Consider the following 72089-nt stretch of genomic DNA (forward strand, 5'->3'; position numbering starts at 1 on the left):
GGTCAAGATGTGTTAAGTGCAAACTTTTTTCAAGTTCTCCTTTATCTCTAACTCTATAAATTAGATGATGGCACTTTCATATAACATAACATGGCAATGTTTACAAACTAGAGCATGGCAAGTTGTAAATTTTTGCTTATGGAATTTAAAGAAAAATAGTTAACCTGGCCTAACCCATTTTCCCCACACGTTGTTTGGGCCAACCCGAGGCTTCTCTGAAATCCCACTGCATCGAACTTTCTAGAAAGAGGGAATGGTTCGCTCAATGGAATCTCCCTGTATGACGTTGGACTAGTATTGAGATCCAAAATTAGTACTTCCTCTTATATGATGGGATGGAGGGAGTACATACTCGAAAGTACCCTTATGAGCTCGAATGAATAGTAAAATTGAAAAAAAAATCAAAAAATTCTGAATCTTTTTGTGGTAAACTTTGAGAAAGGTTCAAAGTGTTTGAAAATTTTCATCATGAGATCACATTCTTGGAAAGCGTAGCAAAAAAGACAAAATCAGTGCTCCAAAATGCTTTTGAAAGTAGCATTTTTGGAGCATCAATTTTTTTGTCACGCTTTTCCACGAATGTGATCTCATGATGAAAATTTGCAAGCACTTAGAACATTTGTCAAAATTTACAAAAAAATCAGAAATTTTTGAATTTTTTCCGATTCTACTCTTCATCCGAACTCATTTGAGCCCGAGCTCTGATACTCAGCGTCCGTAAATACCTTGCCTTTTTAGACAATAGTACATACCTTGCTCGCAGCGAAATTCCACGGACTGAGAATCAGAGTAAATAGCAGAAAACTACCCATATTACGGTTAGGGTTTAAAAAAACTACTTACTTTTTTTCACAAATACCTACCAACTATCTGGCTTCTCCTTTTGGTAAACTCAAAGTAACCAACAATTTTGTTAACGTCTTTAGCTTTTCCTCCCATATCCTTGATGGCTAAGTCAAACTCTCCCTTCCAACCTTTAACGGAAAGACCATGAATTCCCCTCTCCTTTGTTTGCCTCTCTGGCGGCCGGTGGCAGGGAGGGGAATATGGTGCCTCCGCTCCTGTAAGTAGTATAGATTAAGTTATTTTTGTCCTTGCAGGTGGATCGCGCGGGCGGATGGCGCCGTTTCTTCTTCGAGTTTGTCTCTTGGGCTCCGATCATCCTTGAGTTCATCCATATGGACGTAATCGACGGAGCTACGATGTAGATTATTGATGTTTCCTTAGTACAGTGAGTTTAGGGTTTCTCGCCGCATGCGAGATTTTGATTTCAGATGCTGCAAATATATTCAAGGGTTCAACGGCGACGACAATGGATGTAGGGCATTTTTTTAACTATGGGTCAAGGTTACAGGAGTAGCAGTTACATTTCTACAAGAGAGGTCATGAGAGTTTTACCAAGGAAAAAAGAGAGGGAGAAAAGATAGACACTAGCCTAAAAAACACAGAAAGAAACAAAAGAAGTTCGAGGGTCACTAGTGGCAGGCCGGACACAAGATACAGATCTAGGGCATTACTCTTAGGGAAACATGCACAAAGACTTCCGGGTTTTCATTGATAAGATTAAGCCGGCTCCGGTAGAGGAGCAATGACAACGACGCGACGGTGGCTTGTTCTAGCGATGGTAGTGGTTGTTTGATGGTCTCGGAATATCGATGTAATTTTATTATGTTTGAGGTGTTTTGTTCGTCTGTGAACTTTGATGGATCATTTTCATAATAAAAAGTGGTAGGTATTTGCAAAAAAATTAAATTAAGTAGTTTTTTGGAACCTTAATTGTAATTGTAGTACTGGTGATTTTATGCTATTTACTCCATGAGTCAAGGCCCACCCAGTCAAAACTCACAGCGGCCATATTTTCTTTTGGGAAAGGACCACTAGCCAACCCGTGGATTCGCCTCCCCTTTGCCTGCTGCTCTAGTGGCTGGTGGTGCGGAGGGAAATCCCGGTGCCTTGACTCTGGCTAGTAGTTTAGGTTAGGGTCTGTTAGTCCTCATAGTGGCAATGCTTTGGCAGATGGTGGTGCATCATCTTCGAGTTGGTCTTCTAGGCTTTGATCCTCTTCGAATTATTCTATTAGGATGGAGTCAACGAAGCTCTAGCATACATTTCTGTCATCTCCTTTGGGCGGTGAGGTTAAGGTTTATCGCCATACGCGTGCGACTGAAATATTTGGTGTCAGGCACTTCAGATTAATTCAAGGATTAAAGGGTTAAACAATAATGACCGTGACTCCAAGGCGCTAGTCCTTAGAGGCATGTGCACGAGGACTTCCCGGTTGTCATCGAAAAGGTCAGGTCGGCTCCGGTATTAGAGTGGCGACGACGGAGCATCAACCACTCGTTCTGGTAATGGTAGTGGTTGTTCGGTGGTATAGGAATCTTGATATAATTTTTATTATGTTTGGGACACTTTGTACTTCATGTGAACTCTCTTAATAGATCAATGCCTTTAAAAAAATAAACAAGAGTTTTTTTGTCTTTTTATATGAGGAGGAACCAGAGTTGCTCGTAGCCATCCGCCCACAAACACTTAATTTTCCAGGGCATCTCCAACGCCGACCCTCAAGATGTCTGCAGTAGTTCGGACCGCGTTGTATCGGTCCACCGATTGGTTGGGACGTGCTCTTTCCCGCAAACTAGAAACAAACTAATAAGGGAGGGACTTTGCAGGCGTCCGGACTGCCACCACACCCTCTTCTAACTGCCTTGGCCCACCCAAAAAAACCTTCGTTGCCGGCGCCTCTATGCGCCCGAAGGCAGCTGCCCGCACTAATGCAACTCTAGAGCAGCCGCTCTGCATTGACACCAGCCCAGAGCAGACGTGACCTCTCACTGGCACTGGCATTGACGTGGCTCACCAGCCAAGGGCACCGCCCGCGCTGCATCTCTGATGTCCACGTCTGTTTAATGCCAGAAAAGACGTTTACCGGACGGGGCAAGAAGGATATCTACCACGGCCGTTCAATGCATGTCCCTCCATCTGCCGCCATTAAATAGGCCCGCCGGCCGAGAAACCAACTCTCGTGCTTGCTCATTGATGCACCCAGACGCTTGGCCTCAGTGGCATCCACTATTTAAGGGCAGACACAATCGGGTCACATCACACCACAACCCATCTGCTACACATCGTCCTCCCGTGCACCACCTCTGCCATGACTGCGAGCGAGAATGCTATGTGAGAGAGACTGTCGACGGAGCAGAAGCATGAGGTCACCGCCCTTGTGTTCTTCATGCTGGGCGGATAGAGGCCGACATGTCGGCTAACTCTCAGGAGGTCTCCGACAATGACCCCACAATGAACACTAGCTTTGATGACGGCTCCATGTCGGAGCCCGCACCGGTGCATGTCGGCTTGACGATGGAGCGGGCACACGCGCACTTCAACGCCGCCATGGCCGAGGAGCAGCCAGCGTCCGCACCTATGTCGGTCAAGCGCAGGAGGAACAACGCTACAATCTGATCCTCCTCGAGCAGCACCGGCTGGCGAAGGGCCAGATCAACGACGAGCGTGCGAGCGAGAAGGCCATGGTCACGGTGAACCTCAACTTTGTCGCTGAGCAACAGACGCTCTACGAGGCCGCCCGTGCTCAAGCCGTCGATCGCAACATACAGGCGACACAACCGGACGTGGAGGTGGCGCTGGCTGCACATGCGATCGCGACGAGAACGATGCCATCCGTGCGTCCTACATGTCGCCAAACGATGTTTGTCCATGATGGTGGGGCAACGAGCATGTAGGCTCCTCCACTTCCGTCGTGGACCTCATGTCTGTCAGCGACAGACAGGCTGTGAACTCCGACGAGGATAAGTAGGGCATGGGAGGCGGTGGGGCTCAAGTCCCAAATGGGTCGGTCTGTCTCCCATGTTCTACTCTTCCTCGCCCGTGATCGCACATTCACTTTTACAGCTCATTCTGTCAGTCCACTAACACTAAACATATTCTCGTCGTGGAAGAATATATTTCAGATTAAAAGTAGGACGCTGATATCCACCACACATGTGGCATCTAGGGGCTATGTGTCGCACGCCCCGTGTGGCATCGACATAGGCCCGCCCGCACGAGCACGTACGGGCACACCTCGTCACAGCCCGCACGTTTGGTGTACTCGTGGATCGCCCACATGTCCATGCGAGCGACCCCGCGGCACGCACAACCAAAATCCGTCTCCCGACTATCGTCCCTCCCCGCCTACTAGCCAGAGTAGCCACCATCGGTCATCTCCAACCTCCGGATCAGCAAATCTTCCCCTACCTCCATCCTCCTCCCTCTCTGAGGGGGTCCTGGATTCGGGGGTCCTCAGGTGTCCGGTTTCGGATCCGATAACCCCTTAACAGCCCAGACCAATGGGTATTTTCCGCGTGTAAAATTCTCATTGGCCGGAGGAAACACATGTTGGCTCACCGTTGGGATAGATGTCATCCACTCATTGAACAGGAGGCGCCTATGATACGTCGACACGTGGCATGGCCCAACAGTGGCCCATTCTGGTGAAAAAGGCCGGCCTAGTAAAAATTAGCAGGCCGCCCCATATAAGGCCTACTTGTGTCAAGTCCATTTAAGCCAACGGCCCATACGAGATGTGCCAATCGGCCTGTCAATGGCCCGTTAATGATTTGACACCATTGCAGTCCATCGTCAGTTCGAGCCCGTTAACAACCCGCTATATATTTGGGCTCAGTATCGTCCAGATGTGGTTTCGGCTTGTTAACGGCGCATTCAAGGGATGGGCCAATTTTCAGGATATGTCTTTCGGCCTTTTAGCGATCCATTTAAGTGTTGGGCCAATTTTCGGCCTGTTGTGTCTTTCAGCCTCTTGACGTTCCATAAATGAGTTGGGCCATTTGCATTCGGACCTGAGTTTTGGCCTTTCAACGGCCCATGGTCTTCATGGTCCAATACCAACCCATTTTCTCTTTCGGCCTGCTAAAGGCCCACAACACAGTTGGGCCATATACAGTACGACCTGACTTTGAGCCTCTTAGCGGCCCATGCTCTTCATGGTCCAGTACGAGCTCATTGTCTCTTTCGGCCTGCTAAAGGCCCACAGTATAGTTGGGCCATATATAGCATGACCTTAGTATCGGCCTATGCAATCAAATGGGCCCACCTGTTTCCTTCTTCGATGTCGGCTTGTTAATGACCCGGGAGGTAACATGGCCGACCATGAACTTTTGGCCTCGTAACGGCCCATTAACTTAATGGCCCACCAAAGTTCGAACATGTCTGTATTCCCAATTAGATAATTTGAGTCCATTATGACGAGTAATTATGCACATGACCAAAATCGATCAATCAAAGGCCTATGAGAATTTTGGCCCCTGCGAGCCCATTAGGGAAGCTCATTAAGGGCAGTGGGCTGATTCCTTCATATAGGGCCCATGACTGTTCGTGCTAACTAATAATTTCACTGCTTTTTTAGCTTCCTAGCGACCATTTAGCTCGAATGCGAGGCGCGCTAAGCAAAGGTATGGCATACAGGGAAAAACGTTGCACATCCAACATATATTACAGGAAATTGCATCCATTGGGCAATCAAAGATTGATGCCAATGCAAATAAATGAACATAACCAAACGACCTACAACGTCACAATCTGCAACCTCAACGCGGATGACGCCCATAAGCATGTGGGCAAGTTCTTCCTGCTTTGCTACACTGTCTCTGAAAACATTGATCAGTTGTTGTTGCACAAGAATGTGCACCTCTGATTCCTCCACCATTTCCATCATTGCTTCAGCCAGTAATTGGTTCACAAACATACATTTTTTTCATTGAATTTGAGACAAAGGAAACTGAACAGATCCAGATGGCAATTTTGGCAGCCTTGTATTATTGATAGTGGAGAGTGTCTCGACCACTGCATCATAATATAAATTAGGAGGGGAACCGAACAGATTAATGAAGAGTTGTTGCCATATCACCTGGCCTAGATTTATTGGAAAGAAACAATGGGGTTGCCTTGCTGTTTTTAGAGTTTATCTTCTTATCTTTAGCAGCCTGCACCAAATTAACACACTAGCATTGCTATCATTGGCCAGGTCAGATAATAGGAAAGCAACATTAATACAACGAATGTTTGGGCAACCAGACCACACCATCCTACACCAAATTAACACACTATGGCACAACTATCATCAGCCAGGTAAGGTAATATGAAAGCAACATTGACACAATGAATGAATGGGCAGCCAGAGCAGCACTACAATTCAATAATGTGCATGATATGATATAGTACACTCATGTAGCTCAGTATGCAAAACTACCAGGAAGTTTTCCTTACAAAAATCAACATTGTCGCCTTTAATTATACATTTTGCTACAACTAAATTTAGATCAGATAAAGGCTGGATTCACGCCGATTAACAAAATACATGTTGATGTAAAAATATAGTGATATACAACATGTACTTACATCAGCATTGGAGCATGGAGAATTCCTGCAAGATACTTTCCTCGAATACGATCCTAGTACAGAAAGTCTTCTATCCTTTAAGCTTACTTTCTAAAAGAGAGATGGGTAAGAAACATGTAGAAAATATGATCAGAATGCTATAAAATTTCATGATGCGAGGATACGCACACACTTCTTAGAATGGAGTTGACATATTTTTGCTGGTCTGGAGCAGATTAGTTCTTTGGCCACTAGAATCTGCTTATTCTCAGTAGGAGTTGGGTTTCTCTGTGCTGGAGTAGTATCTATGAAAACTGGAGTTGGTTTACTATCTCTGGCATTTGGATCTTTTGCAAAGACTTGGTTTGTAACTGATGTCTACTACACAACCTTCTTCTTGTAGACGTTGTTGGGCCTCCAAGTGCAGAGGTTTGTAGGACAGTAGAAAATTTCCCTCAAGTGGATGACCTAAGGTTTATCAATCCGTGGGAGGCGTAGGATGAAGATGGTCTCTCTCAAACAACCCCGCAACCAAATAACAAAGAGTCTCTTGTGTCCCCAACACACCGAATACAATGGTAAATTGTATAGGTGCACTAGTTCGGTGAAGAAATGGTGATACAAGTGCAATATGGATGGTAGATAAAGGTTTTTGTAATCTGAAAATATAAAATAGCAAGGTAACTAATGATAAAAGTGAGCGTAAACAGTATTGCAATGCTAGGAAACAAGGCCTAGGGTTCGTACTTTCACTAGTGCAAGTTCTCTCAACAATAATAACATAATTGGATCATATAACTATCCCTCAACATGCAACAAAGAGTCACTCCAAAGTCACTAATAGCGGAGAACAAACGGAGAGATTATGGTAGGGTATGAAACCACCTCAAAGTTATTCTTTCCGATCGATCTATTCAAGAGTTCGTACTAGAATAACACCTTAAGACACAAATCAACCAAAACCCTAATGTCACCTAGACACTCCAATGTCACCTCAAGTATCCGTGGGTATGATTATACGATATGCATCACACAATCACAGATTCATCTATTCAACCAACACAAAGAACTTCAAAGAGTGCCCCAAAGTTTCTACCGGAGAGTCAAGACGGAAACGTGTGCCAACCCCTATGCATAAGTTCACGAGGTCACGGAACTCGCAAGTTGATCACCAAAACATACATCAAGTGGATCATGTGATATCCCATTGTCACCATAGATAAGCACATGCAAGACATACATCAAGTGTTCTCAAATCCTTAAAGACTCAATCCAATAATATAACGTCAAAGGGAAAACTCAATTCATCACAAGAGAGTAGAGGGGGAGAAACATCATAAGATCCAAATATAATAGCAAAGCTCGCGATACATCAAGATCGTGCCGACTCAAGAACACGAGAGAGAGAGAGAAAGAGAGAGAGATCAAGCACATAGCTATTGGTACATACCCTCAGCCCCGAGGGTGAACTACTCCCTCCTCGTCATGGAGAGCGCCGGGATGATGAAGATGGCCATCGGAGAGGGATTCCCCCTCCGATGGGGTGCCGGAACGGGTCTAGATTGGTTTTCGATGGCTACGGAGGCTTGTGGCGGCGGAACTCCCGATCTAGGTTTCTTTCTGGAAGTTTTGGGTTGTATAAGAGGTGTTAGAGTCGGGAACAAGGCAGGGGGTCTTCGGCTGTCCACGAGGCAGGGGGCGCGCCTAGGGGGTGGGCGCGCCCCCCACCCTCATGGGTAGCCCGGGACTCTTCTGGCCCAACTTTTTTTTACTCCGTATTCTTTTTCTGGTCCAAAAATAAGTTTCGTGAAGTTTCAGTTCAATTGGACTCCGTTTGGTTTTCCTTTTCTGCGATACTCAAAAACAACGAAAAAACAGAAACTGGCACTGGGCTCTAGGTGAATAGGTTAGTCCCAAAAATCATATAAAATAGCATATAAATGCATATAAAACATCCAAGTTTGATAATATAATAGTATGGAACAATCAAAAATTATAGATACATTGGAGACGTATCAAGCATCCCCAAGCTTAATTCCTGCTCGTCCTCTAGTAGGTAAATGATAAAAACAGAATTTTTGATGTGGAATGCTACCTAACATATTTATCAATGTAATCTTCTTTATTGTGGCAAGAATATTCAGATCCATAAGATTCAAGACAAAAGTTTAATATTGACATAAAAATAATAATACTTCAAGCATACTAACTAAGCAATTATGTCTTCTCAAAATAACATGGCCAAAGAAAGCTTATCCCTACAAAATCATATAGTTTGGCTATGCTTCATTTTCGTCACACAAAAATGCTCTCATCATGTACAACCCCGATGACAAGCCAAGCAATTGTTTCATACTTTAGTAATCTCAAACTTTTTTCAACTTTCACGCAATACATGAGCGCGAGCCATGGATATAGCACTATGGGTGGAATATAATATAATGATGGGGGTTGTGTGGAGAAGACAAAAAGGAGAAAGTATCACATTGACGCGGCTAATCAACGGGCTAGGGAGACACCCATCAATTGATGTCAATGCAAGGAGTAGGGATTGCCATGCAACGGATGCACTAGAGCTATAAATGTATGAAAGCTCAACAAAAGAAACTAAGTGGGTGTGCATCCAACTTGCTTGCTCACGAAGACCTAGGGCATTTGAGGAAGCCCATTGTTGGAATATACAAGCCAAGTTCTATAATGAAAAATTCCCACTTAATATATGAAAGTGATGACATAAGAGACTTTCTATCATAACGATCATGGTGCTACTTTGAAGCACAAGTGTGGAAAAAGAGGATAGTAGCATTGTTCCTTTTTATTTTGTCAGAGTAATTGGACACGGATACCCCGAAGACGGCGAGACAATAAATCAAGACATCAGGGCTAGCAAAGCCCCTTAGTCCGACTGCCCGGCCGCTCCTGCCGGCTCCCTGTCCGACTGCTCTGCCCGGCCGGCTACCGGCTGCCGACTGCGCCAACCAGCCGGCTGCCGACTACAGCCTGACGTGACCCTGACAGGACGGCCATACCACGGACAAGACATCTATACCGCGACGCCATCATCTACAGTGTACCTGTCCCCTTGTCACTATTCTATAAAGTGCCTAGAGGACAAGCTTGACATGCACCATGCCCCATGCATGGCTTGGCTTGTAAGCTACCCAAGGTAGCTTACAACCAACGTCATGTCCCATGCCCAGTACACGCTATATATAGCTAGCTCCATCCATCCATCAGAGGATGGACTCACACACTCACGCACACACACAAGCTAGCTAGCTAGCAAGAGAGCTAGCTAGCAATCCATCCATCCACTCCTACGGGCAAGCATGCCCAAGCACACCTATTCGGCCAAGAGCAACGGCCACCATGCCACATGCATATACGAGACCAGATGCCTATGGCACTGACCTCAGATACAACTCCAGGAGCACTCTGTACCAGATATACCACATATACTCAGACATGCAGGAGTAGGGGTGTTATCTCTCCGGAGAGCCCCGAACCTGGGTAAACTAGCGCGTGATACTCGCATACCCGTCCCTGGATATTCCGGCAGCAGTCTTGCCCTCACACGAAGCCACCTTGTGGCATATGTCGTCTTGCACCCCCCGTGAGAATACCACGACATTTGGCGCCCACCATGGGGCGGTACTATGCTACCGCGCTGCTGCTGGTTTCGCAGTCCGGGCGGGACCATCTTCGTCATCACCGCGGCATCGCCGTCGTCTCTCCGGTAGCACTCGGGGGCCCGACATCGACGCGCCCTCGGAGCGGCCGCGAGGGGCGGCACGTCCTCGCCATCGGCCTCTTCATCATCACCACCGCAACGCCGACCGTTCGTGCCTCGCTTCGGTCGGCCGCATCCGTGCACGCGTCGTGCCGCGTCGCTCGCGTCTGCTCCTCTGTGCATTGTGCCTTGCTCCGGCCGAAAAGCGTGTTTGCCACTCCATATATCATCCATACAAGCTAGCTAGATGCAAGTCAAACTGTGATCAAACGTTAGCCATACACTGGTTATACATGCCTCGTACGCTTCCTGTACCATGGCCATGCGCCACCAAAACCATGCCCAGATATTCCCCAGATAATAGTCACATAATCCCCATATAATCCACTGCTTGTACACTGACCGGATACTAGTCAGATATCCATCAGAGAACGCCCAGACTATAGCGCTGCTCGTTGCTCCTGCCACCCCGCGCGCCTGGCTCATCGTCCTCGCGCGGCTCCGGCCTGCCCGACCCGCGCTGTGCCCTGCATCCGGCTCCGCGCCTCCGTCATGGCTGCGCCGGCTCGCCTGGCCGTCCACTCAGTCTCCACGTGCCTGCCCGGGTCGCCACTGTGGCCACCCGCGCACCGGCTCCGTCTCCCACGTGGACTGGGTCGCCCCTGTCGTGTCCCGCGCCGGCCGGGTCCTCTGCTGCCGGGTCCGACTCCTCCCGCGTCTGCACCGTCTAGCGCTGGGTCCGGCTCCGCGCCCGCCTTGCCACTCGCCGGCTCGCCTCCCGCCGCCTCCGCCTGCAGCGCCGGGTTCGGCCCCGTCCGCTGGAGTCCTCCGACCCGGCCGCGCTGGCTTCCTCGCAACCCGGCCTGCCGGCTTCGCCCCGAGCCGGCTTCCTACCCACTTGGCACGCCGGCTCCACCCGCATCGGCTACCCGGCCGGCCTTGCCGCCTGCCATCTTCCCAGCGACCCGGCCGCTTGCCGGCTCTGCCCGCAACCCGGCGACCCGTCCGTGCCGACTTCCTCGCAACCCAGCCTGCCGACTTCTGCTGTGCCTCGGCCGCTGGCTTCCCCGCAACCCGGTGCCGGCTTCTGCCGCGCCCCGGCTATCGGTTTCTGCCGCGTCCCGCTCCTGCCTGCTGCACATGCAAAGAAAGAAAGAAAAAGAGAGAAGGGGCCGGCTGGAAAGAGTTTCCGGGTTTAAAAAAAAGGAAGAAGAGCTGTGTCTGACTGCTCAAGGTCGGCTGGCAAAAAAAAATGGAGTGAGATGCCGGCTGGAAAGAAGCAAAGGCCGAGTGCCTAGCCAACTAAGAGAAAGAAAAGAGTGGTCGGTTGGATATAAAAAAAAGAGAAAAAAGGGAAAGATCTGACTGCGCAGACTGCTGCCCAGCCGACTGCTTTGTTTGACCGACCGCGTCACCGCTCGGCTGGCCGGTTCATCTGCCTGTTTCGCTGCCTGGCCGACCGATGAGCCGATCCGGCTGCGCACAGCCAGCTAACGAGGAGAAGAGAAGAACAAAGTAGTCGCCGGGAGATCCGGCCCGACTGCTCGGCAGTCGGTCCAAATCTCGGGGGCTACACCTAGCGGGTGCGCCGACGCGTAGCCGCGCCGGCTGTCTTCGACGACCTCTGCCGCGACTACACAAAAATCTATGTGAGCTCCTCACCCGCATATTTTCGCATCACGCAAGCACGGTTAACCCCGAACGATGCTCGGGGGGCTATCTCTGCATTTTTATTACAGTTGCACCACTGTTCGCCCCGGTGCCAGCCAGAGTTGGCCCGGGGCTGACCGCTTGGCCTAAGATGTTTTTCCCGCAGACGGCTTAGTAGCGTGTGGAGTACCAAAGGCCAACCTCTCAGCCACAGACCGCAGAGCGGCTGTCCGGCTAGCGAGAGCAAAAGCTGGAGGTCATCCCATGTGAAAAAACGTCCGGGAAGAGAAACGCTTCGGGGGACCCAACCGTTTCCTTTATGAGTATCTTCTCGGTTAAATCCACTCCCAGAGTCCGAGTACTGTACACTCCACTTTGCGGCCCACTCTCAGCCACAGACCGCAGAGCGGCTGTCCGGCGAGCAAGAGCACAAGCCAAAAAGCGGAGGGAACATGAAAAAGATTAAGGGGGCTCGGACGAAACCGAGTCGGCACCCTCCGCATAAAACTTGCAATGCTAAAAGCAAACATTAGATATATCTGCGTTGACTAACTTTGTCTTTTTTATGATCATTTCCATGAACACTCGCCAAAAAACCTCCGCCCAACTTTGCCAAGTTGCCCGGAGGCTTGGGGGATACTGTCAGAGTAATTGGACACGCATACCCCGAAGACGGCGAGATAATAAATCAAGACATCGGGGCTAGCAAAGCCCCTCAGTCCGACTGCCCGGCCGCTCCTGCCGGCTCCCCGTCCGACTGCTCTACCCGGCCGGCTACCGACTGCAGCCTGACGCGACCCCGACAGGACGGCCATACCGCGGACGAGACAGCTGTACCGCGACGCCATCATCTACAGTGTATCTGTCCCCTTGGCACTATTATACAAAGTGCCTAGGGGACAAGCTTGACATGCACCATGCCCCATGCATGGCTTGGCTTGTAAGCTACCCAAGGTAGCTTACAACCAACGCCATGTCCCATGCCCAGTACACACTATATATAGCTAGCTCCATCCATCCATCAGAGGATGGACTCACACACTCACGCACACACACACAAGCTAGCTAGCTAGCAAGAGAGCTAGCTAGCAATCCATCCATCCACTCCTACGGGCAAGCATGCCCAAGCACACCCATTCGGCCAAGAGCAATGGCCACCATGCCACATGCATATACGAGGCCAGATGCCTATGGCACTGACCTCAGATACAACTCCAGGAGCACTCTGTACCAGATATACCACATATACTCAGACATGCAGGAGTAGGGGTGTTATCTCTCCGGAGAGCCCCAAACCTGGGTAAACTAGCGCGTGATACTCGCATACCCGTCCCTGGATATTCCGGCAGCAGTCTTGCCCTCACACGAAGCCACCTTGTGGCATATGTCGTCTTGCACCCCCCGTGAGAATACCACGACATATTTATTATTATTTTTTTGGGCCTTCTTTTTTTATTTGGCCTTTCTATTTTTTGGGACAATGCTCTATTAATGATGATCATCACACTTCTATCTATTTACAACTCAATGATTACAACTCGATACTAGAACAAGATATGACTCTATATGAATGCTTCGGGCGGTGTACCAGGATATGCAATGACTCATGAGTGACATGTATGCAATAATTATGAACGGTGTCTTTGCCACAAATACGATGTCCACTACATGATCATGCAAGGCAATATGACAATGATGATGTGTGTCATAATAAATGGAACGGTGAAAAGTTGCATGGCAATATATCTCAGAATGGCTATGGAAATGCCATAATAGGTAGGTACGGTGGCTGTTTTGAGGAAGATATAAGGAGGTTTATGTGTGATAGAGCGTATCGTATCACGGGATTTGGATGCACCGGCGAAGTTTGCACCAACTCTCAAGGTGAGAAAGGGCAATGCACGGTACCGAAGAGGCTAGCAATGATGGAAGGGTGAGAGTGCGTATAATCCATGGACTCAACATTAGTCATAAAGAACTCACATACTTACTACAAAAATCTACAAGTCATCAAAAACCAATTATTATGTGCATGCTCCTAGGGGGATAGATTGGTAGGAAAAGACCATCGCTGGTCCCCGACCGCCACTCATAAGGAAGACAATCAAATAACACCTCATGTTTCAAATTTGTTACACAACAGTTACCATACGTGCATGCTACGTGACTTGCAAACCTCAACACAAGTATTTATCAATTTCACAATTACTCAACTAGCACGACTCTAATATCACCGTCTTTATATCTCAAAACAATTATCAAGTATCAAACTTCTCATATTATTCAATGCACTTTATATGAAAGTTTTTATTATATCACTCTTGGATGCCTATCATATTAGGACTAGTTTCATAACCAAAGCAAACTACCATGATGTTCTAAAGACTCTCAAAATAATATAAGTGAAGCACGACAGTTCATCTATTTCTTCAAAATAAAACCACTGCCGTGCTCTAAAAAAATATAAGTGAAGCACTAGAGCAAAAGACAAACTACTCCGAAAGATATAAGTGAAGATCAATGAGTAGTCGAATAATTATGCAACTATGTGAAGACTCTCTAACTTTTAATTATTTAAGATCTTGGTATTTTATTCAAACAACAATCAAAACAAAAGAAAATAAAATGATGCTCCAAGCAAAACACATATCATGTGGTGAAAAAAATATAGCTCCAAGTAAAGTTACCGATGAACGAAGACGAAAGAGGGGATGCCTTCCGGGGCATCCCCAAGCTTAGGCTCTTGGTTGTCCTTGAATATTACCTTGGGGTTCCTTGGGCATCCCCAATCTTAGGCTCTTGCTACTCCTTATTCCATAGTCCATCGAATCTTTACCCAAAACTTGAAAACTTCACAACACAAAACTTAACAGAAAACTCGTAAGCTCCGTTGGTATAAGAAAATAAATCACCACTTAGGTACTGTTGTGAACTCATTCTAAATTAATATTGGTGTAATATCTACTGTATTCCAACTTATCTATGGTTCATACCCTCCGATACTACTCATAGATTTATCAAAATAAGCAAACAACACAATGAAAACAGAATCTGTCAAAAATAGAACAGTCTGTAGTACTCTGGATCAAACGTATACTTCTGGAACCCCAAAAATTCTAAAATAAATTTCTGGACGTGAGGAATTTATCTATTAATCATTTTCAAAAATAATTAACTAAATAGCACTCTCCAATAAAAAATGGCAGCAATTCTCATGAGCACTAAAGTTTCTGTTTTTTATAGCAAGATCAAAAAGACTTTCCCCAAGTCTTCCCAACGGTTCTACTTGGCACAAACACTAATTAAACACAAAAACACAACCAGAACAGAGGTTAGATAAATTATTTATTACTATGCAGGAGCAAAAAGCAAAGAACAAAAATAAAATTGGGTTGCCTCCCAACAAGCGCTATCGTTTAACGCCCCTAGCTAGGCATGATGATTACGATGATGCTCACATAAAGGATAAGAATTGAAACATAAAGAGAGAATCATGAAGAATATGACTAGCACATTTAAGTCTAACCCACTTCCTATGCATAGGGATTTTGTGAACAAACAACTTATGGGAACAATAATCAACTAGCATAGGAAGGCAAAACAAGCATAACTTTAAAACTTTATGCACATAGAGAGGAGACTTGATATTATTGCAATCCCTACAAGAATATGTTACTCCCTCATAATAATTTTCAGTAGCATCATGAATTAATTCAACAATATAACCATCACATAAAGCATTCTTTTCATGATCTACAAGCATATAAAATTTACTACTCACCACATAAGCAAAATTCTTCTAATTCATAATAGTGGGAGTATCATAAGAAACTCGAATACTATAAATTGTTTCCACATTAAAAGACTAATGTTCAGAAAAAGGGTGATCATAATCATGACAAGTTTTATAAATATAATCATCACTACTTTTTATAGCATAAGTGTCATCACAATAATCATCATAAGTAGCAACTTTGTTCTCATCATAATCAATTGAAACCTCTTCCAAGATAGTGGAATCATTACTAAATAAAGTCATGAACTCTCCAAACCCACTTTCATAATTATCACAATAAGATTCAACACCCTCCAAAATAGTGGGATCATTACTTACTAAAGTTGACACTCTTCCAAACCCACTTTCATCAATATAACCATCATACATAAGAGGCATGCTATCATCATAATAAATTTTCTCATAAAAACTTGGGAGACTAAAAATATCATCTTCATCAAACATAGCATCCCCAAGCTTGGGACTTTTCATATCATAAGCATAATCACTCTCATCATTAATAGTATGGATAGCACCAATAGTATAACAATTATCATCATCACAATGAGTAATAGGAGCAACATTATTTGGCAAGGATACATTTTTACCTTTGCTTCTCCGTCTTTTCTTTTTATTCTTCACATCATGTGTGGGTTTTATCCTCTTTTCGGAGCTCCTTAATAATGATATTGGTTGAATAGGAGGCTCCTCCTCGTTACCTGATTCATCATAAGAAATAATAGGAGAATATTGGGAAGTCTCTTTCCTTTCATTATTATTCTTTTCATCTTCTATTTGTTTTCTTGTCTTTATGTAATTGGCAATATAAGGATTTTCAATGCAATTCACCGCACAATACATACAAATTTCTTCTAGATCAAAATCAAGAAATCTATCAAGATTAAATTTTGGAATACCCTCAGTTATATGTTTCATTTCTTCATACCCCAAAAGAAGACTAAGCTCTTTATGATGCTCAAGGGTAATCAAGTTATCACAATTTTTGGACATGATTTGATCATGAAACAAATAGCATTGGAGCTTTAAATGACCATGTTCATTGCAAAGTTCACAAGGATGGCAATAAATATTGAATCTTTCAGCACAATCATCTAGCCTTTCTTGGAACCATTTAGTTTCCAAATACTTATGCCTCTTGCAAAATCTATCCTCCCTATTTGGTGTGTACTTGCAAGCTCTATGTCCACAAAAGTTGACATGCTTATAAGAGACATTTTCATCATGACTAGTGCAATCATCATTAGTACTATGGATATTCAACGAATTCATACTAACAACATTGCAATCATGCTCATCACAATTTTTAGTGCCAAACATTTTAATGCATTCTTCTTCTAGAATTTTGGCACAATTATCGGAATCCTTATTTTCATAAAAGACATTAAAAAGATGAAGCATATGAGGTACCCTCAATTCCATTTTTTGTGATTTTATTTGATAGACTAAACTAGTGATAAAACAAGAAACAAAAAGATTCGATTGCAAGTTCTAAAGATATACCTTCAAGCGCTAACCTCCCCGGCAACGGCACCAGAAACCCCGGCAACGGCACCAGAAAATAGCTTGATTTCTACTACACAACCTTCTTCTTGTAGACGTTGTTGGGACTCCAAGTGCAGAGGTTTGTAGGACAGTAGAAAATTTCCCTCAAGTGGATGACCTAAGGTTTATCAATCCGTGGGAGGCGTAGGATAAAGATGGTCTCTCTCAAACAAACCTGCAACCAAATACCAAAGAGTCTCTTGTGTCCCCAACACACCCAATACAATGGTAAATTGTATAGGTGCACTAGTTCGGCAAAGAAATGGTGATACAAGTGCAATATGGATGGTAGATAAAGGTTTTTGTAATATGAAAATATAAAAACAGCAAGGTAACTAATGATAAAAGTGAGCGTAAACGGTATTGCAATGCTAGGAAACAAGGCCTAGGGTTCATACTTTCACTAGTGCAAGTTCTCTCAACAATAATAACATAATTGGATCATATAACTATCCCTCAACATGCAACAAAGAGTCACTCCAAAGTCACTAATAGCGGAGAACAAACGAAGAGATTATGGTAGGGTACAAAACCACCTCAAAGTTATTCTTTCTGATCGATCTATTCAAGAGTTCGTACTAGAATAACATCTTAAGACACAAATCAACCAAAACCCTAATGTCACCTCAAGTATCCATGGGTATGTTTATATGATATGCATCACACAATCTCAGATTCATCTATTCAACCAACAAAAAGAACTTCAAAGAGTGCCCCAAAGTTTCTACCGGAGAGTCAAGACGAAAACGTGTGCCAACCCCTATGCATAAGTTCACAAGGTCACGTAACTCGCAAGTTGATCACCGAAACATACATCAAGTGGATCACGTGGTATCCCATTGTCACCACAGATAAGCACATGCAAGACATACATCAAGTGTTCTCAAATCCTTAAAGACTCAATCCGATAAGATAACATCAAAGGGAAAACTCAATTCATCACAAGAGAGTAGAGGGGGAGAAACATCATAAGATCCAAATACAATAACAAAGCTCGCGATACATCAAGATCGTGCCGACTCAAGAACACGAGAGAGAGAGAGAGAGAGATCAGGCACATACCTACTGGGACATACCCTTAGCCCCGAGGGTGAACTACTCCCTCCTTGTCATGGAGAGCGCCGGGATGATGAAGATGGCCACCGGAGAGGCATTCCCCCCTCCGGCAGGGTGCCGGAGCGGGTCTAGATTGGTTTTCAGTGGCTACGGAGGCTTCTGGAGGCGGAACTCCCGATCTAGGTTTCTTTCTGGAAGTTTTGGGTTATATAAGAGGCGTTGGAGTCGGGAACAAGGCTGGGGGGCTCCGGGCTGTCCACGAGGCAGGGGGCACGCCCAGGGGGCGTGGGCGCTCTTTTACTCCGTATCCTTCTTCTGGTCCAAAAATAAGTTTCGTGAAGTTTCAGGTCAATTGGACTCCGTTTGGTATTCCTTTTCTGCGATACTCTGATACGCCCATTTTGCATCATCCTTTTATATCGATATTTATTGCATTATGGGATGTTATTACACATTATGTCACAATACATATGCCTATTCTCTCTTATTTTACAAGGTTTACATAAAGAGGGAGAATGCCTGCAGCTGGGATTCTGTGCTGGAAAAGGAGCAAATATTAGAGACCTATTCTGCACAGCTCGAAAAGTCCTAAAACTTCACAGAAGATGTTTTCCAAATATATAAAAAAATACTGAGAGCAAGAACTTCACCAGGGGGGCCACACCCTACCCACGAGGGTGGGGGGCGCGCCCTACCCCCTACCTCGTGGCCCCCCTGGTGGCCCTCCGGTGGCCATATTTTGCTATATGGAGTCTTTCAATGGGAAAAAAATCATAAGCCATCTTCTCGGACGAAACTCCGCCGCCACGAGGCGGAACCTTGGCGGAACCAATCTAGGGCTCTGGTGGAGCTGTTCTGCCGGGGAAACTTCCCTCCCGGAGGGGGAAATCATCGCCATCGTCATCACCAACGCTCCTATCATCGGGAGAGGACAATCTCCATCTCATCTCAAAACCCTATTTCATCTCTTGTATCCAGTTCTTGTCTCCAAGTCCGGGATTGGTGCTAGTAGGTTGCTAGTAGTGTTAATTACTCCTTGTAGTTGATGCTAGTTGGTTTAATTGGTGGAAGATCATATGTTCAGATCCTATATGCATATTAATACCCCTCTGATTATGAACATGTGTATGCTTTGTGAGTAGTTACTTTTGTTCCTGAGGACATGGGAGAAGTTTTGCTATTAGTAGTCATGTGAATTTGGTGTTCGTTCGATATTTTGATGAGATGTATGTTGTCTCTCCTCTAGTGGTGTTATGTGAACGTCGACTACATGACACTTCACCATTATTTGGGCCTAGAGGAAGGCATTGGGAAGTAATAAGTAGATGATGGGTTGCTAGAGTAACAGAAGTTTAAACCCTAGTTTATGCGTTGCTTCGTAAGGGGCTGATTTGGATCCATACGTTTCATGCTATGGTTAGGTTTACCTTAATACTTTTGTTGTAGTTGCGGATGCTTGCAATAGAGGTTAATCATAAGTGGGATGTTTGTCCAAGTAAGGGAAGCACCCAAGCATCGGTCCACCCACATACCAAATTATCAAAGTACCGAACGCGAATCATATGAACGTGATGAAAACTAGCTTGACGATATTCCCATGTGTCCTCGGGAGCGCTTTACATCATATAAGAGTTTGTCCAGGCTTGTCCTTTGCTACAAAAGGATTGGGACACCTTGCCGCACTTTATTTACTTTTGTTACTTGTTGCTTGTTACAAATTATCGTATCACAAAACTATCTGTTACCACTTATTTCAGTAGTTGCAGAGAATACCTTGCTGGAAACCGCTTATCATTTCCTTCTGCTCCTCGTTGGGTTCGACACTCTTACTTATCAAAAGTACTACGATAGATCCCCTATACTTGTGGGTCATCAAGACTCTTTTCTGGCGCCTTTGCCAGGGAGTGAAGCGCCTTTGGTAGGTGGAATTTGGTAAGGAAAAATTTATATAGTGTGCTGAAATTTACTGTCACTTGTCACCATGGAAAGTAATCCTCTGAGGTGCTTGTTCGGTGTATCTTCACCCCGACCAGTAGAGCAAAAAGTTGCTCCTCAACCTACTGAACCTACTGAAAATGAAAATGAAAATGCTTGCTTTGAAGTTCCTGCGGGTATGATAGAAAAACTGCTAGCTAATCCTTTTTTAGGAGATGGAACAAAACATCATGATGAACATCTGATATATGTGGATGAAGTTTGTGGATTATTTAAGCTTGCAGGTGTACCCGGAGATGTTATTAAGAAGAAGGTCTTCCCTTTATCTTTGAGGGGAGATGCATCGACATGGTATAGGCTATGTGATGATATGAGGTCTTGGAATTACAAACAATTGAAATTGGAATTAAATCAGAAGTTTTACCCTATGCATCTTGTTCATCGTGATCGCAATTACATATATAATTCTTGGCCTCGCGAAGGAGAAAGCATCGCTCAAGCTTGGGGGAGGCTTAAATCAATGTTATATTCATGCCCCAATCATGAGCTCTCAAGAGAAATAATTATTCAAAATTTTTATGCTCGGCTTTCTGGTAACAATCGCACCATGCTTGATACTTCTTGTGCTGGCTCTTTTATGAGATTGCACCTGTTGAAATAGAAGATATTGATGTCACAATTAAACTTGCCAATAGAGATACTATTTCGCCAATGGGAATTGTTTGAGATGTTGAAGTCTTGTGTGGGAAAACCAAATATCCTGCTGATTTTCTTGTTCTTGGTTCCCCACAAGATAGCTTTTGTTCCATTATATTTGGTAGACCCTTCTTAAATACTGTTAATGCCACCATAGATTGCAAAAGGGATGTTGTTACTATCGGTTTAGATGATATGACTCATGAATTTAATTTTTCTAAATTTAGTAGACAACACCGTGAAGAAAAATTACCTAGTAAGGATGAAATTATTGGTCTTGCTTCTATTGCCGTACCTCCTAGTGATCCTTTAGAACAATATTTGCTAAACCATGAAAATGACATGTTTATGAATGAAAGAAGGGAATTAGATCAAGTATTCTTTAAATAGGAACCTATTCTGAAAAACAATTTACCTGTAGAAATCCTAGGGGATCCTCCTCCACCCAAGGGTGATCCCGTTTTGAGCTTAAACCGTTACCTGATACTCTTAAATATGCTTATCTTGATGAGAAAAAGATATATCCTATTATTATTAGTGCTAACCTTTCAGAGCATAAGGAAGAGAGATTATTGAAAACTCTGAAGAAGCACCATGCTGCTATTGGGTATACTCTTGATGATCTTAAGGGCATTAGTCCCACACTATGTCAACATAAAATTAATTTGGAAGAAGATGCTAAACCAGTTCATGATCATCAACGCCAGCTGAATCCTAAAATGAAAGAAGTGGTAAGAAAGGAGATACTAAAGCTCCTTGAGGCAGGTATAATTTATCCCGTTGCTGATAGTAAGTGGGTAAGCCATGTCCATTGTGTCCCTAAGAAGGGAGGTATTACTGTTGTTCCTAATGATAAAGATGAATTGATTCCTCAAAGAATTATTATAGGTTATAGGATGGTAATTGATTTCCGCAAATTAAATAAGGCTACTAAAAAAGATCATTACCCCTTACCTTTATCGATCAAATGCTAGAAAGATTGTCCAAACATACACATTTTTGCTTTCTAGATGGTTATTCTGGTTACTCTAAATACCTGTGTCAGCCAAACATCAATCAAAGACTACTTTTACATGCCCTTTTGGTAATTTTGCTTATAGACATATGCCTTTTGGTTTATGAAATGCACCTGCTACCTTTCAAAGATGCATGATGGCTATATTCTCTGACTTTTGTGAAAAGATTTGTGAGGTTTTCATGGACGACTTTTCCGTCTATGGATCTTCTTTTGATGATTGCTTGAGCAACCTTGATCAAGTTTTGCAGAGATGTGAAGAAACTAATCTTGTCTTGAATTGGGAAAAGTGTCACTTTATGGTTATTGAAGGTATTGTCTTGGGGCATAAAGTTTCTGAAAGAGGTATTGAAGTTTATAAAGCCAAGGTTGATGCTATTGAAAAGATGCCATGTCCCAAGGACATCAAAGGTATAAGAAGTTTCCTTGGTCATGCTGGTTTTTATAGGAGGTTCATTAAGGCTTCTCAAAAATCTCTCGGCCTCTGACTAATTTATTACAAAAAGATATACCATTTGTATTTGATGATGATTGCGTAGAAGCATTTGAAATACTTAAAAAAGCATTGATTTCTGCACCTATTGTTCAGCCACCTGATTGGAATTTACCCTTTGAAATTATGTGTGATGCTAGTTATTATGCTGTAGGTGCTATTCTAGGACAAAGAGTTGATAAGAAACTAAATGTTATTCAATATGCTAGTAAAACTCTAGACAATGCTCAAAGAAATTATGCTACCACTGAAAAAGAATTCTTAGCAGTTGTATTTGCTTGTGATAAGTTTAGACCTTATATTGTTGATTCTAAAGTAACTATTCACACTGATCATGCTGCTATTAAATATCTTATGGAAAAGAAAGATGCTAAACCTAGACTTATTAGATGGGTTCTCTTGCTACAAGAATTTGATTTGCATATTGTTGATAGAAAAAGAGCTGAGAACCCCGTTGTAGACAACTTGTCTAGGTTAGAAAATGTGCTTGATGACCCACTACCTATTGATGATAGCTTTCTTGATGAGCAATTAAATGCCATAAATGCTTCTCATACTGCTCCATGGTATGCTGATTATGCTAATTACATTGTTGCTAAGTTTATACCACCTAGTTTCACATACCAGCAAAAGAAAAAGTTCTTCTATGATTTGAGGCATTACTTTTGGGATGACCCACATATTTATAAAGAATGAATGGATGGTGTTATTAGACGTTGTGTACCTGAGCATGAACAGGAACATATCCTACGCAAGTGTCACTCCGAAGCTTATGGAGGACACCATGCTGGAGATAGAACTGCACATAAGGTACTGCAATCTGGTTTTTATTGGCCTACTCTCTTGAAGGATGCCCGTAAGTTTGTCTTATCTTGTGATGAATGTCAAAGAATTAGTAATATTAGTAGACGTCAAGAAATGCCTATGAATTATTCACTTGTTATTGAACCATTTGATGTTTGGGGCTTTGACTATATGGGACCTTTTCCTTCCTCTAATGGTTATACACATATTTTAGTTGCTGTTGATTACGTTACTAAGTGGGTAGAAGCTATTCCAACTAGTAGTGTTGATCATACCACTTCTATTAAAATGCTTAAAGAAGTTATTTTTCCAAGATTTGGAGTCCCTAGATATTTAATGACTAATGGTGGTTCACATTTTATTCATGGTGCTTTCCGTAAAATGCTTGCTAAATATGATGTTAATCATAGAATTGCATCTCCTTATCACCCTCAGTCCAGTGGGCAAGTAGAATTGAGTAATAGAGAACTCAAATTAATTTTGCAAAAGACTGTTAATAGGTCTAGAAAGAATTGGTCCAAGAAACTTGATGATGCATTATGGGCCTATAGAACTGGATATAAAAATCCTATGGGCATGTCTCCATATAAAATGGTCTATGGAAAAGCATGTCACTTACCTCTCGAACTAGAACACAAGTCTTATTGGGCTATTAAAGAACTTAATTATGATTTTAAACTTGCCGGTGAGAAGAGGTTATTTGATATTAGCTCACTTGATGAATGGAGAACCCAAGCCTACGAAAATGCCAAGTTGTTTAAAGAAAAAGTTAAAAGATGGCACGACAAAAGAATACAAAAGCATGAGTTTAATGTAGGTGATTATGTATTGCTATACAACTCTCGTTTAAGATTTTTTGCAGGAAAACTTCTCTCTAAATGGGAAGGTCCTTACGTTATCGAGGAGGTCTACCGTTCCGGTGCCATAAAAATCAACAACTTCGAAGGCACAAATTCGAAGGTGGTGAACGGTCAAAGAATCAAACATTATATCTCAGGTAATCCCATAAATGTTGAAACCAATGTTATTGAAACCGTAACCCCGGAGGAATACATAAGGGACACTTTCCGGAACGTTTCAAACTCCGAAAAGGAATAGGTATGTGGTACGGTAAGTAAACCGACTCCAAAACAGTTTTTAAGGCAATATTTCTCCGTTTTGGAATATTTAGAAAAATAAAAAAATAAGAAGCAGTCTGGGAAGGACACGAGGCCTCCACGAGGGTGGAGGGCGCGCCCTACCCTACTTGGCGCACCCCCTACCTCATGGGCACCTCGTGTGCTCTCCGGACTCCGTTTTCATACACGACACGTATTTTGGTCGGTATAAATTCATTATATAATCTCCCGGGGGTTTTGACTCCCGTATCACGCAAAAATCTCCTGTCTTTGTTTCGAGCTGTTTTCTGTCAGGGTTGTCAAGGCTAGGCATTATGTCATCTCCCTCCTCCTCCAACCATGAGGGCAACGATGCTTGGCTAATGAAGATAGAGCTGAAGAGAGAAGAACCCATGGAGATCAACAAGGATGAAGGGATCAAGAAGGCCATGGAGGACCAAGTTCCGGCAACAAAAGACACCCTTCAACTGGATCACAACCTTCTTACCCCAACAGAAATCAAAGCTTTCAAGATGATTGAGTTAGCTCGTATACAAATTAAGTATCTCACACGTGAAAATATTTTGTTGAAGGAGCACATCATCGCACTCAAGGGCATTATCCGCAAGTTAGAAGACCTCCTACGCTCAATGTGCGACTATCCATCATCAACATCCCCACCTTCTTCACCAACAAAGGAGACATAATCACATGGGTATGGGCACTCCACTTGGCAACTGCCAAGCTTGGGGGAGTGCCCCGGTATCGTATCACCATCACTTTTATCTTTACCCTTTTTCTTAGTTCAATCCTTTTGGTAATTTCTTGATCTAGTAGAATAAAAGTTCTTAGTATGATCTAGTCGCGAGTTTTGCTTTATTATCCTCCTATGTAATCGAGTCCGTGAGCTATAAAATAAGATTAGTGCTGAGTCAAGAGCTTGATTATTTTGCCATGATCCTAAGGGAATAAAATAAAAGAGAAAGAAATAAAAAGAAACAAAGAGATCATGTGAGTCTTATGGAGAGTAATGAGCTCACGTAGAAAGAGTATGATGAATAAAAGTTGTTTAGGGTTGACAAACACAGTTTTGGTCATCGTTGCAATTAATAGGAAGTAATAAAGAAAGAGAGGTATTCACATATAAATATACTATCTTGGACATCTTTTATGATTGTGAGCATTCATTAAAATATGACATGCTAAAGAGTTGATATTGGACAAGGAAGACAACATAATGGGTTATGTTTTCTTACATCTGAGATGAATTATATTGTCTTGGATCTTCCAACATGATGAGCTTGCTTTTCCCCCTCATGCTACCCAAATTCATTGCACCAAGTAGAGATACTACTTGTGCTTCCAAATACCCTTAAACCAGTCTTGCCATAAGAGTTCACCATATCTACCTATGGATTGAGTAAGATCCATCAAGTAAGTTGTCATCGGTGCAAGCAATAAAAATTGCTCTCTAAATATGTATGATTGATTGGTGTGGAGGAAATAAGCTTTATATGATCGTGTGATATGGAAGTAATAAAAGCGACAGACTGCATAATAAAGTTCCATATCACAAGTGGCAATATAAAGTGACGTTCTTTCGCATTAAGATTTTGTGCATCCAACCATAAAAGCGCATGACAACCTCTGCTTCCCTCTGCGAAGGGCCTATCTTTTACTTTTATCTCCTACATTGCATAAGAGTCATGGTGATCTTCACCCTTCCTTTTTACATTTTATCCTTTGGCAAGCACAATATGTTGGAAAGATCCTGGTATATATGGCTAATTGGATGTGAGTTTTCATGAACTATTACTGTTGACATTACCCTTGAGGTAAAACGTTGGGAGGCAAAACTATAAGCCCCTATCGTTCTCTGTGTCCGATTAAAACTCCATACCCATAAGTATTGTGTGAGTGTCAGCAATTGTGAAAGACTATATGATAGTTGAGTATGTGGACTTGCTGAAAAGCTCTTATACATTGACTCTTTCCTATGTTATGATAAATTGAAATTGCTTCAATGACTAAGATTGTAGTTTGTTAGTTTTCAATGAAGTTTACAATTCATACTTGATATTGTAATTGAATTATTACTCTAGCAGAAGAGATTATATGACAAGAATTATATAAGTTGCTGTTCTAAGAATGATCATGATGCCCTCATGTCCGTATTTTATTTTTATCGAGACCTCTATCTCTAAATATGTGGACATATTTTTCGATTTTGGCTTTTCGCTTGAGGACAAGTGAGGTGTAGCGACCCGACCTCAGACGGTCAAGTCTGTGTGCTTAAGTGTCATCCCTGGATCGGTATGCTGACACACACAGTACTCGAGGATTTATAACAGAGGTAAATCACATGTATAAAGTAACGCAAAATATTATTACCTCAATCCAAATAGCGGAAGTAACAAGGTTGTGGATTCCCATCAACACCAACGGCAAAGTTGAGTGTAGAAATTGTAACCCTAACGTATCACTTACTCGTCGTAAGATTTCCTGCAACATGAGACGTTGCAGCCACAAAAGGGTCAGTACATTGAATGTACTGGCAAATTCACACCATAGGATAATGATGAATAAAGGCTATCACTAGATGCATATATGGCTAGTGGAAAAAGCTCAATGGTTATAATGTTTTTGCCAAAAGCCAATTTTTCCCTACTGCAAAGGAATAAATTTTATTTAACTATCATGGTGGTTGTTAAACATTGAGAGTGTAGACACCCTCTCAATCCCAATTAAGCATCATCATTAAAACCCAACAGAATTAATTAAAGTCACATGATGAGATTCACATGATAATCCAAGTACTAGATACTCAAGACATCCATAACCGGGGTCACGACTAATCATGATTAGTTTATACACTCTGCAGAGGTTTGCACACTTTTCCCCACAAGACTCGATCTCCTCTGTTGGATTCTCGCACTACATGGTCTTTGAGAAACGGATGACCGAGACATAGTCTTTCAGAAGCGCTAGCACCTTACGATCGGGTAGACAGTTACACCTAGTTTCCCCTACATCTGCTAGTCTACCACTATAAGAGTTCGCACGACTTAATCAACTATGCTAGAGCCCATAGTAGCTTGTGGCTGCACACGGAAGTTTCTAGCATGAATAATCTCATGATCCCTTTGAGCCTGGGTGGTGGTCCATAAAGAAAGACAAGCAATCGCTGGAATACCCAGGTGCCTCAATCCACCCAGATGTGTATTAAAGTTGCCACCTTAAGTTGAACCATTAATTAACATTCTCACATCGGTCATGGATACACTCAGACCCAATCCATGTCTACAAGCATAGCATGGCATAAGAAAACGTAGAAGTAACTCCCAGGGTTTGATAATGAAATAGGTAATAAGTACTACCTCATCTACTTCCCAAACCCACAATTTAATTCAGATCCTAACCATGCAATTGTTTGAGGGTTGATCTAATGCAATAAAACTAGGTAGTAAAGAGGTATGATCAAAGTGTGAACTTGCCTGCAATGTTGGTGAAGATGATTCACACTCAAAACTCTTGATAGTTCCACTCGTCACACTCCGATCAATCTATCGTAAGCAAGCAATAGTAACCACACATAAGCAATCACTCAAAAGGGCCGGAAAGAACGAAGAACAAATCGGAAAACATCAAAACCAAGCAAATAACTCTTTCAATCTAAAACAATTTATAACAGTACCAAAATTATGTGAATTTGGACTTATCAGAAAGGTTAGGTCAAGAGCTTCAATTTGCAAAAAGAATCAACTAAAACGGAGCTACGGAACTCAATTTATGATCAAACGAAGTTTGAATTCCAATCTGGTTTAATTCAAATTTTAAACTTTCAGAAACATGTTTGAGTTGGATTACTGGATAAAGGGGATTATAGCGAAGAAGTGAGTGTTGGTTTCATTGGATTTGGATAAACGGGTAAAAAGTAGTGATCGATTGAAGAACAAGGGCTATTCTGTAAATAAAACATCACAGATAGGTCCCTGGCCGGAATTAAAAGAAAAAAAATTTAAATAACAAACGTTCGTCACAGTACCTAATCTAATGAATATGCTCGCTGTAAAGATCGAACTAGTGAACGCTCACAAACAAAAAAACGTTCAAAAAAACAAAAATGCGATCTGGATCGTTAGATCTAGATCCAACGGGCGAGAAGCGGAGGTTACCGCGGCGATCACCGGAGTCGGAGAGGATGATGGCAGCGACCTTGGTCTCGGCCGGGGCGGCGGCTCCGGTGGTCGAGGAGGGTAACAGACAGGTCGGGGAGGGGCGGCGCGTCACGACGAGGAGGATGGCGGCGTCGGCGGCGGTCCACGGCAACGAAATGGAGCGGGGTGGAGGCGGCTCCGGCGAGATGTGTGGCGGCGGCTCAAGATGCGGCGCGAGAGGGAGGAGGAGAGGGCCCGGGCGGCGCCCTTTATAGGAGGGGAGGGGAGGCGCCAGGCATGGATGTAACGCCCCGAGACCGTTGTGCCAGGTGTCGTCCAGTTATTCGTTGTTGTTTGCCTTGTCTTTGCTTGCATGTCATGCATTGCATATTATGTAATCATGTGTATTTCATTTGCATACGTGTTCGTCTCATGCATTCGAGCATTTTCCCCGTTGTCCGTTTTGCATTCCGGCGCCCCGTTCTCCTCCGGTGGTCATTTCTACCTTCTTCTCTTGTGTGGGGGTTAAACATTTCCGGATTGGACCGAGACTTGCCAAGCAGCCTTGGTTTACTACAGGTAGACCTCCTGTCAAGTTTCGTACCATTTGGACTTTGTTTGATGCTCCAACGGTTAACCGAGGGACCGAAAAGGCCTCGTGTGTGTTGCAGCCCAACACCCTTCCAATTTGGCCCAAAACCCACCTAAACCTCCTCCATCATCTTGGTCGTTCGATCACGATCGCGTGGCCAAAAACGGCACCTAATTTGGACTCCCCTAGCTCCCCCTACCTATAAATATGTCCCTCCCCCCGAAATTCGCGGTCTAACCCTAGTCTTCTTGCTCCGCCGCCATCGGACACGTCCGACCGTATCTGGACGCGTCCGCCCGCCGCGCCCAGCCAGCCGCATGCCGCCACGTGTCGCCGCCGGGTCTCCCCGTCGCCGGCCCGCTCGGCCCAGGGAGGGCCCCCGAGAGCCCGCGCTGCCGCCGCCCTTCTTCCTCCCCGCGCCGCCCGAGTGCATCGTCGCGCCACCACCTTCGTCCACGCTCCGCCCTTCGCCGGCCGGCGCCGCCGCGTGCCATCGCCGGCGACCGTCACCGCCCCTCGTCGCCTGGCGACCTCCGGCCGTCCACGTCGCCCCGCGCCGCCGTAGTACCTCCGCCGCCCCCGCACCACGTCGCCCCGGCCAGCGCCTCTCCTCGACAAGCGCGACCCCGCCGGCCACCTCTTCTTCTCCGGCGAGCTGCAGCTCCGGCCGTCCTCGGATTCCGCGCCCGATCTGGATCCAGATCCAGATCCACCTCGGGTTGACTTTTGCCTCGAAACCCTAATTTTTTGCACATGTTCATAGCATCGTAACTCCGCATCCGTAACTCCGTTTTGGACATATAGCATATCAAAATGTTCGCCTCAGAGAGTACATCATTTCATTCCATTGCATTATTTTCATTTGAGTTCATCTTGGTGCCCGAAATGCTGTTAGAAGAGGCTACTTGAGATAATTGTCAGATCTGCTGCTCCATTTAGATATTTGTCATTTTTGCCATGATTATTGTGTGCATGATATGCCCATGAGCTCTACATATGTTTTGTTAAGGGTTTTGCCATCTATCCAGAGGTGCAACCCATGTATTTTTGTGATGTATGTGGTGACTAGCACAAGCTTGCCAAGTGAGGCACTTGGTAATGCTGATTTCAGGGACTTAGCATTTCCACTAAGTCCTCGATCTGTTTATCTTATATGGCCATATGTTCATGTTATTTCCTAGTGATCTGTGCCTCTTTTGAGGATGATCAGTAAGGATGTTTTGTTAACCTTGTAGTGCTCTATCCATCAATGTCTTTGTTTGCAATTATGGAGCACCCTAGCTTGAGTCAATCGAGCTCTACTTTTGCTATTTCGTGAATCTGGGCAGATTGTCTACTTGTTAGCAATTTTGCCGAGGATGTTGTAGTTGATCCGTGCATGCTATGCTATTGTTCTTGCCATGTCTAGCTTGTATAATGTGTATTCTTGATGGGTGTATGCTTAGATTGTCATGACTTGCTTTGTAGTGAGTGCATCGAGCTCGTAAACATGCCTACTTGAAATCTATTTTCAGCATGCTCCAGTTTTCACTAAGTATGTGATCTGATTATGTTTTTGCCATGTTCACATGCTTGCAATTGTATTTTATGATCCCTTTTGGCTCAAGGTCACTAAGGGACTTTTGTTAAGCTCTTTTAGTAGTTCCATGCCATGCTTTACTTTGCCATGTTCAGGTCCTGTAGCATATAGTTTTCATGCTCCGAAGTGTGCTACCTGATCTGAAATTCCAGACAAGTGTTAATTTCACCAAGTCTGAAATCTGTTTACCGTATGCACTTTTGCCATGCTTGTTTGAACCTGTTAATGGATGAATTGGCCGTAGCTCAGTGTTCATCTTTTGTTAAGCATCTTGAATGGATTCCTGCCATGTATTTTGTTGCCATGTTTGAGTGCTGTAGCATGTCCATCTCATTTCATTTAGTTGGTTACTTGCTGTATATCGCAGACCGGTGCCATATTTGAATTGCTTGCCATTTCCAAACTGTAACTTCGATTCCGGCGTTCTTTATATCATTTTCAAGCAATTTCATCTCATCTTTCCAGTGGCACACTTGGTTTTCCAAGTTGAGGCCAGATCCTATCATTCCTTGTCAAATCATGCATATGCATCGCATACCGCATCTCGCATATCATACCATGTTCATGTGTTGGTTGTTTACTATGTTGTGTGCTTCTTTTCCGGTGTTGCTTCTCCGGGTTGGTTCCGTTAACGTCGTGTTTGTGAGGATTCATTCTTCTACGTTCCGTTTGTCTTCTTCATGGACTCGTTCTTCTTCCTTGCGGGGTTTCAGGCAAGATGACCATACCCTCGAAATCACTTCTATCTTTGCTTGCTTAGTTGCTCGCTCTTTTGCTATGCCTATGCTGCGATACCTACCACTTGCTTATCATGCCTCCCATATTGTTGAACCAAGCCTCTAACCCACCTTGTCCTAGCAAACCGTTGTTTGGCTATGTTACCGCTTTGCTCAGCCCCTCTTATAGCGTTGTTAGTTGCAGGTGAAGATTGGAGCTTGTTCCATGTTTGGAACATGGGTATTTTGTTGGGATATCACAATATCTATTATTTAATTAATGCATCTATATACTTGGTAAAGGGTGGAAGGCTCGGCCTTATGCCTGGTGTTTTGTTCCACTCTTGCCGCCCTAGTTTCCGTCATATCGGTGTTATGTTCTCGGATTTTGCGTTCCTTATGCGGTTGGGTTATAATGGGAACCCCTTGACAGTTCACTTTGAATAAAACTCCTCCAGCAAGGCCCAACCTTGATTTTAACTTTCGCCACCTAGCCTTTTTCCCTTGGGAGTTGCGCATCCTGAGGGTCATCCTATTTTAACCCCCCCGAGCCAGTGCTTGTCTAAGTGTTGGTCCAACCCAGAGCACCGTGCGGGGCAGTCCCTTGGCAACTTGGGTTACGTTGGCTCCCGTACGCTTAGCTTATCCGGTGTGCCCTGAGAACGAGATATGTGCAGCTCCTATTGGGATGTCGGCGCATCGGGTGGTCTTGCTGGACTTGTTTTACCATTGTCGAGGATGTCTTGTAGAACCGGGATACCGAGTCTGATCGGAATGTCTCGGGAGGAGGTCTATTCCTTCGTTGACTGTGAGAGCTTGTCATGGGCTAAGTTGGGACTCCCCTGCAGGGATTTGAACTTTCGAAAGCCGTGCCCGCGGTTATGGGCAGATGGGAATTTGTTAATGTCCGGTTGTAGAAAACCTGAAGTTGACCTTAATTAAAATACATCAACCGCGTGTGTAACCGTGATGGTCTCTTTCCGGCGGAGTCCGGGAAGTGAACACGGTGTTGGAGTTATGCTTGACGTAGGTTGTTTTAGGATCACTTCTTGATCATAGTTTCTCGATCGTGCTTTGCCTTCTCTTCTCACTCTCTTTTGCTTATGTTAGCCACCATATATGCTAGTCGCTTGCTGCAGTTCCACCTCATACCTTTACCTTACCCATAAGCTTAAATAGTCTTGATCGCGAGGGTGCGAGATTGCTGAGTCCTTGTGGCTCACAGATACTTCCAAAACCAGCTTGCAGGTGCCGATGAGACCGTGCAGATAACGCAACCAAGCTCAGGAGGAGCTCGATGAAGATCTTGTCCTTTGTGTTGCTTCGTTCTAGTTGATCAGTAGTGGAGCCCAGTTGGGGTCGATCGGGGACCTTTGTCGCATTTGGGGTTCTTCTTTTATTTTGGTTCCGTAGTCGGACCTTGATTGTATTTGGATGTTGTAATGCTTTATTCATGTAATTGTGTGAAGTGGCGATTGTAAGCCAACTATGTATCTCGTTTCCCCTATTGGATTACATGGGTTGTGAAGATTACCTCACTTGCGACATTGCTTTCAATGCAGTTATGCCTCTAAGTCGTGCTTCGACACGTGGGAGATATAGCCGCATCGAGGGCGTGACAGTGGAGGAGGGGCAAGGGGAGGCGTGCCTGACCGGGACTCGGCGGTGGCGGCAGAGTCGGCCACGCTTGGGACTTCGTCCCGAGCTCGAAGACGGAGGCGGTGGCAAGGTGGGCAAGGCCTGGCTGAGGAGTTGGGCCGGCCCAGTCGGCGGGGAATTCTTTTTTTAAATAACGATTTTCCAGACAAAAAAACTAAAACAAAATAAACGAAAATAATATATAGGCATATAATATATCAAAATTTTCAGAAAACAATTTTCTACAACGTGAACATTGTTGTAACTTCAAATAAAATCTACAAAAATTCGAATAAATCAAACAATGCTACTGATTCAATAAAACCCACTAAAAACCATTTTTAAAAAATACCAAAATGATTTCAAATTAATTTTTCTCCAACTTCCTATTGTAGGGAATCATGTTACCCTATTTTCCATGTATTTTGTTTTTGGAGAAAAATAATTTGAATAAAATTCAAATAACCCAAATTGAAAAATAATAATTTCAAATGGATTTTAAATTTGAGTTTCTTTGAAACTCCCAACTCATATTTCATATGTTTTGAAGAAGTCATTTTATCTTCTCTCATGAAAATCATTGAGTTGCTTGAAGTTTCAGAACTGGAAATATTTTCAAATGAAATTCAAATATTTTCAACACCCCTTTTCATTTAAATAAATGGAAGAAGTCATGTCATCTTCTCTCCAGGGTTTTGTGGTGAAAAGAATTTGAATTCACGGAGATCATAAAAGCAAAAAAATGAAAGTTTGGGAAAGTCCTTTTATTCCCTCTCATTTAACTTTCAAAAGGTTTCGACTTTCACTCAATCTCACTCAAACAATCAAACAGTCAATCAAATCTATCTATTTATTATAACATTCCAAAATTTAGAACTTTGGGATGTTACAAACCTACCACCCTTAAAATGAATCTCGTCCTCGAGATTCGGAGAGGCTAGAAAGAAATGGGTTAGGGTTTGGGGTCTCCTCAAAATCCATCAATTGTCTTCGGGGTCTGGGGTGCTACCATCCTTAGAATCATTGTTACGATTCCATCAAAACTCATATACTCCATCCTTATTCTTGACAGTGTCAGTCTTCTCAGATCATAAGGATGCTTCCTTCCCTGGGCTCTTCCAGTAGTGGCATAACCTTTTCCTCAGTTCTTATGTCCTTTCCTCTTAGTAAGGTTATTCCGAGATTGGGTCTTCTTAGCTGACAGGTCTAGCGCCAATACTAACTAACTATCGATATCTCATGGTGGTCAACAATTTAGGGTTTCTCCTGCAGGAAATGGGTCTGGGTTGAACCTCACCGTATAACCTACGATTGGTAGCAACTGCCTTGTACAAAGGGAAAAAATAAATTGTCATACCATTCTAAGGTTTTAAGCAAGGTTTTAATCGTCATTTCTCTACTATGGGTAAGTCACTCAGATTCACCATCCCATATAGCAAGGCGAATAATAAGAGTAAGTCGGTATGGTGATCAATCCATCCCGCACCCAAATCATTACCCTGTATATGGTTTAGCGAATCTCGCATTCTAACACTCGGTCATCCTCACAAGCATTACAGAATTTCTCTTGTCAACGAACCAAGTTCGGATAAATCCATTAATTCTGCAAGCCAAACAAACATCTATCGTTCCTTCACAACTCTCAGGTTTTGCGTAAACTCGTATAAAATCGTCGGTTGATAAAGTCGCAACTCCTTCCAGCTTTTTTTCCTTCAGCAAGAGTGTACTTGCCTCTTGGCAGTTCCTGGGGCATGTGGGTTATGGCCCATCTCATCACTTGTAGTCCTTGAACTTATCATCGGGCAACTGATCATTATTCCAACTTCCAACTTCCTTGTATTCTTAAATCTATCCAATTGTACTGTCTTCCTTCCTTCTATTGGCACCAAACTAGGACATGATTACACAGACTCATCATGGAGTTTCCATTGATCCATATTTCCGACATCATACCTCCTTTATATCCAATAGTAATTTATCTCTTCATCCTCGTGGGTTATCCCACATAGCGAGATAAAAAAACTTATACTTATGAAGTCCATACTCCACTTCATGGAACATCATTATCCTTTCCAGGGTCAAGCGTCCTTACAGGGGAATATTGGCCATCTCTGTATGGCACTTCTTCAACTGGGAAACGTGAAACACATCATGAACTCCTGACAGTCCTTCCGGTGACTCCAACTTGTTGGCCACATCTCCCATATGCTCCAAAACTCGGTATGGTCCTACAAATCTCGGGGATAACTTTCCCTTAACTCCAAATCGTTTAACTCCTCGAAGAGGGGACACACGAAGACATGCTCTATCTCCAATTTCATAGACTACCTCCTTGCGTTTTTGAGTCTGCCTAACTCTTCTGCCTGGAATGAGCTACCTTCAGTCTATCTCGAATCAACTTAACATTCTCTTCTGACTCCTTGATCACATTTGGTCCAAACAACTGACAGTCTCCAACTTCATCCTACATACTCTTGGGGTATCACACATATCGAGACAAAACTCGTACTTATTTTGTCTGAAATCCACTCAGTGGAATATCCTTATCTTTTCCAGGGGTCAAGGGTTATTACAGGGTACTACCACCCTTAAAAATGCACAAATCTCCCATAGACCATATTTCTCATATCCACAAAAATGGTCAAAATCCTTCTTCATAGAGTAACAACTCATAAAATCCAAATAGTACCCACGATACTAACTTTATTGATTCTCAAAGTATTACAATCTCTCGCTTTTCCATTACATGTCTCAACTCAACACCTCAATATAAAAGAAAATGCTCTCACCACTACTACTATACTTCTCACAACTAATTATCACAAGTCTCCTTCTCCTTGGGGCATTCTCTGGCAAAATGCCCTGCTCCATTACAACAAAAACATATTGCTTCTGACAAGTCTCGAGGTTTCCTTTTTGGTTAACTGCTGAGGTAGTGCCCTGACTTCTTGCACCTGTAACAGGTGATATGACTCAGGTCCTTCCTGGAATCCAATCTGCTTCTCTTCCTGGACATTTCCATGCCGATCATGGCTTCTATTTCTTGTGGGTCATATTCTACTTCCTCCATCGAGAATTCTACTAGATCCCCATTCATACAATTCTGGGAGATGTGTCCTTCTTCTCCACATGAATAGCATGACTTGGTGCAGGGTTTCATTGGTTCTTCTTTGGGTATGTCCCCGACATCTTCCTTCATCATGGGTTCTTCTAAAATTCCCATAAGGGCTCCTTTCTTTACTTCTTTCTTCTGCTGTATGGTTCTTCGTACCATGTGGTAAATGTGACATTGTGCAGGGTAGTGGGTAGTCCCTTCACACAAGAAACAAGTAATCTGTCTAGTTGGGCATTCTTCAACTTGGTGACTTCCTTCATAATTAGGGCATTCATCATTGTGTTCTTTATGGGTGTGTCCTATTTCTCCACAAAGCTTGCACGCACAAGGTTTCTTTATATCCTTTCCATAAGGCTTCAACTTCTGGGACACAAGATGAGATCTTTGTAGAGTTAACTTAAATTCTTTCCAAGTGATTACTCCCTGCCATCCATTGATGGTTTGGTACATCCTCCACCAAGTAGCATGACCTCTTTCAAAGCACTGAAGAGCATGCTGGGTCATATCCTTTCCAACTATAGGGTTATTCTTCATATGATTCTCCATGTTCTGAATCCATCGGTCCGTCTCCAATTGACTCATCGGTCCAGAAAAGGTGAGCTCATTTCCATTCATCGTCTATTGGGTCCATGGGTTTTTTTGGGTGAGATAAGAGAGATAGAGAGGGATACACACAAAGCAAACAATAGTTTTGAAAAGACGGATTTTATTTGTGGCTGTCGGAAAAAAAACATCAAACAAATGACAGCTCATAATCGTCGCATCTAACGTAGGTATATAATAGGGGCTTGGTCTTCTAAAGGTCAATGAATCTTCAAAGTCGTCAAACTCTTCAAGTCTTGTTCCTGACCCTGATGGCTTCTTCCGATCGTGCTTGTCCTTCTCAACTTCTTTTGCCAGATCATCTCTGTTGACACGAAGTCTCTCATGACGTCCTTCATTATTTCTAGAGTTGTGTTCCAAACTTCCGGGTTTCAACATCCTTGGCATGAGCCATGGTCCTACTGTCCTTCAGTTCCTAACGAATCTCCGGTATCTCGAGGTTGTAGCTCCTCCAGCTTGGCTACTTTCAGCTTCTGGTTCTGAGTTCTTCACGAAATGTTTCCTTGTCTAATACTACTTCCTGCAGGTCCATCTTAACTTCTTGATGTAACAATCCAGATCCTGGTGATACACCAGATAAGGTTAAAACTTCATCTTTTGCTGATAGATGCTCCATCAGCCTTCTACCATCCAATCCTTCCATGCATAAGCATGCTTAACTCAGCACGGTGATAATAGCATCAGCGGGCGATGACATCACGGATAACCGTGTTTCTTCTCTTGTCATTTCCATGAGCTATCTTCCATAGTTGATATCTCCTGCCTTAGGGTTTTCTTGACAAAACTTCGAGTTCTCATGCTCCTTGTTTCAGTCTTTCTCCGATACACCTTGATCTCGGTATTGATAGCTTCCATAGTCTGCCAAGTTCCATAAGGGTAGCCTTCCTAGGTCATACAAATCTGGGAATTCTTCAGAGCCTTCAAATTCTCCTTGTCTTCGGTCTTCAACAGTTGTAGTTTCCATTGCACAGTAAATACTCTTCATTCCGAAGTGGTCTTTAGTTGTCCGATATCTTGTACTTCTGGAGTGGTCTCATCAGTCAAATCTTCGTGTGGTCAAAAGGGGAAATGGGTATGGTCTCACTAAAGGGAATATTTGAATACGCTTAGAAGAGAAGAGAGGTAAAAGATCTTTTGAAAATGAGGTTGTAGAGAAAATCTTTCCTATGGGCTTGCCAATTTCTAGGGTCACGTCCTACAGTCAACATGTGCTCTGATACCATCTTGTAGCGACCCGACCTCAGACGGTCAAGTCTCTGTGCTTAAGTGTCATCCCTGGATCGGTATGCTGACACACACAGTACTCGAGGATTTATAACAGAGCTAAATCACATGTATAAAGTAATGCAAAATATTATTACCTCAATCCAAATAGCGGAAGTAACAAGGTTGTGGATTCCCATCAACACCAACGACAAAGTTGAGTGTAGAAATTGTAACCCTAACGTATCACTTACTCGTCGTAAGATTTCCTGCAACATGAGACGTTGCAGCCACAAAAGGGTTAGTACATTGAATGTACTGGAAAATTCACACCATACGATAATGATGAATAAAGGCTATCACTACATGCATATATGGCTGGTGGAAAAAGCTCTATGGTTATAATGTTTTTGCGAAAAGCCAATTTTTTCCTACTTTAAAGGAATAAATTTTATTTAACTATCATGGTGGTTGTTAATCATTGAGAGTGTAGACACCCTCTGAATCCCAATTAAGCATCATCATTAAAACCCAACAAAATTAATTAAAGTCACATGATGAGATTCACATGATAATCAAAGTACTAGATACTCAAGACGTCCATAACCGGGGACACGGCTAATCATGATTAGTTTATATACTCTGCAGAGGTTTGTGCACTTTTCCCCACAAGACTCGATCTCCTTCATTGGATTCTCGCACTACATGGTGTTTGAGAAACGGATGACCGAGACATAGTCTTTCAGAAGCGCTAGCACCTTACGATCGGGTAGACAGTTACACCTACTTTCCCCTACATCTGCTAGTCTACCACTGTAAGAGTTCACACGACTTAATCAACTATGCTAGAGCCCATAGTAGCTTGTGGCTGCACACGGAAGTTTCTAGCATGAATAATCTCATGATCCCTTTGAGCCTGGGTGGCGGTCCATAAAGAAAAACAGGCAATCGCTGGAATATCCAGGTGCCTCAATCCACCCAGATGTGTATTAAAGTTGCCACCTTAAGTTGAACCATTAATTAACATTCTCACATCGATCATGGATACACTCAAACCCAATCCACGTCTACAAGCATAGCATGGCATAATCAAACATAGAAGTAACTCCCAGGGTTTGATAATAAAACAGGTAATAGGTACTACCTCATCTACTTCCCAAAGCCGCAATTTAATTTAGATCCTAACCATGCAATTGTTTGAGGGTTGATCTAATGCAATAAAACTGGGTAGTAAAGAGGTATGATCAAAGTGTGAACTTGCCTGCAATGTTGGTGAAGATGATTCGCACTCAAAACTCTTGATAGTTCTACTCGTCACACTCCGGTGAATCTATCGTAAGCAAGCAATAGTAACCACACATAAACAATCACTCAAAAGGGTCGGAAAGAACGAAGAACAAATCGAAAACATCAAAACCAAGCAAATAACTCTTGCAACGTAAAACAATTTCTAACAGTACCAAAATTATGTGAATTTGGCCGTATCAGAAAGTTTAGGTCAAGAGCTTCAATTTGCAAAAAGAATCAACTGAAACGGAGCTACAGAACTCAAGTTATGATCAAACGAAGTTTGAAATCAAATCTGGTCTAATTCAAATTTTAAACTTTCAAAAACATGTTTGAGTTGAATTACTGGATAGAGGGGATCATAACGAAGAAGTGAGCGTTGGTTTCATTGGATTAGGATAAACGGGTAAAAAGTAGTGATCGATTGAAGAACAGGGGATATTCTATAAATAAAACATCACAGATAGGTCCCTGGCCGGAATTAAAAGAAAAAAAATCTAAATAACCAACGTTCGTCACAATACCTAATCTAATGAATATGCTCGCTGTAAGATCGAACTAGTGAACACTCACAAACAAAAAAAACGTTTTGAAAAAAAAACAAAAATGCGATCTGGATCGTTGGTTCCAGATCCAACGGGCGGGAGGCGGCGGTTACCGCGGTGATCGCCGGAGTCGGGGAGGACGACGGTGGCGACTTCGTTCTCGGCCGGGGTGGCGGCTCCGGTGGTCGAGGAGGGCAACAAAGAGGTCGGGGAGGGGCAGCGCGTCGCGGCGAGGAGGATAGCGGCGTCGGCGGCGGTCCACGGCAACGAAACGGAGCGGGGTGGAGGCGGCTCCGGCGAGATGTGTGGCGGTGGCGGCGGCTCAAGATGCGGTGCGAGAGGGAGGAGGAGAGGGCCCGTGCGGCACCCTTTATAGGAGGGGAGGGGAGGCGCCAGGCGTGGAGGAGGGGCAAGGGGAGGTGTGCCCGACCGGGACTCGGCGGAGTCGACGAAGTCCCGAGCTCGAAGACGGAGGTGGTGGCGAGCTGGGCTGGGCCTGGTTGAGGAGCTGGGCCGGCCCAGTCGCCGGGGAATTCTTTTTTTTAAATAACGATTTTCCAGACAACAAAAAAAACTAAAACAAAATAAACGAAAATAATATATAGGCATATAATATATCAAAATTTTCAGAAAACAATTTTCTACAACGTGAACAATTTTGTAACTTTAAATAAAATCTACAAAATTCGAATAAATCAAACAATGCTACTGATTCAATAAAACCCACTAAAAATCATTTAAAAAAATACCAAAATGATTTCAAATTAATTTTCTCCAACTTTCTATTGTAGGGAATCATGTTACCCTATTTTCCATGTATTTTGTTTTTGGAGAAAAATAATTTGAATAAAACTCAAATAACCCAAATTTAAAAATAATAATTTCAAATGTATTTTAAATTTGAGTTTCTTTGAAACTCCCAACTCATATTTCATATATTTTGAAGAAGTCATTTTATCTTCTCTCATGAAAATCATTGAGTTGCTTAAAGTTTCAGAACTGGAAATATTTTCAAATGAAATTCAAATATTTTCAACACCCCTTTTCATTTAAATAAATGGAAGAAGTCATGTCATCTTCTCTCCAGGGTTTTGTGGTGAAAAGAATTTGAATTCACGGAGATCATAAATGCAAAAATGAAATGAAAGTTTGGGAAAGTCCTTTTATTCCCTCTCATTTAACTTTCAAAAGATTTCGACTTTCACTCAATCTCACTCAAACAATCAAACAGTCAATCAAATCTATATATTTATTATAACATTCCAAAATTTAGAATTTTGGGATGTTACACGAGGTCTAAGCTTGGGGGAGTTGATACGTCCATTTTACATCATTCGTTTATATCGATATTTATTGCATTATGGGCTGTTATTACACATTATGTCACAATACTTATGCCTATTCTCTCTTATTTTACAAGGTTTACATAAAGAGGGAGAATGCCGGCAGCTGGGATTCTGTGCTAGAAAAGGAGCAAATATTAGAGACCTATTCTGCACAGCTCCAAAAGTCCTGAAACTTCACGGAAGATGTTTTCCAAATATATAAAAAATACTGAGAGCAAGAACTTCACCATGGAGGCCACACCCTGCCCATGAGGGTGGGGGTGCGCCCTACCCCCTGGGTGCGCCCCCCTACCTCGTGGGCCCCCTGGTGGCCCTCCAGTGGACATCTTCTGCTATATGGAGTCTTTCGATGGGAAAAAATCATAAGCCATCTTCTCGGACGAAACTCCGCCGCCACGAGGCGGAACCTTGGCGGAACCAATCTAGGGCTCTGGCAGAGCTGTTCTGCCGGGGAAACTTCCCTCCCGGAGGGGGAAATCATCGCCATCGTCATCACCAACTTTCCTCCCATCGGGAGAGGACAATCTCCATGAACATCTTCATCAGCACCATCTCATCTCAAAACCCTAGTTTATCTCTTGTATCCAATTCTTGTCTCCAAGTCTGGGATTGGTGCTAGTAGGTTGCTAGTAATGTTAATTACTCCTTGTAGTTTATGCTAGTTGGTTTAATTGGTGGAAGATCATATATCTAGATCCTATATGCATATTAATACCCCTCTGATTATGAACATGTTTATGCTTTGTGAGTAGTTACTTTTGTTCCCGAGGACACGGGAGAAGTTTTGCTATTAGTAGTCATGTGAATTTGGTATTCGTTCGATATTTTGATGAGATGTATGTTGTCTCGCCTCTAGTGGTGTTATGTGAACGTCGACTACATGACACTTCACCATTATTTGGGCCTAGAGGAAGGCATTGGGAAGTAATAAGTAGATGATGGGTTGCTAGAGTGACAGAAGCTTAAACCCTAGTTTATGCGTTGCTTCGTAAGGGGCTGATTTGGATCCATATGTTTCATGCTATGGTTAGGTTTACCTTAATACTTTTGTTGTAGTTGCGGATGCTTGCAATATAGGTTAATCATAAGTGGGATGTTTGTCCAAGTAAGGGCAGCACCCAAGCACCGGTCCACCCACATACCAAATTATCAAAGTACCAAACGCGAATCATATGAACGTGATGAAAACTAGCTTGACGATATTCCCACGTGTCCTCGGGAGCGCTTTACATCATATAAGAGTTTGTCCAGGCTTGTCCTTTGCTACAAAAGGATTGGGCCACCTTGCTGCACTTTATTTACTTTTGTTACTTGTTGCTCGTTAGAAATTATCCTATCACAAAATTATATGTTACCACTTATTTCAGTACTTGCAGAGAATACCTTGCTGGAAACCGCTTATCATTTCCTTCTGCTCCTCGTTGGGTTCGACACTCTTACTTATCGAAAGGAGTACGATAGATCCCCTATACTTGTGGGTCATCATACTCAAAAACAACGAAAAAACAGAAACTGGCACTGGGCTCTAGGTTAATAGGTTAGTCCCAAAATCATATAAAATAGCATATAAATGCATATAAAACATCCAAGGTTGATAATATAATAGCATGGAACAATCAAAAATTATAGATACGTTGGAGACGTATCAGTAACCCTTCAGATTCTAACATAGCCGTCTTCCCCTTGCATGCCTTATATAGAAGAATGGTGCTTCAATTATAAAACATGTACAACAGAGAGATGAAATAGGTACTGAAGAATAGAAAGGCATGACATATTGACATGCATTCCCTCCATCCGGAAATAAATGGATGGGTCTAGGCATATTTCAGTTCTAGATACATCCATTTTATCCATTTCTGCGACATGTAATCCGGATGGAGGGAGTATGATGTAAGAGCTAGGGATACGATAGGACAACAGTGTAAAAACACTAGTTGAATGTAAAAATGTATGCTATAATACATACAGAAAAGCACTAAGGCAACATATGCGTGTATGATTGGGAAACTAAGATGGCATTGCAACAGACCACTAGAATAGCACTTCAATGTAAAAAAACATGGTATGATAGACAGATGAAGTACATACTGATGAATAACAATGCATAAGATATCCAGAAGCATGATGTCCAAACTAAGCAGATGGCATTGTGATAGAGTAGAGTGACAGTACTTGAACTTGAAAACATGTTATCATGGATGGAATAGGTACTGAAAAACAAGAAGGCATGAGATATTTACATGCATGATCAGCATGCTAAGCACAAGGCATTGCAACCGAGTAGATGCACTCCAGGACATTATATGCATGTTGTACCCATATCACGGGCCAAGTTAGAGCAAGGACCTTGTGGGGTGAATATGATTCATCAACTTCCTGCAAGTCTTATGAAGAACCGCCTTCACCGGTTCCATCGTATTGGGTATCATTGACGTCAAGTTTGTTGGTCGTTACAGTAATCCGTGAGGTTCTTGTGGATAAATCAGTGTGTGCAATTATATCTGACATGCATGGAAGATAGCTAGTAGTTAGATTTGTGTAATGAGTGCCTATAGGAGACGACATAAATAGTAGGACTGGGGTTAACTAGCAGCAACAGGTCTCAAAGACTAAAGGGAGAACAGAGATGATGAAAGCTACAAAATATGTATCATTTGTACTCGAGATTAACTAGATGGCACACAAAATTATTAAAGAACAACATAGGTAATAATAGAAGTGGTATAATACTATAATCACCAGCCTATGGGATAGCATTGGCTGGTGATAACTATGGAACAACGTTACCTAAAGAACAAGTCTCTTAGTTGAACTATGGGACAAAGTTTACTCCTGAACAAGACCTGTAAGTGAAAGTGCGTTAAGTAGACTAGAGGGGGGGGGGGCGAATAGGCGATTTTTATGAATTCTTCACTGAGGAATTTCAGGGTGAGGAAATTCCTGAGCGAAGAACTACTTGCAGCGGAATAAGTACTCACATGCATACATGGCATAACATAAACATGTATATCTTGATGAATTGAAATCAGACACAGAGTACAGAAAGCGTAAGCACATGATAAAACAGAATGAAGACAAACAGACTAAAGAAATTGAACTGAGGAAATTGAGAAAGTCTTCAGTCAAAGCCTTCAAACAGATATGAACAAGCACACAACACAATAATGAAGAAATGAAGGGGTTGAGGAAATAGAACCAGTTAGCTTGGTGATGACAATGATTTGGTAGACCAGTTCCAACTGTTGTGATAGTTGTACGTCTGGTTAGGGCGGCTAGGTAATCAAACCTGAGGACACACAGTCCCAGACACCCAGTCCCGAACACACAGTTCAGGACACTCAGTCCTCACAGTATCCCCCTTGAGCTAAGGTCACACAGACCTCGCCCAATCTCTCGTGGTAAGTCTTTAGGTGACTTCCAAACCTTCACAAACTTGGTCACTCGGTGATCCACAATTTCCTCTTGGATTCTCTAGACCATGACGCCTAACCGTCTGGAAGATGCACAATCTTCAAAGGTAACAAGCATCGGATCCACACAGGATCAATATCTTCAGTGATGCTCAATCACTTTGGGTTTGTAGGTGTTTGGGTTTGGGTTTTCCTCACTTGATAATTTTCACTCAAAGTCCTCGGAGGATAGGATGCGTCAGTCCGCGTTAGTTTCATTCAAATCATGCAAGTTAGAGTCCAAAACAAGGGCAAAAGTGTTTGGAAAAGTAGATACGCCGGAGACGTATCACCCAGCAGAGACCTTGATCATACCTGCGGTCGACATAACTAAAACTCCAGGCGGTTAAACCAAAATCACACAGAACAAGGGAGTACCTTGTTGTGATACCAATTGAAAGTGCGTTAAGTCGACTAGAGAGGGGGTGAATAGGCGATTTTTATGAATTTTTCACTCAGGAATTTCAGGGTGGGGAAATTCCTGGGCGAAGAACTACTTGCAGCGGAATAAGTACTCAGATACACACATAACATAACATAAACATGGATATCATGATGAATTGAAATCAGACACAGAGTACAGAAAGCGTAAGCAAAGGATAAAACAGAATGAAGACAAACAGACTGAAGAAATTGAACTGAGGAAATTTAGAAAGTCTTCAGTCAAAGCCTTTAAACATATATGAACAAGCACACAACACAGTAATGAAGAAATGAAGGGTTTGAGGAAATATAACCAGTCAGCTTGGTGGAGACAATGATTTGGTAGACCAGTTCCAACTGTTGTGATAGTTGTACGTCTGGTTAGGGCGGCTAGGTATTCAAACATGAGGACACCCAGTCCCGGACACCCAGTCCTGAACACACAGTTCAGGACACTCAGTCCTCACCGTATTCCCCTTGAGCTAAGGTCACACAGACCTCGCCCAATCACTCATGGTAAGTCTTCAGGTGACTTCCAAACCTTCACAGACTCGGTCACCCGGCGATCCACAATTTCCTCTTGGATGCTCTAGACCATGATGCCTAACCGTTTGGAGGATGCACAGTCCTCAAAGGTAACAAGCGTCGGTTCCACACAGGAACAATCTCTTTAGTGATGCTCAATCACTTTGGGTTTGTAGGTGTTTGGTTTGGGTTTTGGGTTTTCCCCACTTGATGATTTTCGCTCAAAGTCCTCGGAGGATGGGATGCTCTCAATGACAAGTGTCAGTTTCTCACGGAGCAGCCAACTAGTTAGTGGTTGTAGGGGGTGGCTATTTATAGCCAAGGGAGCAGCCTGACATGATAAGACATATATGCCCTTCAATGATATGACCGTTAGGTGGGTAGATATTTTGGGACAGCTGGCGCATAGCAGAGCAACGGTCAGAAATTTGAGGTTTAAGTTCCTCAGGGCTATCATGTTCCTCACTTGTAGGCAATTCGCACTGGCGAATTCCTAACTCCTCCATTAGAACAAATTCCTTAGAGACTAGAAGAACTTCGTCTCTGTCACTGAAGAAATTGACTGAACTATATGAGATTTCCAATGGCTTCACTCCAAGGGATTGGTAGGTGTAGGATTTTGAGTTCAGCATCACTTGGAAACTTTTCCTTAGTTTTACCTCGACCCCTTTAACAGTACAGTGTTTCCTATGACTCAAGGAAGAGAAAATAAAACTATGAAAACAAAAGTCTTCACGCTTCATGTTCCTCATATGAATATCAAGTCTTCACGGTCACACCAATTTCTTCACTTTTAAAGTCTTCAGAAAGTATTCAAAAATCCAAAGTCTTCAGTCAAAGACATTCATTTTTAGGGGTCGACTTTCTCTATAAATATCAAACTCCTCATAGACTTATAGACCTGTGTACACTCACAAATGCATTAGTCCCTTTACATATAAGTCTTCAATACACCAAAATCACTAAGGGGCACTAGATGCACTTACAATCTCCCCCTTTTTGGTGATTCATGACAATATACGTTAAGTTTTCCATGGGGATAAACATATATAGTGTAAATACTGATATTGAGGAATTTGATTGCAAGATATAGAAGAACTCCCCCTGAAGATGTGCATAGTGAGGAATTTGCTTTTGAAGCAATGCACATTTGAAGAGTAGAATCATGGAGATCTCCCCCTATATCTTGTAATTCATACACACATTTAACATATGATATGAAGAATTTAAAACGCATGATGAAATATGGTGACTGATGTGATTTAGGATGCGTGCATTACATATATGAGGAAATAGCATGCAGAAGAACATAGCCAAAGTATCAGACCACCATCGGGGTTTAAGTTTACAACTCGATCCAATAAATCTTCAGAAGAACGAGAGTTGTAACTTAGAAAAAAAAACCCATATATAGAGACCCGTTTGAAGACTAACTCTCAAAATTCTCCCCATTTTTCATCGAATGACCAAAAGGGACGAAAAGTGAGGACTAACGCTCCTGAAGAATATCATCACTGAGTTGATGAAGGAGCACCAGCATTGTTGGGGTCGGTTGTTGATGTAGGGCCTACTGCAGTGTCGTCCAAATCTTCATGCCCATCAGTCTCGCGCGATGAAGAATATGAGCTGGCTACCAAGGAAGGAACTTTGGTTTTCTTGAATTTCTTCGCTGGTGGTTGAGACCATTCAAAGTCCTGCTTGAAACCCATTTGCTTCAGATCTTCTTCACCATAGAGATGAGACAGAACAGCCCAGGTACGATTGAACACTTCATGGAGGTAGAAGTGGTTCTTCTTCACTACATTGTGTTTGGCAGTCATGTTGTGAAGAATAGAGCCAAACGGACGCTTAACCCATTTTTGGTTGCGATCGACCTTCTGGTGAAGACTGAGGAGAAGCTCACGGTCAGTCATCACCCTTGGAGCTGTGCCTTGAGGATTTTGCTTTGAGGCATTGGCGGCAGAGTCATGAGTAGCAAAGTCATCATTGGTGGAATATGATGCAGCTTTGTGGAACTGACCATCCAATGGACGAATGCCTTCATCAATAATAGTAGTAGCCTTGCCCTTTTCATCAGCTGAGGAAAATGTCCGCTCGAGGACTTCTATTGGGGGCAAGTAGCTAACGTGATTCTGCAAATCAGCCTTGTAGTTGATTGAAGACCTTGATCTGAGGAATCTCATAATCTAGGGAGCGTAAGGCTTCAATTCAAAAGGGGACAAAGCTGCATTTGCCAGAGTCCTCATGAAGAAATCATGGTAGTTGACAGGAATGCCATGAATGAGGTTGAATAGCAGATTCTTCATGATACCAACGACCTCTTCTTCATTAGAGTCGTGGCCCTTGATTGGACTCAAGGTCTTGGTCAAGATGCAATAGATAGTCCGTAGTACATACAACAATTCCTTCATGAGGAATTTGGTTCTTGAGGCTTGACCGGGCTTCAGCGGCTTCATCAACACTTGCATATAGTGGTCAGTAAGTTCAGGTTCATGATATATACAACGTGCACCTTCAAGGGGAGGACTAACAGGCAGGGCATGAAGCAATTCAGAGGCCGGTGCTTTGAAATGAGTATTCTCTGTCATCCAGTCCAATACCCAAGAGTTCACATCTTCAACATTTCCTGTGATGTGCAGCGTTGCATAGAACTGAAGAATTAGTTCTTAATTCCAATCACATATATCGGTGGAGAAGTTGAGAAGACCAGCATCATGAAGAACACTAAGGACTGGTGTGAAGCAAGGTAGTGATTCCATGTCCACATGAGGAATATTTGCATGATCAAATACTTTGTCCTTATCGAAAAGCAATGAGAATAGAAGTTGGGCTGGCTGGCAGTCTAGAAACACTTCCTTCTAAGACGAGCAGAGTCATATGGGTTGTAATCTGTGAAGAATACATGCTCATGGAAGAAGTCAGCAGCCTTGAATTTTTGCTTCTTGGAGAAGGGATTCTTCGGATTGAGCTGAGGAGCGCCAGTCAAAGTCATCACAGCCTCAGGAATCACGTTCTCCGGAACCACAGGCTGAGGAATTTCAGTTTCAGTTGCAGCCTGGTTCTTCATTTCTTCATCAATATTTTCATGAGCACTAGTGGCTGGAATTGCTTCAGTAGCATTTTCATCAGCACTAGTGGCTGTAATTGCTTCAGGGATACGAGGTTGTTCAGAGCCCGTAAGAACTCCAGTATGCATAGGGGACTGAGGGATTTGTTGTAGTGGGGTGAAGAGCGGAGAGTTGGGGTGATGACTATCCCAATAGTCATCATTTAGCACTGGAGTGGAGCACCCAATATCCACGTCTTCATCTTCTTCATTTAATTCTTCAACGCCTGCCTCTTCAGCTATGAACTGAGGCATAGGTGATGAGATGATTGGAGTTGAAGGGATATTATCGGCTTCAATTTCTTCGTCCATCTGCTCTGTAGAAGCAGCAGAGGGAACGTCTTCATCCGATCCGCTTGGGACCACATAGTCTTCACCAAAAGGGGCAAGTTTCTTTGATGGCATGCTTGAAACTAGAATGTCATCAATCGGATTCTCAAAAGAGCATGTCAATTTTCTTCATCTTCTTTGGTGCTGAAGACTGAGATGAAGTAGATGCTTTCCTTTTCTTCACCGCTGCTCACTCCGTAGCTTTGGTTTTCTTCACTTCTGATGCAGAAGGAAGAACTGTACTTGTTGGTGCAGGAGGAGCAGAGGAAATATGTTCAGTTTCCTCAGGCACAACTAATGCAATTGCCTTGGTGGGTTTAGATTCTTCAGGCTCAGCGGTTGATGCCTCAGTTGGCCTAGCTTGTTCTTCAGGCGCAACACTAGTGGTTGCCCAAGCAATATCATCAGCGGTTGGAATGCAGTCATCAGCCTTGGAACTATCATTTTCTTCAGCAACCTAATTTTCATCAGCGGTGCTGGCATGTTCTTCAGTCTGCTGAGCAGATGCTTCAGCTTGAGGAGATTCAGCTTTTGAAGTGAATTTTTCAGCCAACTTCACAAATCTGACTTTGGCTCCAAGCCAGTGTGTGCGGTAAACGTTGAATTCATCACCGAGTCCTTTGATCTCAGTTTGGATAGCCAGAAGTTCATCAGTTGTCATGTTGACAACATTTCTCTTCAGATAGTGCTCTTTCTTGTATTGCGCTTTCTTTAGCTGCCTGGCCTTCTCAAACTTCCATTTTTTTCGCCTATAAAGGCAGTCAGCATGTGACTTTGGCCATAAGTCAGCTTGAAGTCTGGCATAGGAGTGTTGGGGTCCTTGTGCCAGAGATCAATGTATTCAAGGATCAACTTTGAATCTAGTAGGAGAGGAACTTCACTTCCTTTGGCTCTAGCTGCCCTCTGCTGTCTGTCTCTGATGATTTCTTCAAGTTCTTCATCATCACCTTCGTCATCACTGGATGGCACATGAAAGGAGAATTGCTTCTTGTGAGGACTTGGTCTAGTGCCTCATCCCGCAGTGGCCTTTGTCTTCAGCAGAGTGGGGCCTGTTGAGGAATTCAGAGGAGCTGAAGAACTTGCAGAGGCTTCAGAGGCAATGGATTTTCCTATCATCCTTTGGCGCGAGGCAAGATGCCCAGGTGCTGAGGATTTTGTCGGAGGAGCTGAGGGTTTTGGAACTCGAGGAACCGGGCAGCTTGAAGAATTGGCCGCGAGGGCTTAGCAGAAGAGGTTGGCCGTGAGGGCATTGAAGAAGAGGTACCGGGCTTGTGTGCGGGCTTCTTTGGCATAGCATTCTTGGGCTTGCTAGCAGAGGCCTCGGCAATGGCAGCAACAGCAGAGTCTTCATTGAATTTCTTCACCACCTCTTTTTCTATTTTGGCCAACTTAGCTTGACGCTTGGCCCATTCAGTAGGAAATTCTTCACCTCGTCTGATGCTTGAGGGATCAGCAACTTGGCCTGGTGCCAAGGGAGGTCTTGGGCATGGAGGGTGTACAACGAATTTCTTCATGTACTTGGGAGTGACATAGCGATATTCCCTCCATTCTCTGGCCCATCTCCTCTCTATTTTCTGAACGCCCACTTTGCGCTCATTCTTTGTTTCTTTCCCATGAATTGCCTCATCTGGAATGCAATACCCTGCATAGATGTCTTCAGGGATTTCAAATGCAGTGTTGACTTCGAACTTCTTTCCTCCCATTTGAGGTTTCTTTCCATCAGCCATTTTCTTCAGCTGAGGATTTTAAACAGTCGAGTTTTCTGAAGAGGTATGCAGTTTTTCTTCGAGGAACGCTGCAAATGAGATAATTTAATGAGAACCTAGTGATTCAGCAGCAGACATGTGTACCTGTGAACAGAGTATAGGTGCGACGAATTTGGAGAGGTCATATGTGTTCTCAGAAGTTTTTGCAAAAAGAACAAGTTTGAGGAATTTGACCAGATGTGTCTTGAGGAATTTCACTAAGAGTTCTTTGACTTAGATTCCAGAGTTGTATAGATTGAAAATCCACACAATTGAGGAATCTTGAAGAAAAAACATGTCTTAGGAAACAGATCAAGGACAGATGTCTGTGTGAGGTGTTTAGAATGTGAAGATTGAAGAATAAACACCTTTTGAAGATTTTGATGAAATCACTGGAATCAATAAGGGCAGTAAAAGTAACTTTTAATTACCCTTGACAAAGAAAACGACAAAGTGGGAATGTAGATTGGAAGTTCGTCAGTCCAGATCTTCCACGCCCTAACTTGGCAGAGGAAGACGAGTACGACGGCGACGGAGTGAAGAAATCTGTGGCCGGCACGAGTACGACGGCGACGAGGTCGAGGCAGTGAAGCTCTTCCTCACCGGCGACGATGAAGTAGCGGCGGCGCTAGGTTTTGAGAGCTTGATCTAGGGAGTGAGGTCGAGCGGAGTAAAGACAGACTGAGGAAGGGAAGGGGTATATATAGCCACGGTGAAAAACTGCTCGTCCGAGGAAAATGGATGAACGTGCCCCTGACCTTTCTCATCTGTGCGACATGTGTCAACCACATACTGTGAGGTGGAGATCATGGGTGAATAGATAACTATAGCCGTGGAATGTGGAACGGTTTGAGCGACAAAAGCTAAAAATTCAGATATGAGAATTTTAATGTTTCGTTCGAAAATTCTTCAGCTGACAAGGACATAGTGAAGATTTTGAATGGGTTTCAAATAGAACGCACATGAGAAATTTGTGAACAGACTGGGTTGACTTTAGCATAGAGGGGAAAGGGTCCGATCACATTCACTTAGCAGAGAAAAGCAACTTGAAGAAATAGCAATAAGTGAATGCTGTAGAGGACATAAACTCATATATTTATATAGCCAATGAAGAAAAACGACGGAAAAAGTGAAGACATGCAAAGTTGAAGAATTTTAACAACTGGGGAATTTTAAATGAAGAAAAACTCAAATTGAAGATTTTCAACTTTTGTTGGTGGCGTGACCCACCGTATAAGAATGATGATTTCAGACACCGCGTACAATTATCGTAGGGCTCTTAGAATCAAATTCTTCATTAATTTCTTCACACTTAGAGGGCTAGTCTTCATTGATTGAAGAAAAACATTACTTCGTGTGTTGCACATCTAAGTCATCAATTTTGCATAAGTGTTTCGTGCGTGTCCTTCTCAAAGGACATTCGAAGATTCTAAGATATTTAGCTCACACCGCAACTTGCTAAATCTCTTCTCATCCAAGGGCTTTGTGAAGATGTCGGCTAGCTGTTATTCAGTCTTCACGTGCTCGATGGAGATGTTGCCCTTCAACACATGATCATGAAGAAAATGATGACGAATCTGAATGTGCTTTGTCTTTGAGTGTTGAACCATGTTATGAGCAATCTTGATGGCACTCTCGTTGTCACAATAGAGAGGCACATTCTTCACATTGATGTCGTAGTCCTTGAGAGTTTGCTTCATCCATAGCAATTGAGCACAACATGAACCAGCAGCAATGTACTCAGCTTCAGCAGTAGAAAGTGATATGCAGTTATGTTTCTTTGAAGACCAACAGACCAAGGATCGCCCGAGGAAATGGCATGTGCTTGATGTTGACTTGCGGTCCACACGATCACCAGCATAGTCAGAGTCTGAATATCCAATGAGATCAAAAGCCGATCCCTTGGGATACCATAATCCAAGTGTTGGAGTGTGAGCTAGATATCAAAGAATATGCTTCACAACCTTATGGTGTGATTCCTTCAGTGTAGCTTGAAAACGGGCACACATGCAAACACTAAGCATAATATCTGGCCTAGAGGCATATAAATACAATAAAGAACCAATCATGGAGCGGTATACCTTTTGATCGAAGTCAATACCGTTTTCATCAGTGCATAGGTGACCATTTGTGGGCATAGGGATTTTGACACCTTTGCAATCTTGCATGCCGAATTTCCTCAATACATCCTTGAGGTATTTTTCCTGAGATATGAAAATACCATTGCGCTGTTGACGAATCTGAAGACCTAAGAAGAATTTCAATTCTCCAATCATAGACATTTGATATTCTTCACTCATCATGTAGGCAAATTCATCACTATAACGTTAGTCTGTACAGCCAAAGATGATATCATCAACATATATTTGGCACACACATAATTCATCATCATAAGCTTTGGTGAAAAGAGTTGGGTCAAGTGAACCGGGTTTGAAGCCTTTCTTCATGAAGAATTCCTTCAAAGTATCATACCACGCCCGAGGGGCCTGCTTGAGGCCATAGAGGGCCTTATTGAGTCTGAAGACTTTGTCAGGATGCTTTGGATCTTCAAAACCTGGGGGTTGAGCAACATATACTTCTTCCTCAAGCTTACCATTGAGGAATGCACTTTTCACATCCATTTGATATAATATGATATTATGATGGTTAGCATAAGCAAGTAATATTCGAATTGCTTCAAGTCTAGCAACAGGTGCAAAAGTTTCATCGAAATCAATTCCTTCAACCTGTGTGTAGCCTTGAGCTACAAGTCGTGCCTTATTCCTCACCACAAGGCCATTTTCATCTTGCTTGTTGCGGTAGATCCATTTTGTGCCGATGATATTGTGCTTGCGAGGGTCTGGTCGCTTGACAAGTTCCCAGACATTGTTGAGCTCGAACTGATGTAATTCGTCTTGCATAGCTTGAATCCACTCGGGCTCCAGAAATGCTTCATCTACCTTAGTGGGCTCTGTGATAGAGACGAAAGCAAAGTGCCCACAAAAGTTAGGTAAATGTGAAGCTTTTGAGCATGCGAGAGGACCTGGTGCGTTGATGTCGCTGATGATTTTCTCAATCTGCACTTCATTAGCGATGCGAGGATGAGCTGGTTGACGATGAGGAATTTGCTCAGCATTTTCTTTAGAGCCATTTTCGTCAAAAATGCTAGCTTGATGTTCTTCACGTTCTGGAATGACTTCTTCAGCAGATTCTTCGGTAGGAATGACATCCTCAGTAGCCTTGCACTTAATAGATTCCTCAGGAGGTATTTCATCTATCACAGGAGGTAGGTGCTCTCTTTGTGAGCCATTAGTTTCATTGAACCGCACATCTACAGTTTCAACAACCTGTGGTGATAGGTGTTGAAGACTCTGTAGTTGTGCAAGTCCTTACCATAACCAAGCATAAAACCTTCATGTGCTTTCGGTGCAAATTTAGAACTGTGATGAGGATCTCTAATCCAGAATTTTGCACCGAAGACTTTGAAATAACTCACATTGGGTTTCTTGTGAGTGAGGAGTTCATATGCAGTTTTCTTCAAGAATTTGTGAAGATATACTTTATTGATGATGTGGCACGCAGTATCAATTGCCTCAGGCCAGAAGCGAGGAGGCATCTTGTACTCATCAAGCATAGTGCGGGCCATCTCAACAAGAGTCCTGTTCTTGCGCTCCACTACGTCATTCTGCTGAGGAGTATAAGGAGCAGATAACTCATGAGTAATACCAAGTTCATCAAGATAGTCATCAAGACCAGTGTTCTTGAACTCAGTTCCATTGTCACTTCTGATGTGCTTGATCTTCACACCAAAGTTGGTTGAAGCCCTCAAGGAAAATTGTTTGAAGACTTCCTGCACTTCAGTTTTGTAAGTGATGATGTGCACCCATGTATAACGAGAATAATCATCAACAATAACAAAGCCATATAAAGATGCATCATTAGTAAATGTGGCATAGTGAGTAGGGCCAAAGAGATCCATGTGAAGCAATTCAAATGGACGAGTGGTAGTCATGATGGTCTTTGAGGGATGCTTGGCCTTGGTCATCTTTCTAGCTTCACAAGCTCCACACAAATGGTCCTTGAGGAATTTGACACCCTCGATGCCAATGGCATCCTTTTTCTTCGCGAGCGTGTGCAAGTTCCTCATCCCAGCATGGCCAAGTCGTCGATGCCATAGCCAGCCCTCTGAAGCTTTTCCAAGTATACATGTAGCAGGTTGTGGTCCTGTAGAGAAATCAACAATATACAAATCTCCTCTCCTAAAGCCTTCGAAGACTTTGGAATTGTCAGCTTCCATGATCACAACACAACGATACTTGCCAAAGACAACAACCATATCAAGATCACAAAGCATTCAGACAGACATGAGGTTGAACCCTAAGGACTCGACAAGCATGACTTTGTCCATGTGTCGATCCTTTGAGATCGCAACCTTACCTAGACCCAATACCTTGCTTTTGCCTTTGTCAGCATAGGTGATATGCTTTGGATGCGATAGAGATAAGGGAGTGTCCATCAATAGACTCTTGTCACCAGTCATGTGATTTGTACATCCACTATCGAGGACCCACTCAGTGGCTTTGGGTTGATCACCCTGAAGATGAATTAGTGCAGCTTGCGAACTCATATACTTCATTAGTGAAGAATATGACATCAATTTCATCAAGCAACAGAACAGATATAGCAATGTGAGGACATGAGAAATGAAAATTCATTTCTTTGTGATTAGCTTGCGTCCTTTCAAGCATATTCAGGTCTCCAGCAAATTCTTCAGACGTTTAGGTTTGTCTGGAGACCTGACCCCACATAAGAGATTAATTCTTTTTCTTCACCACCCACATCTAAAGGGGTGGCAAAGATTTCATCATTCTGTGAGCTCCATAAGAGAAAGGTGGAATAGATGCCAATCCACTTTGTTTCGCATAAGAGGGGTTAGGGTGAGCATATGAGTAAGCAGAGAAATTCTTCGAGGATTTATGAATATAATGATTTGAAGAATAGTGCACATATCCATAATCCTTAGCCTTTCCCTATGAAACAGAGGTGTTAGCACGATGATGTTCATGTGAGGACTTTGATCCATGTGAGGACTGTGGTCCATATGAGGACTTGGATCCATATGTAGACTTTGGTCCATCTGAAGAGTTTGATCTGGGTTCCTATTCTTCACAGGTGGTGTCATGATGACATTCGCCTGAAGACTTTCAAGGCACCTTTTGAGAACCTAGATTTTCTTCATAGGGGGACCGTTCCTGCAATTAGTGCCAACATATCTAGCAAATACTTCACCATTCTGATTTTTGAACAGTTTGTAATTGGAGTCAAATGACTCATCAGAAGAATATGAAGATTCACATGTAAAGCCAGATAAGGTAGATGGATCCACTGAAGGTCCCTTTGCAGCAACCCATGAGGTTTTGGGATACTGCTTAGGTTTTCAATAGGTCCCATCAGCATTAAGTTAACTCTCAAAGGTAATACCCTCTTTCCTTGGGTTCCTGTTGAGGATCTGCTTTTTGAGCACATCACAAAGAGCCTGATGCCCTTTGAGGCTTTTGTACATGCCTTTCACATACAATTCCTTCAGCCCTGCATGGTCAGTGATACTAGTAGCATCCTCAGATGAGGAATTAGTGATTGCAGAGACAGTTGAAGAATTTGTAGCAATAGAAGCATTTGAGCATTCAGGTGAAGAATTAGCAGATTCACATTCAATTCACTCCAAACATGGAGGAATAAATTCTTCCTGAGCAGCGCTGATGTGTTTAGCAAGTAATGAATCATGCTCCTTCCAAAGATCTTCATAACTCACTCTTAACTGCTCAAGATCTTGCTTTCTTTGAAGAAAGTCATAAGAAAGCTTCTCATGATCAGATAAGAGAATGTTATGATGACTCCGAAGGTTATCAAACTTAGTCTGAAGTCTCTGAAGATTTTCAGTCAAAATTTTAGTGCAATCCATTTCATCACCCAACATATCATTACTTTTGTCTAACATATTTTGAACCATTTCAAGAGCCTTCTTTTGTTTCACAGCAATCTTAGCAAGTTTAGAATAACTAGGCTTGAGATTTTCATCAGATTCATCCTCACTTGATTCTGAGGAGGGACATTTGAGTACCTTTTCACCTTTTGCCATGAAGCAATAGGTGGGAGCGTAGTCATCATCACCGTCGTCAATGGTGTTGGGGAGGTCTTTTTCCTCAGAGTTGAAGATGGACTTTCTAACGAACGTGGTAGCGAGGGCTAGGCTCGCCACACCAGACTGTGACTCCTCAGATTCCTCCTCTTCCTCATTTTCCTCAGATTCAGCCTCAGAGTCCATTTCCTTGCCAATGAATGCCCGAGCCTTCTTGGAGCTGCCCTTCTTGTGAGATGAAGACCTTGAAGGTTTTGATGATGAGGACTTTGAGGATTTCTTCTTCTTCTTTGAATCATCAGAACTATAGTCCTTGTACTTCTTCTTCTTTGATTCCTTTTCCCACTGAGGACAATTTTGAATGTAGTAACCAGGTTTCTTGCATTTGTGGCAAAGTCTCTTCTTGTAATCACGAGATGAGGAATCTGATCTTAAGTCGTCACTTCTTGAGGATTTTCCAAAATGACCACATCTTGAGAACTTCTGGAATTTCCTCACGAGCATTGCTAGCTCCTGGGTCAGTTCTTCAGGATCACCAAGGCTACTACCAGAATCCTCACCTTCAGATTCAGACACTGCCTTGGCCTTCAGAGCTCGTGATCTGACATAGCTTGTTCCATAGAGATCTCTCTTCTCAGCAAGCTAGAACTCATGTGTGTTTATCCTCTCAAGGATACCAGCGGGATCAGGTGACTTGTAGTATCCATGTTCTTGTATCATCGGTGCAAGGGTGTCAAATGAGGAACCAAGTGATCGAAGCAATTTCTTCACCACCTCGTGGTCAGTGATGTCAGAGGCACCAAGTTCTTGAAGCTCATTTGAAATGTCAGTGAGGCGATCGAAGGTTTGCTGAACATTTTCATTGTCAAGTCTTTTGAAGCGGTTGAAGAGATTGCAAAGAACGTCAACTCGAGAGTCACGATGGGTTGAGACTCCTTCATTGACCTTGGACAACCTGTCCTAGATAAGTTTTGCTGTCTCCAAAACACTCACTCTGCCATAGTGCCCTTTGCTCAGATGGCCACATATGATGTTCTTCGCTTGAGAGTCGAGTTGCTTGAATCTCTTCGCATCAGCAGCATTGATGGTAGGAGTGACAAAGGGGACGCCATTTTCCACAACGTACCAGAGATCATTGTTAATTGCCTCAAGATGCATTCGCATCTTATTCTTCCAGTAGTGGTAGTCCGTCCCATCGAAGGTAGGACACCCAGTGATAACCCACAAGTATAGGGAATCGCAACAGTTTTCGAGGGTAGAGTATTCAACCCAAATTTATTGATTCGACACAAGGGGAGCCAAAGAATATTCTCAAGTATTAGCAGCTGAGTTGTCAATTCAACCACACCTGGAAACTTAATATCTGCAACAAAGTGTTTAGTAGCAAAGTAATATGATAGTAGTGTTAATGATAGCAAAAGGTAACGGTAACAAAAGGAGTGTTTTTGGTATTTTGTAGTGATGATAGCAATAGCAACAGAAAAGTAAATAAACGAAGAACAATATATGGAAAGCTCGTAGGCAATGGATCGGTGATAGAGAATTATGCCGGATGTGGTTCATCATGTAATAGTCATAACCTAGGGTGACACAGAACTAGCTCCAATTCATCAATGTAATGTAGGCATGTATTCCGAATATAGTCATACATGCTTATGGAAAAGAACTTGCATGACATCTTTTGTCCTACCCTCCCGTGGCAGCGGGGTCCTAGCGGAAACTAAGGGATATTAATGCCTCCTTTTAATAGAGTACCGAACCAAAGCATTAACACATAGTGAATACATGAACTCCTCAAACTACGGTCATCACCGGGAGTGGTCCCGATTATTGTCACTTCGCAGTTGTCGGATCATAACACATAGTAGGTGACTATAGACTTGCAAGATAGGATCAAGAACTCTCATATATTGATGAAAACATAATAGGTTCAGATCTGAAATCACGGCACTCAGGCCCTAGTGACAAGTATTAAGCATAGCAAAGTCATAGCAACATCAATCTCAGAACATAGTGGGTACTAGGGATCAAACCCTAACAAAACTAACTCGATTACATGATAGATCTCATCCAACCCATCACCATCCAGCAAGCCTACGATGGAATTACTCACGCACGACGGTGAGTATCATGAAATTGGTGATGGAGGATGGTTGATGATGACGATGGCGATGGATTCCCCTCTCCGAAGCCCCGAACGGACTCCAGATCGGCCCTCCCGAGAGGTTTTAGGGCTTGGCGGCGGCTCTGTATCGTAAAACGCGATGAATCCTTCTCTTTGATTTTTTTCTCCCCGAAAGCAAATATATAGAGTTGGAGTTGAGGTCGGAGGAGCTCCAGGGGGCCCATGAGGTAGGGGGGAGCGCCCTGGGGGGGGGGGGCAGGCGCGCCCCCACCCTCGTGGCTAGGGTGTGGGCCCCCTGGTCTTCATCTTTTGCAAGGATTTTTTTATTTCCAAATAGACGTTCCGTGAAGTTTCGGGTCATTCCGAGAACTTTTGTTTCTGCACATAAATAACACCATGGCAATTTTGCTGAAAACAACGTCAGCCTGGGTTAGTTCCATTCAAATCATGCAAGTTAGAGTCCAAAACAAGGGCAAAAGTGTTTGGAGAAGTAGATACGACGGATACATATCAACTCCCCCAAGCTTAAACCTTTGCTTGTCCTCAAGCAATTCAGTTGATAAACTGAAAGTGATAAAGAAAACTAACCATATTCAAGTTTTAAATATGTAAAGCCAACATTCAAGTTTTCGGCAAAGATTATAAACTAACCATATTCACAATAACGCTTAGGTCTCATGTTTACTCATATAAATGGCATAATCAACTAGCGAGCAATAATAATAAATCTTGGATGACAACACTTTCTCAAACAATCATAATATGATATAACAAGATGGTATCTCGCTAGCCCTTTCTGAGACCGGAAAACATAAATGTAGAGCACCTTTAAAGATCAAGGACTGACTAGACATTGTAATTCATGGTAACAGAGATCCAGTCAAGTCATACTCAACGTAAACTAACAGTAACGAATGCAAATGACAGTGGTGCTCTCCAACTGGTGCTTTTTAATAAGAGGATGATGACTCAACATGAAAGTAAATAGATAGGCCCTTCGTAGAGGGAAGCAGGGATTTGTAGAGGTGCCAGAGCTCGGTTTTGAAATAGAGGTGAATAATATTTTGAGCGGTATACTTTCATTGTCAACATAACAACCAAGAGATGGCGATATCTTCCATGCTACACACATTATAAGCGGCTCCCAAACAGAATGGTAAAGTTTATACTCCCCCTCCACCAACAAGCATCAATCCATGGCTTGCTCGAAACAACGAGTGCCTCCAACTAACAAGAGTCCCAGGGGGAGTTTTGTTTGCAATTATTTTGATTTGATTTGCATAAAGCATGGGACTGGGCATCCCGGTAACCAGCCATTTTGTCGTGAGTGAGGAGCGGAGTCTACTCCTCTTGAGAATAACCCGCCTAACATGGAAGATACGGATAACCCTAGTTGATACATGAGCCATTCGAGCATACAAAACAGAATGTTTATTTGAAGGTTTAGAGTTTAGCACATACAAATTTACTTGGAACGGCAGGTAGATACCGTATATAGGTAGGTATGGTGGACTCATATGGAATAACTTTGGGGCTTATGGAGTTGGATGCATAAGCAGTATTCCCGCTTAGTATAGGTGAAGGCTAGCAAAAGACTGGGAAGCGACCAGCTAGAGAGCGACAACAGTCATGAACATGCATTAAAATTAATCAACACCGAACACAAGCATGAGTAGGATATAATCCACCATGAACATAAATATCGTGAAGGCTATGTTGATTTTGTTTCAACTACATGCGTGAACATGTGCCAAGTCAAGTCACTTAAATCATTCAGAGGAGGATACCACCCTATCATACCACATCACAACCATTTTAATAGCATGTTGACACGCAAGGTAAACCATTATAAGCTCCTAGCTAATTAAGCATGGCATAAGAAACTATGATCTCTAATTGTCATCGCAAACATGTTTATTCATAATAGGCTGAATCAGGAACAATGAACTAATCATATTTACAAAAACAAGAGAGGTCGAGTTCATACCAACTTTTCTCATCTCAGTCAGTCCATCATATATCGTCATAATTGCCTTTCACTTACACGACTGAATGATGTGAATAATAATAATAGTGCACGTGCATTGGACTAAGCTGGAATCTACAAGCATTCAATTCAAGAGAGAAGACAAGGTAATATGGGCTCTTTGTCAGATCAACAATAATGCATATAAGAGCCATTTCAACAATTTAATTATGGTCTTCTCCTATCGACCCCCAAAGAAAAGAAAAGAAATAAAATTATTTACATGGGAGAGCTCCCAACAAGCAAAAGAAGAACATGGAATCTTTTTGGGCTTTCTTTTTTAATTACTACTACAAGCATGGAAAGTAAACTAATTAAAAGCTACAACTAATTTATTTTTTTGTTTTTCTTAAAGTTTTATTAAGCACACAAGAAGAAAGCATAAAAAGGGAAATTAACTAGCATGGATGATACAATGAAAAAGTATGAGCACCGACATCTAGCAATGAGTGTGTGAACATGAATGTAATATCGATGAGAAATACATACTCCCCCAAGCTTAGGCTTTTGGCCTAAGTTGGTCTATGGCCACGGTTGTCCTGGCGGATATCCATAGTAATAGTTGAGGTCGTACTGTGAAGAAGAAGAATCTGATTTCCACTGGTTGGCAATCATCTCCTGATCCCACTGGTAATTAGACTGTCATGGAGGATCAACTTGTGGTTCCGACTCTGGCTCTGTGGCTGATGTAGGGTTCTGGTAGGCGTGAATAGCCTCTAACGGAACAGGGTACTGGCCTGCATATAAATCAAACAAGGAAGGAGCAGGCAGGGTAATAGTCTCAGGATGATGTTTATGAAAGAACAATTTGTATTTAAGCTCCCCCTCCCTATCCTTAACAATAAAGTCGTGTGCCACCATACTCTTATAATCTAAATAAACATGAGGCAACAATTTTTCTTCCTTCTCATAATGCCTAATAGGTATGTTAAAATGCGCAGCTAGGCGTGAAGCATAGATGCCTCCAAAGATGGGGCCCTTTGTACGGTTCAGACTTAACCATTTAGCAATAATACCGCCCATACTAACAGAGTTATCACAGAATAAACCAAGGAACAAAACAATAATATCAGGAACACTAAGGTTTCCATAGTTTCCGCGACCAATTAAGCAACGACTAGCAAATATTGCAAAGTAGCGTAAAACAAGAAAATTGTATGCTAGTGATTCGTGCATCGGAAACCTTCCTCGTTTCCCCTGCAGTGATGGTATCAATAAATCCATCCACATCACCGCGATGTGGTTCCTCTATCATGCCCTCGAAAGGGATCAAACAAACCCGACAAAAATCATAAAGTAACATCTCCTTATGCTCATCATATAAATAAAACTCCACCGTAGGTGGTGTGCTCCTAGCATGGAAATGAAAGTTTTGCACAGAGATATAGGTGAGTAAGAGATACTGGTCGCATTGGTCGTGGAGGAAGGCGGTGAGGCCTGCATTCTCAGCCAATTCATAAAAACAATCATAAATCCCGGCTGCTCTCAAGAAGTCATCGGAAGGCCATTCACACGGCCGAACCTCCGTGGTGCGAGGCAGATTATATTTGGGCCTCTCTGCTTTTTCATTTTGCTTTTCCTTCGAGCTTTGGCTCAATGAGCCCCTCAAAAATCTCTTCATTATTTTCTGAAAAATTCTGAAATTTTTAGTAACTTCAAATAAAAGTGAGCCAAGCTCAACAAAATTGATAGCAACAACTCCTACAAGTGCCTAGAGCCTATATCATGCATTAGAACTACTTGGGACCATATAAATTTGACATGCAAGCTCAACAACAGGGTCACCTAAGCAGCACAAATTTGCAATGAATAAAGCACTAGAACAAAAACTAATTGGACCAATGGAGGAGTCACATACCAAGGAACAATCCCCCAAGCAGTTTTGTGAGAGGTGCTTTGAGCAAGGAGATCGAAAAAGGCAGCAAAATGAGCTAGAACTCGTCCTTGAGTTGGATATTGGTGTTTGTGGGAGGAATAAGGAGTGTGTGGGTGTAGGAATGAGTGGAGGAGGGCCACCATGGGCCCACGAGGCAGGGGGCGCGCCCAGGGGGGTAGGGCGCGCCCTTTACCCTCGTGGCCAGGTGGATGCCCCTCCTGCTGTGTTCCCAGTGCCAGATATTCTCAAATATTCCAGAAATAATCGTATTTAAATTTCAGGGCATTTGGAGAACTTTTATTTTCGGGGTATTTTTATATTGCACAGATAATTTAGATAACAGACGGAAAATACTTATTTTTATTTTATTTAATATAAATAACAGAAAGTAAAAAGAGGGTACAGAAGGTTGTGCCATCTCATGCTCATCAAAAGGAATCCACTAACAAGGTTGATCAAGTCTTGTTAACGAACTCATTCCGAATAACATGGAACCGGAGAAATTTCGAATAACACTATGTTACCTCAACGGGGATATGCACATCCCCAATGATAAGAATATCATATTTTTCTTGAAGGTAGGAAGAGGAATTTCAAAACCTCCAAATATAATCGATGGAATTTTTTCCAATAGAGTTGATACTATGAACTTGAGGCTGTTTCCTCGGAAAGTGTACCGTATGCTCATTACCATTGACATGAAAAGTGACGTTGCCTTTAGTGCAATCAATAACAGCTCCTACAGTATTCTAAAAGGTTCTTCGAAGAATAATAGACATACTATCGTCCTCGGGAATATCAAGAATAACAAAGTCCATTAAAATAGTAACGTTTGCAACTACAATAGGCACATCCTCACAAATACCGACCGATATAGCAGTTGATTTATCAGCCATTTGCAAAGATATTTTAGTAGGTGTCAACTTATTCAAATCAAGTCTACGATATAAAGAGAGAGGCATAACACTAACACTGGCTCCAAGATCACATAAAGCAGTTTTAACATAATTTCTTTTAATGGAGCATGGTACAGTTGGTACTCCGGGATCTCCTAGTTTCTTAGGTATTCCACCTTTAAAAGTATAATTAGCAAGCATGGTGGAAATTTCAGCTTCCGGTATCTTTCTTTTATTAGTAACAATATCTTTCATATACTTGGCATAAGGACTCATTTTGAGCATATCAGTCAATCGCATACACAAAAGATAGGTCTAATCATTTCAGCAAAGCACTCAAAATCCTCATCATCCTTTTTCTTGGACGGTTTGGGAGGAAAAGGCATGGGTTTCTGAACCCAAGGCTCTCTTTCCTTTTTGTGTTTCCTAGCAACAAAGTCTTTCTTATCATAACATTGATTCTTTGATTGTGGGTTATCAAGATCAACAGCAGGTTCAATTTCTATATCATTATCATTGCTAGGTTGAGCATCATCATGAACATTATCATTAACATTATCACTAGTTTCAGGTTCATTACTAGATTGTGTTTCAGCATCAGAAATAGAAATATCATTTGGATTCTCAGGTGTTTCAGCAATAGGTTCACTAGAAGCATGCATAGTCCTATCATTTTTCTTTTTCTTCCTTTTAGAAGGACTAGGTGCATCTATATTATTTCTCCGAGAATCTTGCTCAATTCTCTTAGGGTGGCCTTCAGGATACAGAGGTTCCTGAGTCATTCTACCAGTTCTAGTAGCCACTCTAACCGCAAAATCATTATTCTTACTATTCAGTTCATTGAGCAAATAATTTTGAGCTTTAAGTACTTGTTCTACTTGAGTGGTAACCATAGAAGCATGTTTACTAATAAGTTTAAGTTCACCTTTGACATTAGCCATATAATCACTCAAGTGTTCAAGCATATTTGAATTGTATTTCAATTGTCTACCAAAATAAGCATTAAAGTCTTCTTGCTTAACCATAAATTTATCAAACTCATCTAAGCATGGGCTAGCAAACTTAGTAAATGGGATTTTAGCTTTATCATATCTATAGAGAGAATTTACCTTTACTACCTGTGTCGGGTTATCAAGACCATGAGTTTCTTCAATAGGTGAAGGATTAAGATCATATGTTTCTTCAATAGACGGTAAATTAAGACCATGTATTTCTTCAATAGGAGGTAAATTCTTAACATCTAGAGCTTTAATACCTTTTCTTTCCTAGATTTCTTTGCCTCTTGCATATCTTCAGGACTGAGAAATAGAATACCCCTTTTCTCCGGAGTTGCTTTAGGAATAGGCTCAGGAGCTGGCTCAGGAAGTGTCCAATTATTTTCATTTGTCAACATATTATTCAATAGAATTTCAGCTTCATCCGGTGTTCTTTCCCTGAAAATAGAACCAGCACAACTATCCAGGTAATCTCTGGAAGCTTCGGTTAGTCCATTATAAAAGATATCAAGTATTTCATTTTCCTTAGGAGGATGATCACGCAAAGCATTAAGTAACTTGAGAAGCCTCCCCCAAGCTTGTGGGAGACTCTCTTCTTCAATTTGCACAAAATTATATATATCCCTCAAAGCAGCTTGTTTCTTATGAGCAGGGAAATATTTAACAGAGAAGTAATAAACCATATCCCGGGGACTACGCACACAACCAGGATCAAGAGAATTAAACCATATCTTAGCATCACCATTTAATGAGAATGGAAATATTTTAAGGATATAAAGGTAGCGAGATTTCTCATCATAAGTGAACAGGGTGGCTATATCATTTAATTTAGTAAGATGTGCCACAACAGTTTCAGATTGATAGCCATGAAAAGGATCAAATTCAACCAAAGTAATTATATCAGGATCAACAGAGAATTCATAATCCTTATCGGTAACACAGATAGGTGAAGTAGCAAAAGCAGGGTCAGGTTTCATTCTAGCATTAAGAGATTGTTGCTTCCATTTAGCTAATAACCTCTTGAGCTCGTATCTATCTTTGCAAGCTAAAATAGCTAAAGTAGCTTCTTTTCAATAACATAACCCTCAGGAATAACAGGCGATTCATATTTATTAAGGGAAGAGTCTTCATCATCACTTTCATCAATATTATCAATTTCAATATTTTCATTCTCTCTAACCCTAGCAAGTTGTTCATCAAGAAATTCACCAAGTGGCACAGTAGTATCAAGCATAGAAGTAGTTTCATCATAAGTATCATGCATAGCAGAAGTGGCATCATCAATAACATGTGACATATCAGAACAAATAGCAGAAGCAGGTTTAGGTGTCGCAAGCTTACTCAAAACAAAAGGTGAATCAAGTGCAGAGCTAGATGGAAGTTCCTTACCTCCCATCGTAGTTGAGGGATAAATCTTGGTTTTTGGATCTCTCAAGTTCTTCATAATGATAAGCAGATATAAATCCCAAGTGACTCAAAGAATAGAGCTATGCTTCCCGGCAACGGCGCCAGAAAATAGTCTTGATAACCCACACGTATAGGGGATCGCAACAGTTTTCGAGGGTAGATTATTCAACCCAAATTTATTGATTCGACACAAGGGGAGCCAAAGAATATTCTCAAGTATTAGCAGCCGGGTTGTCAATTCAACCACACCTGGAAACTTAATATCTAGAGCAAAGTGTTTAGTAGCAAAGTAATATGATAGTTGTGGTAACGATAGCAAAAGGTAACGGTAACAAAAGGAGTGTTTTTGGTATTTTGTAGTGATGATAGCAATAGCTACGGAAAACTAAATAAGCGAAGAACAATATATGGAAAGCTCGTAGGCAATAGATCAGTGATAGAGAATTATGCCGGATACGGTTCATCATGTAACAGTCATAACCTAGGGTGACACAGAACTAGCTCCAATTCATCAATGTAATGTAGGCATGTATTTCGAATATAGTCATACGTGCTTATGGAAAAGAACTTGCATGACATCTTTTGTCCTACCCTCCCGTGGCAGCGGGGTCCTAGCGGAAACTAAGGGATATTAAGGCCTCCTTTTAATAGAGTACCAGACCAAAGCATTAACACATAGTGAATACATGAACTCCTCAAACTACGGTCATCACCGGGAGTGGTGCCGATTATTGTCACTTCAGGTTGCCGGATCGTAACACATAGTAGGTGACTATAGACTTGCAAGATAGGATCAAGAACTCTCATATATTGATGAAAACATAATAGGTTCAGATCTGAAATCATGGCACTCGGGCCCTAGTGACAAGCATTAAGCATAGCAAAGTCATAGCAACATCAATCTCAGAACATAGTGGATACTAGGGATCAAACCCTAACAAAACTAACTCGATTACATGATAGATCTCATCCAACCCATCACCATCCAGCAAGCCTATGATGGAATTACTCACGCATGGCGGTGAGCATCATGAAATTGGTTATGGAGGATAGTTGATGATGATGATGGCGACGGATTCCCCTCTCCGGAGCTCCGAACGGACTCCAGATCAGCCCTCCCGAGAGGTTTTAGGGCTTGGCGGCGGCTCCGTATCGTAAAAGGCGATGAATCCTTCTCTCTGATTTTTTTCTCCCCGAAAGCAAATATATAGAGTTGGAGTTGAGGTCGGAGGAGCTCCAGGGGGCCCACAAGGTAGGGGGGCAGGCGCCCTGGGGGGGGGCAGGCGCACCCCCACCCTCGTGGCTAGGGTGTGGGCCCCCTGGTCTTCATCTTTTGTAGGGATATTTTATTATTTCCAAATAGACGTTCTGTGAAGTTTCAGGTCATTCCGAGAACTTCTTTTTCTGCACACAAATAACACCATGGCAATTCTGCTGAAAATAGCATCAGTCCGGGTTAGTTCCATTCAAATCATGCAAGTTAGAGTCCAAAACAAGGGCAAAAGTGTTTGGAAAAGTAGATACGATGGAGACGTATCACCCAGCAGAGGCCTTGATCATACCTGCGGCAACATAACTAAAACTCCAGGCGGTTAAACCAAAATCACACAGAACAAGGGAGTACCTTGCTGTGATACCAATTGAAAGTGCGTTAAGTCGACTAGAGGGGGGGGGGATGAATAGGCCATTTTTATGAATTCTTCACTGAGGAATTTCAGGGTGAGGAAATTCCTGGGCGAAGAACTACTTGTAGCGGAATAAGTACTCAGATGCATACATGACATAACATAAACATGGATATAATGATGAATTGAAATCAGACAGAGAGTACAGAAAGCGTAAGCAAAGGATAAAACAGAATGAAGACAAACAGACTGAATAAATTGAACTGAGGAAATTGAGAAAGTCTTCAATCAAAGCCTTTAAACAGATATGAACAAGCACACAACACAATAATGAAGAAATGAAGGGGTTGAGGAAATAGAACCAGTTAGCTTGGTGGAGACAATGATTTGGTAGACCAGGTCCAACTGTTGTGACAGTTGTATGTCTGGCTAGGGCGGCTAGGTATTCAAACCTGAGGACACACAGTCCTGAACACACAGTTCAGGACACTCGGTCCTCATCGTATTCCCCTTGAGCTAAGGTCACACAGACCTCGTCCAATCACTCGTGGTAAGTCTTCAGGTGACTTCCAAACCTTCACAGACTCGGTCACTCGGTGATCCACAATTTCCTCTTGGATGCTCTAGACCATGAAGCCTAACCATCTGGCGGATGCACAGTCCTCAAAGGTAACAAGTGTCAGTTCCACACAGGAATAATCTCTTCAGTGATGCTCAATCACTTTGGGTTTGTAGGTGTTTGGTTTGGGCTTTGGGTTTTTCCTCACTTGATGATTTTCGCTCAAAGTCCTCGAAGGATGGATGCTCTGAATGACAAGTGTCAGTTTCTCGCGGAGCAGCCAACCAGCTAGTGGTTGTAGGGGGCGGCTATTTATAGCCTAGGGAGCAGCCTGACATGATAAGACATAAATGCCCTTCAATGATATGACCGTTAGGTGGGTAGATATTTTGGGACAGCTGGCACATAGCACAGCAACGGTCGGAAATTTGAGGTTCAAGTTCCTCAGGGCAATCATGTTCCTCATTTTAGGCAATCCGCACTGGCGAATTCCTAACTCCTCAGTCAGAACAAATTCCTCAGAGATTAGAAGAACTTCATCTCTGTCACTGAAGAAATTGACTGAACTGTATAAGATTTCCAATGGCTTCACTCAAAGGGATTGGTAGGTGTAGGATTTTGAGTTGAGCATCACTTGGAAACTTTTCCTTAATTTTACCTCAACCCCCTTTAACAGTACAGTGTTTCCAATGACTCAAGAAAGAGAAAATGAAGCTACAAAAACAAAAGGCTTCACGCTTCATGTTCCTCATATGAATATCGAGTCTTCACGGTCACACCAATATCTTCACTTTTAAAGTCTTCAAAAGTCTTCATAAATCCAAAGTCTTCAGTCGAAGACCTTCATTTTTAGGGGTCGACTTTCTCTATAAATATCAAACTCCTCATAGACTTATAGACCTGTGTACACTCACAAACGCATTAGTCCCTTAACCTATAAGTCTACAATACACCAAAATCACTAAGGGGCACTAGATGCACTTACAGTAAGAGATCAGCATGAATATACAGTGAAATGTGAGAATCCATTTTCCATGCTTAGATGAATAACAATGCCATAAATGTTGCACACAAGTAAGATGAGGTTACAACCTATCTGGCTGCCATCCAAAGGAGTGAGCATCATGTGTTGACTTGTCGATGGCCCTAGAGTTGTTCTGGCTGTCCATGTCAGGCACGCGCATTCGATGCAGGGAACTGTTGAGTGGGGACTATAGGTCCCTTTTGGTGTATGCTTCCCTTGTTGGAGCAGCTGCGGTGAGTCAGAAGATGGTGTGGATGAAGATGCAGAAAATATATAATGTTAAGAATGACACATATCTCTGATCTGAAGAAATACCCTAAGATATCACAGCAAGGTACGAGAGTGGTCACATGTCTATTGACTGAAGACTAAATTGGGTCACATGATTTTATTTTATTTTTGTACTGTCCGATCTACGCTGGATGGCTTGATGGCCGTCTTGTGCCTCCCGGCTGACACTGTTCGGAATCTTCCCTGAAGAGCCAGCGTCCACCGGTAGAGCACCCTATCTCTGTCGTCTGTGGCTGCGAGACCTCCGACCAAAACCCCGCCCCACCGCATTGCCATGGTTGCGCCGTCCCCAGCCAATCCACAAAGACTTGCCTTCATCCAGATCCGGCGACGGCAGTACCTTCAACCCATGCAACTCTAAGATAGCCATCTAACCGCTGCTTCATCGGCGAACTTGCGCCCCCGCACCCTTACGTTAGACACCAGCCAACCGGTAGCCTAGGAGCTTCGCCGCCTCGAGGGGTGCTGCTTCCCATTGGGAATCGATTGGCCCAGAATAAAAATTTAGACAACTGACACCTAAATAAAGTGATTTGAGATGAGGGTATGACCTATCTTTGTGGCTCAGTGAAGTAGGCAGCTCCAGCTACCGTGCGGTTGCGGTGGCTACCGGCGGTAGGAAAGAAGAGATGTCGCAACGGTAGACGGCTACGAGGAAGCAGCGACAGGGCCCTGGACGCATCCGATGTGGGAGCCATTCCGGCGCTATGCACAATGACGGGGGTGAATCAGCTCCGGTACGGTTCACGCGGCTGTCGTTGAGGCAGCTCCGGCAACACGAAGTAAGAGGCACAGGACCCAGTGCATGACGGCAAACGCACATCGTCTACGACATTGGGGAGGAGGGCGGCGATGAATTTGGTGTGGTGGGGGCGCCATGGAGGAGGGACTGAGGTTTCATGGATGGGGAGAAGGGAGCTTCCGGGGAGAAGGTGATTTGGCGCCCACGAGGTATGAATGGGGAATTGGGATGGGGAACCATGTCTTACAGACGGATTTTTCTAAAATGTGGGGGGAGTTACAGTTCTACCCCTGCCGTTAGGCTTCTAGGCTTGGGTCTGTGTACTGAGGGTCGGGGATAGTAGAGTAACTTTGCTTCTCCCAAATAGTGGGCGCGGGCAATTTCGGGTGAGGAGGGCGTGTTTTGAAATAGTGGGCGTGAGCAATTTCGGGCGAGGAGGGAGTGTTTTGAAATAGTGGGCGCGAGCTATTTCGGGCGAGGAGGGTGTGTTTTGAAATAGTCGGCGTGACAGAGGAGGGCGTGTTTTGAAATAGTCGGTGCAAGCGATTTTGGGCGAGGAGAGGGTGTTTTGCCACCCATGGTTTATGAATTATTCGGCACACGTCATTTCGGCCGAGGAGAAGGTGCGCTTGGATGAAGTTACGAAGCTACCCTTGATGTACAACGGGCCAATCGATGCGTGTCCCACATAGGCCGGTAATTTCACATCTCCCATTTATTTGCTCGGGCGAATTCCAGCGAGCAGAGGGTGTTTAACGAATTGTTCAAATTTTGGGAGAACGAGCATCCATGTTTACCTTACCAAGTCGTTTCGAATCAAATTTTGAAATATTAGCTTGCCACTTCTTTTTTAGATGGAGAGATGATGCTCGGGACTAATGTGTTTTTACATGCTCGTTGCTAACGATTTACTATATGACAAATAGTTGACCCACTCAAAAACAGGAATCAAACCCAAAATAAAATATCTCCATTCAATGAAATAGCTCGTTCACCAGGACAAAATAGTGAATTAAATCCAAAATTGAACACCTCAATCGAGTAGCAAGTTGTACAATATTATAGTACTCCATGAACATGTTGAAAGTCAAATTAATGAACTTGTCTTATACACGTATCTCCGTTCATGTGTGGACTGCATACAACATGTTCTCCAATTTAAATATTTGAATGCAAGTTTATATCGAAACATGGTATATATCAGTCTTTGATGCATAAAACGCGACCTCCCCCTCTCTCGAACGCCTGCTCTCTCTCTCTCTCTCTCTCTCTCTCTCTCATCGACAATCTTCAATTCTATCGCACGCATCAAAACACAAACCTTGTTGGTTGTCGGTGTCAAAACCGGCCGATCTCTGGTAGGGGGTCCCGAACTGTGCGTCGGAGGATCGAAGGTAACAGGAGATAAGGGGACATGATGTTTACCCAGGTTCAGACCCTCTTAATGGAGGTAATACCCTACTTCCTGCTTGATTGACTTTGATGAGTATAGGGGTTACAAGAGTCGGTCTACCTCGAGATCGTATTGGCTAAACCCTAGCTGTCTAGCCTATGTAAATTCTGATAGCCTCTACGGACTAAACCCTCCGGTTTATATAGACACCAGAGGGGCCAAGGGTTGTACAGAGTTGGTTTACAGAGAAAGGAAACTATACATCCGGATGTCAAGCTTGCCATCCACGCAAAGGAGAGTCCCATCCGGATATAGGGGAAGGCCTTCTATCTTGTATCTTCACGGCCCATCAGTCCAGCCCATGCTACACAGCCCGGACACCCAAGGACCCCGTAATCCAGGACTCCCTCAGTAGCCCCTGAACCAGTCGTTCGATGACGATG

The sequence above is a fragment of the Triticum dicoccoides genome, chromosome 2A (genome assembly GCF_002162155.2).
Source record: "Triticum dicoccoides isolate Atlit2015 ecotype Zavitan chromosome 2A, WEW_v2.0, whole genome shotgun sequence".
Classification (NCBI taxonomy): Eukaryota; Viridiplantae; Streptophyta; class Magnoliopsida; order Poales; family Poaceae; genus Triticum; species Triticum dicoccoides.